Genomic DNA, 72089 nt, shown 5'->3' on the forward strand with positions numbered 1-72089 from the left:
TAAGTTGTGATGAAAAAGTAATTTGGTTTAAGATTTCAACCACCTCCATATATAGCGTTAAAAATTTCTCAACAAAAACGGTATTTCAATTGATGGTCGGTTGGAGTAATTTGGGCTGCTATCCCACAATAAGATCGGAAGATATGGGAGGAAAGCTTTCCTCAATTTTTGTGGGCCCCTTACTTTTGTTTTTCTCACATAAACCCAATGAATGAGTGAGAAGTCCTTCCCTTATTTTTTTTATTAAATAAAATTAATTTTTTTATGATTTATAATTTTTAAATTAATACTAAACATAAAATTTAATTAAAAATAAAAAGCAATTCATTAATTAAAATAAAAATTACATTAAACCTAATATTTAAATAAGTAGAAAAATAAAAATAAAAACGCAAAAAAAAAAAAAAATCAAACAACCCACAACATAGAAAACATAATTAATATTCTCATTTTATTTAAACCAAAATACGTCACTCGGAATCATCGTCTTCGTCATCGCCCTCATCGTCCTCGTCATCGTCTTGATCGTCTTCATCCTTCTCCCCAACAGCACTCTCGTCGTCAGAATCTTCACTCTCGACGAACATATCAAAATCCTCGTCTGATTCGTCAAACAAATCATTGTGAGAAAACTCTAACGAGGGCTGAATATGAGCCCTATAAATTTGCTCCACCAAATCAGCACGAAGGGTGTGATGAATGTCGCGATTGTGTACTTCTCTTCTATTCACTCTATACTCTTGTGTACCAACGACTACTCCTTCGACATTTAGAAAAACTTCATTTTCGTTGTACCGACATATCGCTCTTCCTTTGTCTTCAATAATCATATTATGCAATATGATACATGCATACATTACGTGCTGTAACCTTTTCATCTCATATGACATTGCCCCGACCGTTAGTACTTGCCAACGTCTCTTAAGTACACCAAATGTTCGCTTCACATCCTTCATAGCTGACTCTTATGCCTCTTTAAACTTTTTCCTTTTCTGGTCGTTAGGGCATGTAAATGATTCACAAAAACAGACAAGGTAGGATATATACCGTCAGTAAGATAGTATCCACGCTTATATGCTACCCCATTTGCTTGAAAAGGTACATCGTGCGACTTTCCAAGGTAGATATCGTTAAATACCGGTGACTGGTCTAGCACATTGGTGTCATTGTTTGCATCAGCTGGACCAAAGAATGCATGCCATATCCAAAGATCATGTGATGTGATTACCTCTAGAATGATCTTCGACTCTTTGTGGTCGCCTCTCATGTACTGATCACGTCATGCGTTGGGGCATAATGACCAACTCCAATGCATGCAATCGATACTACCTAGCATTCTAGGGAATCCATGCTTGCCTTCATGCACCGTGTACAATTGGTGAATATCGTTGATAGTTGGTTTGCGCAAATATCGTTGCCCATAAACCAAACAGATCGCTTTGCATAACTTGTACACATACTCTCGCACGGTATACTCTGACATCCTAAAACACTCTCGTTTATCTGCATCCATGTCGTATGCTAGCTGACGAATTGCAGCCGTGCATTTTTGAACGGTAGAGAAACCTTTTACCCGCCTTGCATCCATTTTACATTGGAAATATGGAAAGCGGCCTTCCAAATTGCCAACAATACGTAAGAATAGTTCATTCCTCATCTGGAACCGACATCGAAACTTTACAGCATAGATGGCGTCATCTGCAAAATATTCTTCTATAAGGCGATTATGTCCGGCTTCGTGATTTCTACGTAACCGTGGCTTTCTTAGCTTAGATCGTGCACGTGATGTTTCGCTTAGTAGGTTTTGATAGTATGCAACCGTTTTCGTCATAACGAAACCAATAAACTTAGCCTCCTCTAAAGTCATCGAATCGGATGATGAAGATGATGAAATTTTAAATAATATTTTTTGAAGAGAAGTATAAGGTATGGGTTAAAAAATGATTGGATATTGTGGTATTTATAGTTTAAGAAAAGGGAAAGAAAAAAAAAAATTGTATATAACAGCTATATAACCGTTTGGAATAAAAAAAAAAAAAAATTAAACACCCAATCAAATGAAGAGAGTCTGGGACTCCCTCCCCATATATTTCCCGCGTTTCCTTTCCCGCACCCCTGGTGCGGTGTTTCTCTATGCGAGACGTTCCCCGCGACCTTCTCCACTCACCATACCATCCGGCCTAATAGCGTTCGATTGAAGTCGCTCTAAAGAATTGGATCATTCTCAATATTATATACTTATAATTATCTCTTTTTTATTTTCTAAAAATAAAAATAAGTCAAACAATTTTTTTTGTTATAATAAATTTTAAGATTTCATTATATTTAGTTTTTCTTATATTTTTATATATCATAGGAAATTATTATTTTTAACTATTTGACTATTTATAAAACATATAATATGTATTTCGAACCAAATAAAAAATGTATACAACTTATTTAACCATATATCTTTATTTGTGTAAAGTTTAATAAAATAAAATAACCTTTTTATTTCTTTATTTATAAATCTGACTCTACTTAGGTTATATTTATTCATAAAAATAATATTTTAAATAATTCATTCTTGAGCAAATCAAAAATAACAATTGAATGTAATAGTTCATTTAATTATCCTGCTCGTTTTAGCACATTGTTCATTATTTTTAATCATTTTATTTTATAATACCAAACAGAGCTTTAATAAAAAAAAATTACAAAGAAAGTTTCGGAGACTATTTTCGGACTTTAAAATTCCCAACTTGGTGCGGTTTCAACTTTCAAATAATGTAATTATTTTTGGTATCCTATTAAAAAAATGGTAAATATATTAAATACAATTAATATTTTATTTAAATATCCCTGTATAATATTATATCCAACTGTTTTAGAAAAATAAAGCATAAAATCGTATTAGAGTGGTACCACCAAAACCGCACTCCATCCCCCGCCACATAAGCACCATATCATTTTTTACTACTAAAGTGTGGTTTCTTGCCATACCAAGGGTGTGGTGCCATATTTTTCATTTCTTTTATTTTTTTTGTTATTTTTTTAAAGTATTTTAATTTAATAAACCTTCCTTTTTTTAACTATTTTAATTTAATATAACTTCTATTTTAATAAAAAAAATATAATTTTTCATTACTTGAAAATTAAAAAAAAAACAGTACATTACATTACTAAAAAAACCACACACATAACATTTAAATAATCCTAAAAACTTAAAAAACAAATAAAATAACTAAAGTAAAGTACATAATTTTTTTTTGAGAGAATGGTGATTTAAAAGAAGAAAATTAGAGAGATTGTGTTTGAAAAAAAAAAATTAAGTTGGTATATATATATATATATATATATAGGAAAGAAAAAGCAAAAAAAAAAAAAAAAAGATTTAAATGCTCAACGGATCAATCATTCCTCAACCAATTAAAACACACGGCTTTGAAGAACCGTACCAGACCGCGGTCTGGGACGGTGTTCCCGTCCTATATGGCATGAAGTGCGGTCTTGAACCGCACCCACACCGTGGTCTTAGAAGCTTGAAAATATCTTTTTTTAGGTTCTAGAATCCATGTGATGCATTTGTATGGTACAAGTCGTAGATGCATGATGTCATTTACATCAAAAGAGCCTTTCACATGCGGCTAAGAAACTACGAAACCCCATAAAATGTAGCTGGCATTTACTGGACAACTGGTATGCTTCAATAATTATAGTAAAGGAGATAAACGACCAGCAAAGAGCCACGTAATCACTGTAATAACTTTACACTTTAGTACCTTGAGGTTTTTGAGTATCTAAATTAACCCTTTGAATTATATAATAAGCACTCTACAACAATCCTAGATATTTTATGGAAAACTAAACAGTAAATTTGCAAAAACAAAACTCACATTTTAGTCAACCGTGAGTTCTTTTTTACCATTTAACCACTGAAATCAATTATTATAATTTGGTTCAATTCAGAGGTTACTGAAAAAAAAAAAAAAAAAAAATCAAGTTTTAATGATTAAACTATAAACAAAATAATAAAGATTATTTTTTTTCAATGAGCCGCAATATAAGTAATTTTTTTTAATATATAATAATTTTTAATATCAAGTTTTATCTATTTTAAAATTAAATTATAATTTATTTTACTAAAAAAACCATTATAATCTTTTTGATTTTTAATATATGATAATAAATAAATATAATTTTTTAATTATAGTTCTATTTAATAAAATATATAAGCCAATTAAAATGTAAAAATATATTGTTAAAAAAATGTATCGGGTTAGTTTTTTATGATGAAATTTAATCAAAATTTGATGCGGAATACATCCGCATACCAAGTATTTGGTTGAAAATTTTTTATAAGGGTAGATGTATATCAAAAGCACGATTAAAATGAAAATGATCTGCGAATGATTTTTTTGGCAGTTATATAAATAAGTTTTTAGACAATTATGAAACTACTGTTAACATTGATAACCATTATGAAAATTCAAAAGAGAAAAAAAACCGTACGACGTTTATTGTTTGAATTTTTAAAATCGTAGACATATTGGTATCAATGTGGTATACTATAATTTATACTCTATGTAGATTAAAAATATTTGTTGTTGAGTTATGGCAAGAATAGAGCTTCTATATCATGCTGACGAGATTTTTTTCTATCTTCTTTATCGATCTATAGATGAATTAATGCACATTTTCAACAAAGTAGTTGATATGTGGATGTATATTGTGTATTAAATTTTGATTTAGTTTCATCATAAAAAAGTGACAGATATATTTCATAACAATATATTTTTATATTTTATTAAATAGAAATACAATTAAAAATTTGTATTTATTTATTTTTATATATTAAAAATCAAACAAATTGTAATGATTGTTTCAACAAAAATATATTATAATTTAATCTTAAAATAAATAATACTTGAGATTAAAATTTATTATGCATTGAAAAAAATTATTTATATTTTGGCTTATTGATAAAAAGTTCCCATTTATACTTTGTTTACAAATTAACCATCAAAAACCTGTTATTGTTTGTGGTAACCTGCAAATTGTATCAAATTGCAAGTAATAGATAGTTTTAATAGTTAAATTGTAAAAAATAAAAAAATCAAATGTGATTTTTTTTTTTTTGTCAATAGAGCAAAAATGTAAAGACTTTTTTTATAGACTTGCCAAAACTAAAATACATCAATCTAAATTAAAAAAAAAAGCCCACAAATTTTAGTCGTATTTATTTAGAAAAACACGATTTATTCCTTATAGGAGAAAATGATTTTTTTGAAAAATTTATAAAACTAAGATTTTAACATGAAATATGTCAACTATACTTATTTTTGTTTTGTGCAGTCAAAAAAGCACTTAATCAAATAGGTTTTTTTAATTATCTATTTTTATATTGTTATATTAATTTTATTCTATTATCTAATAATCTAACTTATTATAACCTTTTTATTTTTATTTGATCTTATTTTATAATTTTATTGTAATTGTAGTTGATCTTCATTACTTAAAAAATAACAATAATAATAATATTGCAACGTCTCTTTTTAATCTAGATAATTTGGCTAAGAGAGAAAATTATTATTATTAATTTTTTTTTAATTTTAAATGAAAGAAAATGCTCTAATGTTTTAATTTAATGTTGTGGATTAATATATAATATTATTGTATTTTAATATAATATTGTTATATTTCTTTTCATTGTAATCTAGATTTTGAATAAAATAAAAAGTCGTTTTTTTACGAGACTTTCAACATTTATATCATTGTTCATGTTGTTCTTATGGTTTTATATAAGGGTTAGGGTTGTTATTTCTAATTTTTGTTTTTTTATTGTAGTTTTTTTAAAAGATCATATGTTGACTTGCTTCCTGCTGATTATTTTGATTTTAATGAATTATATTGTTGAGTTTTATTCAAAAATTAGTTTCAAAAACAAGATTTTTGAACAAATGTAAATTAGTAATAACCAACCATGGATCTTCTTGCAAGGTTTGGAAATAAGTTAACAACCAAGAGGTAGAAGAAGAAGAAGACAACCTTTGTAGATTTTGAATCCTCAAGGGGAGGCATGAAAATTGTAGAAGAATGTATAAACCTTTTGAGACACCAACATGAAACCAACTTGATGTAAATTATAGTCAAAACTCTTAAGCTTTAAGTCCATATCCGAATACGACTTAAAGAAATCAAAATGCAAGCAAGTAATCTTCTAACACTTCTTTGCAAGAGAGAATATGAGGGAGATACGGTTTGGTGAGTAAGAAATTAATGAGTGAAAGCCTTCATAAAGCTAAATCATTACCCAAGAGTTCTTAACAATTTAAGCACTCATTACCCTAAAGTTTACATGTCTCGCGTGCGTTTTGAGTCATGCTTACTTTTCCTTGTTATATTCAAAAGATCATGTTTTGTTTCCTAAAAACTAGCTATATATATATATATATATATATATATATATATATATATATATATATATATATATATATATATATATATATATATAAAGAGAATAGAAGTTTATAAAATTCTTATAACTCTTTATAAGATATAAACTTTAACTTTAAGCTAAAAGACAAAAGAGTATTTCTAGTCCAAAATAATGTATACAACATAATAAATCATATCATATGATATATTATGTTACTTGCTAATACAAATTAATATTTCAATAAAAATAAATAATTTTAAATTAATTATAAGAGTTTATTGAATGTTTATTAAAATCAATTTCTAATAAATAATCGATTGTATCATGTTGTTGTTAGTGTGACACATTAATATCATATGTTAATTAGCAATATCACTTTAAGATGACTCTTGAGCATACTACATCTTTCATATAGTCCTTTTAAAAAAATGATGGTACAACAAATACTCAGTACAACACGTCTTGGATTTTGTGACAATTAATATTTGTGTTTGAGTATTTGTTTCATTTACATATTTGAGTTTTTTACGGGATAACAACTTTAATGTGTAAGATTATATGTTTTTTGTTTTTCGATTAAACAGTAAAGTTAGAGCTTTTTTATAAATAATACGAAAGCTTAAGGATTTTTCTGAAATTTTCTTTTATCAAATGACAATATTTTATATCTATCAGTCTTTGATGATGTGATATGCTGACTTGGCACTATTTGGTTATATGACCCCTAACGTGTCATAATGACATGTCAAAACTGAAACAAAAAGTGTCACAAAAGACGTTAATTTTTTTTTTCAATTTTCACACAAAGTATTCACTTTTTTAAAAAAATTTGACACGTTATATTTTTGTTCCAAAACAAACATGATCTTTTTGTCTAATTTCCTTCAATGTTGACTATTTCTATTTGAAAACATATAAATAATTCTTTTATAATTAAACTATCATGTTATATATAAATAGGTACTATATATAATAACCATATTTTTTATTAAATATGAAATTTTAGTATGATCTTGGAGGTGCAAAGTGAACACTCATATAAGTTAATGTGATATGGGAAACTAAAAGAACCCTCATTTTCACCTTCCATAAAATAAAGTCGTTCGAGCTATTAAGTTTCTCCAACTTGAATATTTGGGATGATATCTCTTCATTCAACAAATAAAACTATAACTCTAATACCATTTTTTCAGCAATAAATGAGCATAATCACACACATAAACACAATAATTACATGGTTCGGTTAATATGACCTACATCCACTGTTAGGATGAAACATTCTTATTCACAACTTCAAACAATATTACAATGTTACAAGACCTTCGAACCATATTTACCAACCATTAAATATATAGGTAATTTATAATGTAAACCCTAGCTAAAACTTGTATGGGCCTCCATTCCATTGATAAAAACTCAAAAACACACACACACATATATACATACACTTCCTGAAAATCAAAAACGCACAAACTCATCCTAATATTCTCCTTCCCCTTAAAAAATCTTCTCTCTCAGTTTGAAGGAACGATCGTCAATCTCTTTCCATCATCGACAACCTTTTGCTATCAACATCATCTTCAAACGAAAGGGGGTTTCAAGGGATTTTGTTCTCGGGTTCAAGGGGTTTCATGTAACACTCATTATTCATGTATTTTCCATTTTGACCCCTTAGTATGAAACTTGTTGCAAAATTGATCCCATAGCACGTTTAAGAGGATCACATACATTTTTGTGAGTACGCTGGGTGTACTCATTCGTATGTTCGGAGTACGTGGCTGGGATACAAACCCTAATTTTTATGGTATGATCCATAAACATCATTATCTCCTCAAGACCCGTTCCTTCAGCAACCTTCATCTCCCAAATCGTCTTCTTGTTATCCCTAATCCATTAAGTGAATCCTTTTGATCTTGAGAGTGTGTTTTTGTGTCTTTGAAGGAAGAAGTTGTTTGGATCATACTGGAAGCTCCAATAAAGTTTAGATCTAGAAATTTCACCTTGCAATTAGCCTCCATAAGGTATAAATCTTGGAACTTGATGAGTTATTTTGCTTAGGCCTTGCTATTCTAGAGTTTGTGTACATTTTTGGTCCCATAGTTTTGGTCTAGTGGAGTATGAGCTACTCTAGGTCCTTGAAATGTAGTTTTCGGTAGTTTTGAGCTCATGGATTCATAAAAAAAATGAGAGCTTAGACACTCTCATTAAGCCATTCAATAATTTTGGAGTTTTGGATGACTTTTGGACAAAGGGTTTGTGTTTATACCCTTTTGTATGCATGCAAATGGATAAAGTCAGAGACTTTATTCAGTAAGACGTCCTTTTTAATATAGATCTAAAGTTTGGTGTTTTAGTTTACTACAATAAGGACTTAATAATGAGATGTGGATTCAGTGTTGGTACGTTGGGTGTACCTGGAGGTACGTTGTGAGTACTATGATTGAAGCCTGTAGTCTGGAAGGAAACCTCTACGTTGGGCGTAGAGAGGAGCACGCATGACGTACTCAGCCTAGGTAGGACCTTTGACTTTTTGGCCTTGACTTTGACCAAGAATTTGGCCAAATTAACGTAGGGGTATTTTGAGTAATTTAAGTAGCGGTTTGAGATTAGTAGAATTGGTGTTTGGAGCAGAATCTTGTTCAACTACATTTCATACTATGAGGTGAGTTTTTCCTTACTGTACTCATGGGTCGAAGGTACCAATGTCGGCCCACTAGGTCATGTATCCTAATATGTAGGATGTTGTTATGTTGTAGTGATCTGTAGATATGTATGCTTATATGTGTTGTTATATGATTTATCTTTTGCATATGTCGACATAGTACAATATGGGTTGAGGCTTTACTGTTATGTGCGTAAGCCAACAGACTGGGGAATTCCAGTTCGATGACTGATATGGCCAAGGCAATCCAGACTGATGACTATGGACCATGGGTAATCCATCCTGATGGTTGTGGACCCGAGGGTAATCCAGTCCGATGACTGTGGACCGAACATGCATGTCTATATTTGTTCTGATATGTGGGTTTTTTTTTGGGGGGGGGGGGGGGAGGGGGACTCCCTAAGCTTTGACTTACAGTTTAAATGTTATGATTCAGGTACTTCTGATGATTGGGGCAAGGCGAAGGCGTGATCGTACACATCCTTCGGTGATATGTTTTGGAGATTTTGTGACACTTTGATTATGGGATATTTGTATTTAATACTTGGTTTCTGACTTAGGTTTTGTTTGGAATCAATGATTTTACATTAATCGAAAAATAAAAAATTTATCGTGATTTTTGGGATGTTACAAGTTGGTATTAGAGTCCTGGTTTGAGCGAATTGGATGAGCATTTGTGTGAATCCAGACTCAAACTATTGATCTGTAAAGTTTCAAAATTGTTTTCAAGGGTAACCAAAGAAGGATGAGATGTGTACGATCATCCGAAGCAAGAAAGTATGCCCCAAGATATCCACACTGTTATTTGCTTATGATAGTTATGATAGAACTGCATGCTAGTTGTAGGATAGGGATCCTCAAGAATTGCATGATAGAATTGATAAATGTATTGATCCTTATAGCCTAAGGAAATCCCTTATATGCTAGATGGAATTAACATCATTATTGTAGTTTCTTAGTGTGTGTGCATCATAGTTTTACATAACTAAGGTTTTATAGCCTGAGAATGTTTGATTTGGCCTTATTTCTTGTTCCTTGTATGGTTGTGGGCTTAGGGTAGAATCAAGTATGTGATTGTCTATGGAATCCAACAGTATGTATGATTAGCATGCACGAGTGGCTGCAAAGTTGGTGGAAGTTTCATGATTGAGTGTGGTTGAAGTAGGCCAACTCAAGGAGTAGTTAGCCACTTGTAAGAGATTGAGTATAGGATGTATGTGTATCCTAATTCTTGGGTCTGTTTTCAGGTAGTTTATGGTGATCCATTGAGACAAATACAGGTAAGTATGGAAGGTAGTATGGGCCCATACTACTAGAAGCACAAAACTCGTACGCGTAGCAAGGAAGTCACAAACCCTGAGGTTTTAGTCTCTTCGTGATGGATGTAAGATTATAAATTGTGGCATTTCTAATATATTTTTCATTCATTTTCAGTATAGTGTACATGAGAGGATCTGGTTCAGGAGCTGGCAGCCCAGAGAGGCCAGGTTTGTCAGACGATGACATTCATGAGTTGATCGCGACTGATGTAGTTGATGATGTCCCCGGTGCCATCCCCTTGATTTTTGGGTCTATCAAGACCACTATGATTGAGCTGTTTGATGAGCGGTATGTCGTTGTGGTTGAGACTGCTGCTGTTGCGGCTATTGTAGTTGTTGTTGGCTCAGGAGTATCTGGATTTGTGGAAGATGATGGATTCAGTGATGAAGATCAATAAAATGTTTGTTAAGAGGGCTCTTTTCTGTCATGAGTATCCTGCTATGGAGCAGGCTTAGATGGCGCGCTACTTGAGCTTGCTCAATACTGATATTAGACAATTTGTGTCCACCCAGCGTTACATACCCTCTCCGAGCTTCAAGATGCCACCCGGAGACGGGAGATTGATAATGAGACTCAAACGAGGGAGCATAGGTAGGCCCCCGTTCAGTTATAGCCTGCAACGAAGCGGTTCAAGCCCACTGATTCACGATTTGGGGGACATAGGGGCCGTACTTATGGCAAGTGCAACAAGGTTCATAAGGGTGCTTGTCAATCTTCTTCTAGGTGCCACAAATGTGGAATAGAGGGACACATTGCTAGATATGGTTAGCAAAAGGCCCCATTAGTGAGAACTAGGATTTGTTACCATTGTGTGTAGGTTGTCCATGTGAAGGCCAGATGTCCATTGCTATCCACCATACTAGTGCAGGAACCAACCCTGGCTACTTTGAGGATCACGGATGGATGCCAGGGAAGCGTGGAGCCCCCGAGGGTTCAAGGCCGTTCTTTCTAGCTCATAGTGGACGAGGCCAGGGGGCCCAAATGTTGTTAATCGTATGTTTTCATTTAGGATTCTATCAAGATATTTTGTTTGTATGCTTATGATTTTATTTTCTGTTAGGTACCTTCATAATGAAGTCCTTGCCTGTCCTTGTGCTTTTTGAATCGGGTGAGATTCAATGTTTTGTTTCTAAGTCCGTAAGTAGGAGTTTTGATATGTCTCTTGGAAAGTTGGAGTGCTTGCTGCGAGTTTCCATCGCAACTAGCACAAGGCCTCTGCATTAAGCATTTTTTGGGATTGTACCTAGGTGATCTTCGGGGTGTCTTACTCGATCGATCTGATCCCTATTCCTATTCATCATCTTGCAAGATACATGTTACTCCTCCATTCTTCCTTATCGGGTCACCGCCTCCCCCATCCAGTTAGTGTGACATCCCCAAAATCACAGCTAGAAAAGTCCGATTTAATTTATTCTTTTATAATAATTTTCGGAGTAATCCTTTGATTTAAAAGAGTTGTGGAATTTGTTCCCAAAACAAAATATGATAAATAAAATTTATCAAAGCATTCCTTAAAGAAATGTATTTTTATATATAAAAAAACTCGGGATGTCATGTTTCGATACAGACCAAAAGCATAAACGACAAATTATAAGCCTTACAACAGTTATATACAACTACTGGCCTATAAACAAAATATCTTCACAAGTTGTCCAACTTATGCTCTCGCACCACTACCTGTAATACAAAGAAACTAAGTGGGTCAGGATTGGGAGTCTGGTGAGCATATAGCGTTTTCAATCCACAATAAATAATTATATTTAATTTTCACCATCCAACAATAACCCGATTACCTATTCCCTTTATCCTCGCTTTATGTCCCTATGACAACCACTATTACAAGGGACCTAATCTAGGATTTTCATAAGGACAGACATTACTGCAAAGGGGTTTCCTCGACAATAGATGTCCTAAAGGCAACCATGAGGGGGATAGAGTAAACCGGTGAGCACATCGTTCACAACACCTATAGGTTATGAACATGCCAGCATTCCACTGGACTGTCTAGAAAGAGTCCGTGGTCGTCATCCATACTCCACTAGATGACTAGATCAACAAAAACATCGAGGCATCTCATCATTTTTATTTCATCACACATCAACTATCTACCCATGCTTTACCCAACATTTTTGTAGATAAAAATATATAAATATACATTTATACACAACCTAAAACCGGTATAATATATTCATTCAATATTCATCCCAAATAACAGATAATATATAAACACATAACACATATTTTTATAGAGAAATAATTCATATGTATGTGTTAGAAGAAAGCAACTACACACTCACTTGATAAGACGATGCTCAGATAGCACTAATGCTCTTAAAATAATAATCTTCGATGAAATTGGGATATCTTCCAAAAAAACCAGGCTTCTCGCGGGTAGAGTTTCGGCTCGGAAACTCTTTTCTTTTCGGGACTTGCTTCGGGTGTCAGGATTGATACCGGGGCTTCGGGGGTATTTCTTGCCAAGTATAAGAAAGAAAAAGCAAGAATGATGAATTAACAAAAAAATCGGCAGCCCTTGAGTTCTATTTATAGGGGCTGAACCCCCGAATTACGTTGGGCGTACTCTGTTGTCGACATGTACGCGACATGTACGCTGGACGTACGCCCGGTACGCTTGGCGTACCGGGTGGATCAGACCAGAGGAGTCACGACTTCGGATAAGCTTCCGAATTTATATTTTTATTTATTTATTTTATTTATTTAAAAACTTCAGAAATTCATAACTTCTACATATGGGATCCGTTTTTGACGTTCTTTATATCCACGCATAGGTGAGACTATGCTCTACAACTTTCGTTTAGACTCCGTCGGCTAATTTTGAATTTATTTTTATTATATTATTTTTAGTAGGTTGGGACAGGAAAACTCCGTTAGAAATTCATAACTTCTTCATCTAACGTTCGTTCTGTCTTTTCACCGTTGGACTACTATCGACGAGATCTTCGATTCTAGTTTAGATTGCTTTGGCCAAATATCACTCGATCTTAATTTCGAGATTTGGGTTGCATACTGCTAAGTCGAAACTTAGAAAAACCATAACTCCTCATACAAAGTCATATTTAGACGTTCTTTACGTGGATGCTCTCGGTTTAACGTATTCTATGACTTTCGTTTAAATCACTAAGGCTAAATATCGCTCTATCGCAAATTCACTATTTATGTCACGTAGTGTCATGCCCGTTCTGTCACGAAACTTCGACAGGTCATAACTTCTTCGTTATAACTTGGATTTTATCACACCCCAAAACCGAGAACAGTGGAAACGTTCTGGGGCAGAGGACATCATGTAAGGTATCACAACAATGCAAAGTAGTAAACAAGCAACAACATCATCCATTGCATTAATAATATAATTTTAATTACATGTGTGTTCTTTCATAGTATAAAACAACATAATGAATAATCAAAATAAAAGACGAGCCTTGACTACTTTGTCTTCATGAAACCTGGTCATCGTACCTGTCTATTTGTGACCTAAGAATACAAGTTATTTTGAAAACGAGTATCAACAATAAAGCTGGTGAATTCATAATATTTAATGTGTCTTTGATTTGTAAAACTGTAAGGAAAAGACTTGTAAGTGTTTGATGAAAAAGTTCGTATAAGTGTGAAAACCCTAGGAAATCCTATATTTCCTATTAGTATAAAATATAGTCTTCTACCAAGACCCGACTGTTTTGAAAGTATGTATCAATGTAAAAATGACGGTTTTTCCCTATGTAACTATTATTATCGAAATATAGTCTACCTTATCGTTTATGTAAATGTTTCATAAGATAAGAGTAAAAGGGAAAATCATGTAATCATTTAAGTATTATCATTTGGTACTAGGATAAACACGACATAGTAATTGCCGAATAGTATTAACCGTAGACATCCGTCGATGTGCATTTTCCCTTTGTAGCTAACAACTGGGTGTAGAATGGTTAGTCCCGTACGTATATAATAGTATCTACTCATATAATATGTAATAGTATCTCATCATATAGTATCTATGTAAAAGTATCCATGTAATAGTATCTCTGTAATAGCATGTAGTAGTATCTCTTCATATTGTATGTAATGTATTAGTATATACTCATGAATGAAATGACTTTTGTGTGATTCCTTATACTTGGAATAGTAAGTAGTATCTCCTAACTATACCTATTATAGTTACTAGTAATGTACGTGTATAACCGAAAGTATGCCTTTGCTACCCAAAGGTACTGAATTGACTGGTAGAACTTTTATGACTATATATGTATACATAATATATATAACTAATATTTAGATGACATTCGAACAAATAACTGATACCCTAAGGCCACATCCAAACAAGGAAAAGGAATTAAAGCGAGCTAGCAGTCCTAAGTCCTTTAAACATTACTTATATAACTATACATATATAGGTATGCATTTGACAATATAAAAGTATATAAGAAGTTTTGTAAAACCTTTGAAAAGTTTAATAAATAAGAATTGATGACTTGATGTCAGTTTATAAAATGATTTGCAACTAGTTTGATAAAGATTTTAACATTTGAAAACGTTTGACAAAGTCATTTGAAGTAATATGTTTGGTAAAACAGCTAAAAGCGTAGAAAATCCATTTGTTTACTAGTTATTAATCACACGTGATTAATATAATAACTAGTATGATTCAACTTGTATCCCCCCCCCCCCATAAAAACATTTAAAAGGTTAAATAAGGGGTATGAACTCACCTGTAGTGAGTGGATCGTATGGAAGTGTCGGACAAGTGTTAGGTGTCAAGTGAAGACTTGAACACACACACAATGATCTTAATAACATATAAAGACACACACACACACACACACACATATATATATATATATATATACAATTAGTGATTAAAACACTAATTAGACAAGTTAAGACATCCTAAGACATGTAAAACACTTGATTTAAGTGCTATAAGACTTAAGGGTTGCATCTAAGGGTTGTAGGACTTGGATTTTGGGTTTAGGGTCCAAGGGTAAACTCTTTACGAGTTTACGGCTTTGGGACCAACTCCCTTGGAGTTTACGGTTGTAAACCCATGAGTTTATGGTCGTAAAATCATGGTACTTCTACCATTTTGTGTTTTGAAGCCTATAAGTCATAAAGAAGCATTCATACTTCGTGTCTAACCCTTTGGAAGTGATTGTGGCATCATTTCACCCCTTTGTGGAGTTTACGGCCCATAGACCATTTCTCCATGTGTTTACGGCCGTAAAATCTAATGGTTCATGGTCTTTTTGATGTTTAAGGTCCTAAGCACATCAAGGATATGATCTAGACTAGTATCCATGGCTTGGTAAGGGACTAGGGTGCATTTTTCCCCACTTATAAGGGTTTACGGGCCAAGAACATGTCTTGGCTGTAAACACCTTTGATCTTGTGTTTCTTTGTGATTTCTAAGTGCAAATAAGTCCAACTAAAGTGTATAACAAGCTAGGATTAGTGTACTTACAATCTAGAAGCTTGATTAGGTGTTTAAGGTCCAAGAACACTAGTGTGTGTTCTTGGTGAAACCAAGAACACTTGAAGATCTACACAAATGGAACGATTTCCCGGATGAAATCATGTAAGATCACTAGCTTAAGTAAGAGACCATTTTACCCTTCCATGGTTCCCATTACTCATGTTGACCACACCCTAAAAGTCAACAAAAGTCAAACTCGAGTCAACAATCCAAGTTTGACCAGACTCGCCTAGTGCACTCATGTGACTCATCGAGTCCACTCGTTCCTCAGAAGTCTCGCGAACGTCCAGCTCGTCGAGTTAACCCCTAACTTAACGAGTCATCGTAGAGTCCAGCTCGTCGGGACAAACCCTAACCGACTCGTCGAGTCTGCTCATGGACTCGACGAGTTTCTTCGATCTGATTTCTCATTCACACGTTTTAAGGCAGATATACCACTCCAAACCCTTGATCTAGGTTCCCAAGGCTCGATTACCACGTAAAGTTTCAATCTTTACATTCATGCATGACACTTTGGGCTTGAAATGCCAAAAACATGCTTTATTTGGGGTTTCTCATTCAATGATTTATTATGGATGAATAAAGCATGGAACTTTAGACTCTAGGGACCTCACAAGGTCTAGATCTGATGTCCAAATCTCTAAAGATGTTCAATACCTTCAAGGTCCTAAAATAAGATAGAAAGAAGCCCTAAACTCTAATAACAAGAGACCTACTCAAAATAATGCGAAGCTACGAACTTTATACCTTAAACAGAAGCTTCTTGATGATTAGCAACAGATCTATCAACCTCCTCTCATTCCTTGCTTAAGATCCTCCTCTTCTTTTCCAAAAATGCACCAAAAGTTCTCAAAATTAGCTCAACACTCTCTCTAAAGCACAAAGGGGCGATTAGGGTTTCTCTCAGTGAAGGTAAGCAGATGAGGAGCCGAAATGGAGGCTATAAATGTCCTTATATAGGCCACAAACCCAGGAATTTAGGATTTCATCTCACAACGCATACTCGTCGAGTCGACTCTCGGACTCGTCGAGTAGGTCATTAATCCCACGTGGCCGCACCCGATGCTACTCGACGAGTTTTTGCACCAACTCATCGAGTTGCTCAATAATACTCAAAAATAAATAGCTAAATAATATACCTCGGAGTTCATATGTTACAATTCTCCCCCACTAGAATCAGGCTTAGCCCTCGAAGTCAGGCTCTGCAAATAACTTTAGATGCTGCTCCCTCATTTCTGACTCCGGCTCCCAAGTCAAATCAGACCCCCTACGATGTTGTCACTGGACCTGGACCAGGGGAACCTCCTTGTTCCTCAAAAACCTCACCTTTCAATCCAAAATCGCGATCGGTCTCTTAATATAATTCAGTCTCGCATCTACCTGAATGTACTCTAGTGGCACTACTGCTATCTCATCGGCCACACACTTCCTCAACTGGGACACGTGGAAGGTGTAATGGATCTAGCTCAACTCTGCAGGTAGCTCCAAATGGTATGATACTCTACCCACTCTGGTAGTCACTTTGAAAGGACCGATGTATCGGGGTCCCAAATTGCCCCGTTTCCTGAATTGGATCACCCCTTTCCATGGGGATACCTTCCGGAGTACAAAATCTCCGACCTGAAACTCCAGCTCGGATTGCCGCCTGTCCGCATAACTCTTTTGGCGACTCTGGATTGTCGCCTGTCCGCATAACTCTTTTGGTCTCTCGAATGGTATCTAAGACTAGAGTCATCACTGTCATCTTCATACACACATCTCGGATTGGGCACTCTCTGGTCTGCGGCCCAGGGCATCGGCTACCACGTTAGCCTTGCTCGGATGATACAGGATCTCACAGTCATAGTCTTTCACCACATCCAACCATCTCCTCTGACGCATATTTAGGTTGGGCTGGTCCATGAGATACTTCAGGCTCTTATGGTCCGTGTATATGGTACACCGAACCCCGTACAAATAGTGGCGCCAGATCTTGAGGGCGAACACCACCGCCCCCAGCTCCAGATCATGGGTGGGATATCTCGCCTCATGAGGCTTCAACTGCCTCGATGTGTATGTTATCACGTGCCATCTCTACATCAGCACCGCACCCAACCCGAATATAGATGCATCACAGAAAACCTCAAAGTCCTCCATTCCCTCGGGAAGTGCTAACACTGGGGCTTTGCACAATCTTTGGCAAAGAGTCTCAAATGAGGTATGTTGCTCGGGACCCCAAGTAAAAGTAACGCCCTTCCGGGTCAACCTGGTGAGGGGGATGGCAATCTTGGAGACATCTCTGATAAATCTCCGATAGTATCCGGCCAATCCTAGAAAACTCCTTACCTCGGTGGGGGATCTCGGCACCTCCCAATTCATAACTGCCTCAATTTTTGCCGGATCGACCAAAATCCCATTCTGGTTAACGAGGTGTCCCAGGAACTGGACCTATTGTAATAAAAAATCACACTTGCTGAATTTGCCATAAAGCCTCTCCGATCTCAATACTCCAAGAATCTCTCTCAGATGTTCCTCATGTTGTTCTCTGGATCTCGAATACAATAAGATATCATCAATGAACACGATCATCGATCGATCCAACATAGGCCTGCACACTCGGTTCATGAGATCCATGAACGCTGCCCGGTGCATTGGTGAGCCCAAAAGGCGTCACCACGAACTCGTAGTGCCCATAACGAGTCTAGACCTCAAATCGATCTTGTAAAACCAAGACACAGCCTACAACCGATCAAAAAAATCATTGATCTTCGAAATTGGATAACGGTTCTTGACCGTTAGCTTGTTCAACTCCCGGTAATCAATACACATCCGGTGTGAACCATCCTTTTTCTTGACAAAAAGGATCAGCGCTCCCCACAGCGAGATACTCGGTCTAATAAATCCCTTCCCCAGCAACTCCTGAAGTTGTGAGGATAACTCATGCATCTCTGGTGGCGCAAGGCGATAAGGTGCCTTGGTGATAGGCGTCGCTCCCGGAACCAAATCAATCCAGAACTCCACCTACCTCTCAGGAGGCACACCCGCTAACTCCTCGGGGAAAAAATCTGGAAACTCACTCACTATCGGAACCTCAACAATAGAACTCAGTCTCTCGGTATCAATCCGCGTATCCATCACATACGCTACAAAAACACTACATCCCTGTTGTAGACTCTGTCTTGCTCTGGCAGCCAAGCAGAATGCTGACCCAGATTGGGTACCCTCGCCATACATTGTAAGCACTCCCCCACTAGGGTCTCGAATGGTCACCAATTGATGCTCACAGTTGATCAGAGCTCCGAATCGACTCAACCAGTCCATGCCCACAATGACACAGATATCTCCCATCGTAATAGGTACCAGATCTATCGAAAACTCAACACCAAAAATATTGAGCACACATCCTTGGATCACATCAGTTGCGAACACTGCATGCTCATCGGATATGGTAACTCTTAGAGGTCGACTCAATGCCTCACGTCGTATACTGATGTGGCGACTAAACGCTAATGATACGAAGGATCGACTCGCACCCGAGTCAAATAAAACCAAGGCAGGTACATAACTCACAAGAAAAGTGTCTAAGCATATCACAATATAATTACAAATAACTCAAAATAGAATAAATAAAGGAACACATATCAGCCACGACATCAGGTGCTGCGCGGACCTCCTCCGTTGTCAGCTGAAAGGCTCTCCCACGAACACTCGGTGCCTCGGCCTTCACGGGCCGACTCTAGGTACCTCGAATAGCAGCGGGTGCAGATCCCTACGTTGATCCCTGTAGCAATTGGGGGAAATCAACCTTCCGATGGTCAGTCTGGTTGCAGTGAAAGCAGACTGCAAACCCTTTGGGGCAATCTACCGTGATATGCCCCTCCTTACCACACTTGTAGCAAACCCCCGCTCGACATGTACCCTCATGACTCTTGCCGCACTTCCCACAAGTGTGGCCCTTCTGACCTCCAAATCTCTCATCTACGGGATTAGCTTGCTTGGCTGCTAGCTGAGACTATGCCGGTCGCCGATCCCTCCCCTGAGACTCCGCTTCCTACATGGCCTGAGTCTCTAATTAGATCTCCCTCTTTCTGGCATTTTCCTGAAGCTCAACAAATGACTGATAAGACGAGTTTGCCACGAACTGACGAATATCCCTCCTTAGAATGCTAATATCGACTCATACGTGCCTGCTCGGTAGACACGTTCTCAGGGCAGAACATCACCCTCTCATGGAACATCCTCGTAGTCACTATCACTGACTCTGACCTCTTCTTGAGGGACAGAAACTCATGGGAAAACCGTTCCCTCTCCACCGGGGGAAAATAATCATCTCGAAACATTGCACTAAATCTCTCCTATGTCACTATAGTGTGCTCTGCAGGAGTGTAACTAGCGATCACAAACTTCCATTAGTCCTTCGACCCCAAGCGAAGCTGGTTTGGTGCGAACTATAACCTCAAGTGCTCCGGACATGAACAAGTGTAGAAACACCCCTCAATATCAGATATCCATATCATCGCAGCAATCGGATCCTAATTCCCATCAAACTCCGGTGGCTTCGTGTTGCTGAACTCCCGGTACAGCAACGAGTCACCCCCCTTGTGGCCTGGTAACAACGACAGTTGCGGTGGCTGCAGCAGCAGCCACCTCAGTAACAACATATCGCTCATCAAACGTCTCGATCAAGGTGGTCTTAATAGACCCAAGCATCTCCAAAATAGCCTCTCGGATGGCTGCGGCCACCTCGTCATGAATCATCCTGCGAATCTCATCATCGCTAACTCCACTACTCTTGGGGTTGTGGTGCCTACCCACCATGATGTCTTTGAAACACAACACAAAATAATCATAGACTCGCTCGAGCATACTCACACTCGATCACTCGCCCCTGCTTGCTCCTTCGCATCCTAAGGATTCTTACTTGTACTGCTTACAGATTCGGTGCTTTCATTAGTACGGGTCCAATACTACCTTCCACACCACATCTGTATTCACCCCAAGTCCTCCTCCTAGGATCCTAATTCCCAAGTACTCTATATCTCACAAAGCGTAGACTACTCTTGCAGTACACCTCGCACAAGCTCATCTAATTGATATCTGCTAAGTACTCACACTCAGCTCATACTCAAAGCACCTCATAGATGGCAGTAACTCCTAGGCTAAGGCATCACAAATGAGGCCACTCTAGTCCTAACATATGAAATACCTAGCCTAATCTCTAGAACGCATAATATCTCATAAAATATCTCAAGTAAATCTCATAACACAAAAGTAAGGGTATTTTGGAAAATCACTGTTCGGGATCTAGCTGATTGTACACACTTCTTCAACTTGTTTTCTCTTGAACTCTTTCTCATTTTTTTAAAAATCATTTCTTTTTGAATTTTTTTCTCAAATCCTCAGTTTGAGTCCGAACACACTCGGAGGTGCATCCGAATCCCTCAAACCAAGGCTTTGATACCAACTTGTAACGACGTAAATTTTCGAACCAGAATTTTCAATCTAAAAACATAATTATCACAATAACAAAATCCCAAATGTCACAATGTCAAAACATCAAATGCCATAATCAAAAACTGTATATATATATATATATATATATATATATATATATATATATATATATATATAAAACTCCAGGATCCTCTAAATCATCACTCAAACTCTGATGTGTGTGTACAGTTATGTCGGCTCCTTCCCATGATCCAGAGAAGTACTTGAAACACATAACACATAACACGGTAAGCACGAAGCTTAGTGGGTTCCCTAAAATACCACATACACAGATAATAAGCCTCTCATGGCTATAGCTCGTTGGACCCTCCTGTCCGGTCTCAATGTGGACCCTACGATCTCACGGATCATTGGAACCTCCGATCCGGTCTCAGTGTGGACCCTCCGGTCTCACGGCTCATTGGACCCTCCGGTTCGGTCTCAATAACACAGAATATAGCAAACATATATCACATAGACAAGATGCATAACTCAAGTAAACACATAAGACCCTTCGGTCACTCATAGATACCACTCATGGTAAGTATAGTGAGAAGACTCACCTCGTAAGCTAGCAAGTAAAAGTCTTGTACTCGGGATTCTCGAACTAGCCTCCGCCTGATACATAAGATAATGATTTCTAAATAATATTCTACTCATACTCAATTACACCAAAGGTTGTTTTCTCTTTCTCTCTAACTCTTGGAATGGGTAAAAGACCATTTTAGCTTTCCATGGTTCCCATTACTCATATTGATCACACCCTAAAAGTCAACAGAAGTCAAACTCGAGTCAACAGTCCAAGTTTGACCTGAATCGCCGAGTGCACTCATGTGACTCGTCGAGTCCACTCGTTCCTCAGAAGTCTCGCGAACGTCCAGCCCATCGAGTTAACCCCTAACTCAACGAGTCATCGCAGAGTCCAGCTCATCGGGACAAACCCTAACCGACTCGTCGAGTCCACTCATAGACTCGGTGAGTCTCTTCGATCTGATTTCTCATTCACACGTTTTAAGGCAGATCTACCACTCCAAAACCTAGATCTAGGTTCCCAAGGCTTGATTATCACGTACAGTTTCGATCTTTACATTCATGCATCGCACTATGGGCTTGAAATGCCAAAAACATTCTTTATTTAGGGTTTCTCATTCAAGGATTTATCATGGATGAATAAAGCATGGAACTTTAGACTCTAGGGACCTAACAAGGTCTAGATCTAATGTCCAAATCTTTAAAGATGTTCAATACCTTCAAGGTCCTAGAATAAGATAGGAAGAAGCCCTAAACTCTAATAGAAAGAGACCTACTCAAAATAATGGGAAAGGTATGAACTTTATACCTTAAACAGAAGCTTCTTGATGATTAGCGACAGATCTGTCAACCAACTTTCGTTCCTTGCTTGAGATCCTCCTCTTCTTTTCCAAAAATGCACCAAAAGTTCTCAAAATTAGCTCAACACTCTCTCTAAATCACAAGGGGGCGATTAGGATTTCTCTCAGTGAAGGTAAGAAAATGAGGAGCCGCAATGGAGGCTATAAATGTCCTTATATAGGCCCCAAACCAGGGGATTTAGGGTTTCATCTCACAGCGCATACTCGGTGAGTCGACTCTCAAACTCGCCGAGTAGGTCATTAATCCCACGTGGCCGCAACCGACCCTACTCAACGAGTTGTAGCACCAAGTCGTCGAGTTGCTCAATAATCCTAAAAAATAAATAAGTAAATAATATACCTAGGAATCCAAATTTTACAATCTACACTTTAAAACCTTTAAATTGACCAAAATGTGAACCATGGTTAAAGTCAACAGTCAAAATCAACCTCAGCAGGTCTCCGCACAGGAAAATAGTCGGCAACCCCACAGTCACTACGTCGTGGCGACCAAAATGCCATGTCATGGAAACTAGGCTTGCACAACATAATGTATTCATCTCTTAACCTGTTAAGCTAATCCTTCCAACTTTCTAGAAATCTTCCTAAGGTCTAATGCATCACAAAGATAGATGCTTTTCATCCATTCATGTCTAATGTAAGTCTAAATCTCCAACTTAGGTCAAAATTAGGAAATAACACAATAATCTCATGCATCAATCTCAATATGCCAAAAAAATCCATATCTAAGACATATGTATACTAAGGGACCTTAATAACCCATAAAGTTGCTAACATTATGGGATCCATGCACTCCTCTCAACCCAAACATGGAGACAAGTGGGTAGAAACCTAAATCTAGCATGCTTCAATGAAAAAGCCAAAGAGTTTATACCTCCAAAAGGTCAAAAACGAAGTGAAGATGCAAGATCTATGTTGAAACCAAGCACCCAAACACCAATATGAGCTCCTTTTTTTCAATCTTCACAAGAATGGCTTCACACACTCAACACATACATATGGAAGCCAGGGGTTGGAAGGGGTTCGTTATCAAAGGGCGGAAACTATGAAATAAGGCAACCCTAGGACTTAGTGCCTTTGAAAAGGGCACCAATCCCGAAATTAGGGTTTTGGACCAAAATGGTTGCCACATCGTGGTATCGCACCAAATGCGTGTTCTTCTCAGCCAATGCCACGTCGTGGCCATACAAAACTCCAAAAATTTAATGACTAAATTATCAAAAGAATACTTTCAAACTGGATGTTACAATTCTCCCCCACTTTAATTATATTTCGTCCTCGAAATTTTCCCTTACAAATTTCCATTAAAAACATCCGCGAATCCTTTGTAGGTTTTCCAACCCCTCTCCCTTCTACGCGAGCTGACTCAAACAGTGTACTAGAATCTTCAACAATCATTACAAGGACTTCAGAACTAGGCACATAAGCCATTTCCAAGTGGAACTTCCAATAATGTGACATCTCGACCAATGTAGCATTGAAACACTACCCTAAATAGACATCCCCTTAATGGCATAAAACTTGAATTAATCCACAACAAGAAGCACGCGACTCAAAGAAGAAACAAACACCATCACATTGCAACCAATCAACCTCAAGAGGTACCTAACCGTTCATCATCATTTGAAGACTTCTAAATCATTCCTGATTTCCAGGCAACAATGCCAATACACACATGAAATATGCTAACCAAATGGTCACAAAATCAATCCATCCAAGGTTTTCCCAGTCTCCTACCATCTCACTGATAACTGGGTATAGAATCCACAATCAACCGTCAATGTCGACAACCTCGCATACAGACTCAAGAGAGAATTATAAACTAATAAAGGCTAAAATAGCCTACACATCCTCTTGGTTCAAAAGCCTTGCATATAGACACAGAGATAAGTAAACAAAACAACAGCAGTTCTGATTAACTCATCCCAAATTTAGATATCATGACTGAGGTCCTCAAATACACACCGATTTCCTGACAAGTCATGCCCAACCAACTGCTCCCATGAGTGTAACCATGATTAATACCAAAACTCGCATGACACTGATGCTCCCAAAACAGCTCAGATGTAAAATCATTTGCCGAAGCACTCAAGAGACTTATAACCACACCTATCACTGGTAACTTAACGCACATGAAACCTTATCATAAAACAAACACCAATCCACTAAGAAGAGTCCCAATGATTAGTTGATAATATACCACCATGACTTTTTCCAACAAGTCGATACCCTACAACTGCCCAACTCAACCAGTCGGTCACTAAGCCACCAGTGACAACACTATACTGCTCAAACACCCATCTATGCCACACGATTAGCAAACCAACACATGGGTCTCCGCTACAAAACTATCGGCCCCACTCATAAAAGTTAAATCTATGATGGCTCATGGAACACCATGACATCATCTAACAATTGGGATGAGAAGGTCATTGTTTCTCACTGTTATTTCCATCATCCAACTACAAAGATGTAGACTCCCAACCAATATCCAGTAGGCCTAAAGGTAAACTACGGTCATCCTACTGACGGGTAGGAACCCGATTAACATCCCACTCAACATTTTTACCAAAAACATAGGATAAATACCATATTGTAGTATGTAACTCTTCCACAATCCATTGCCCTCGACGCATCATCAAACGGAACATGACCGCGCACAACCAGAAACAAGATAAACAATTGAACGCTCGTTCCAACTTGGAAGAACATCATTTGACACTTTCCATATGGAGATATTGTACTCCCCATCCAATTTTGGTCCTTCTTAATCGTGACCTTACCCAAGAGGTGACATACCGATTGTAACAACGTAAATTTTCAAATAAAATTTTCATTTTAAATAAAGTGGTTTCATTCAATCAATCATATTTATTTCATGTTCATATCAAATACAAATATAAAATCCCCAAGATCTCAAATAGCAGCAGTGTGTATGCATCATGCCGGCGCCTTCCCACGGTCCTCGCTAGTACCTGAAACACATACATAACAACTTGTAAGCATAAATGCTTAGTGAGTTCCCCAGTATACCACTTACACATATACGCCTTTCCAGGCCCGGACCTTCCGGTCCACAGTACAATGCCTTCCGGCCCATATGATAATCGCCTTCCGGCCCATAAGATAATTGCCTTCCGGCCCATAACATGATTGCCTTCCGGCCCATAAGATAATTGCCTTCCGGAACATGATTGCCTTCCGGCCCATAAGATAATTGCCTTCCGGCCCATAACATGATTGCCTTCCGGCCCATAAGATAATTGCCTTCTGGCCCATAACATGATTGCCTTCCGGCCCATAAACATATATAACACATAATACATTTACTCTAACACATATATCACATATATCATATATCATACCTGACCTTCCTGTCACATAATACATTGCCTTCCGGCCCATAGAAACATACATAGCATGCATAGCAACTATTCCTTTCAATTATAGCATATATATAACACATAACATATCCGACCTTCCGGTCACATAGTCAAACCCTTCCGGGTACAGTATAGTGAGAGGACTCACCTCGTGGTAATGTAAGCTATCAACTCTTGAAACTACTCGCACTCGATCCGCCGATCTGCAGACTCCCTATAATACCATATACCCTTATTAATACTCTTATCATTCAAGACAACTGACCCTAAGAATTTACATGCAGGTCAACTCTGGTCAACGGTCAACTTGACCGGACTCGTCGAGTGCAAAGGCGACTCGGCGAGTCTAGACGTCCTCCCCAAATTTCCCTGTTGTTCCCCTTCTACTCGTCGAGTATCCCTCTTGACTCGACGAGGTCCTCGTGGAAGAATCGCGGGGCCACCCCGACTCCACTCGCCGAGTCTGAAGAACAACTCGGCGAGTCCCAGTGAATCTTCAAGCTACTCGCCGAGTCTGCTCATCCGACTCGGCGAGTCCATGCCATGCAGTCGATCAACTGCTTCCTGAAACACGTATGGTCCCGAAATACACACTCATGGGACTATCTGGACCTCTAAACATCCTATTACTGGGGTATAAACACTTGGGTAACAACATAATAATCCCTCTAATCATCAAATGGGTTCTATAAACCCTAACTTCATATACACATCAATCACAGAAGAACGAAATCCGAGATATTACCTGATTGATGCACTTTCTGTGTCCCCAATCCTCAGAACGTGATTCTCTTGCTGTTCCTTTAGCTAAACCTTCCTCTTCCTTGCACACAACTCTTCCAAACCCAACAATGGTCTTCAATCCTTGTTCCAGATGCACACAATCGTTCTAGGGTTCTTCCCAGTAAGCAAAAACGAACAATGACGGCCTAAGAGGCGTTATAAACGATCCAAAACCAAACGGCTAGGGTTTCTGCTGAACAGCGTCGACTCGCCGAGTCCCTAATGGACTCGTCGAGTCCAGTAGCGAATCTGCGACCAAGTCTGTGGTCCTACTCGGCGAGTCAGGCACTAACTCGCCGAGTCCCTTCCTAAAATGTCCCCAAAAATAGTTTTAAAACAATACCTGAAATTCCGGGCTGTTACACCAATGAATCGAACGAAATGACGAACCTCAAACACTATTGGAAACATTCTTCTGACAACCACAACAATATCCCACACCTTAATGAAGCTGAACAAATCCCACCAATGCACAAAAGACGAACAAAACGTTCGATCTCATAAAGGATTCCAAAATTAAGCAAAAATGTTGCCAAACCTAGATCGAATCAATCCCAATATCAACCCAGTTGATGTGACCTGCCAAAAATAGAAATTTTCATAGGCCATAGACATGCCTGAAAACTGAACAACGTCGCTCCGACATCTGAACTCCCAAAAGCCAAGGACGACTGCCAACTCAAGCCTACTAGGAACAAAAGTTCCACAACTAAACAGTCGATAGTTACATACATAGAGACCAAGATGTACACTTACAGAACTTGACGAAGGGTCGATGCATCAATTACACCCTTAGCTGACACAACTTAAATCCTTCGAATAACCTCAATGAACTCTGAGGCCGAACTTCAATTTTCCAACTCATCCAAAGATAACTAAACTATAGCATGGTCTAACCATGCTTCCTATAATCAATACACGATTCTAGTGATTTAACACTCCTCCATCCATATCCATGCATCTACCAAAAGGAACTACTGACCATAACAAGTTCCTTACATATCAGCTTCCTACTGTGAGGAAAACATTTGCATTCTTGAAGACATACACCTACTGGTAACTTGCTCTGCATCCACAATCTGTTCAAACCTAAAATTCTTTGCATCAACGGAGGGATCCAACGGATCCTTGAGAAGCAACGAGAAACTTCCTAACCAAAAACACTTTAATGGTAGCCCACTTTCTTTCCCTATGCAACAATAAACCCAAATAAAAATCTAGCATACCTGAACTGTAGATTCATCTGACCCATTGTGCTAAAATAACAAAAAATCGGACTGACCAATGAACCTCCAAGCAGAATACCCAGTTCTCCCCCACTTAGGGTTTGAACCATCATCAACTAACATCCACAACATCAACGCCTCTGACTAGCTTAACCAAGTACATAATCAACTTGAATCTCAAAATGCATAACAAAACACAAGATGATCCTTCAAATAATCATAAGGAAACTCCAAATCTCATATGGAGACCTCAGAGACCTTCCCCAACATTGCCAACTCAACTTAGCAAAATTTATCAAAATATCATTGGATTGATGAGACACCTTACAAACTGAACTTATTCATATAAAAAATTGCATTTAGAGAATTGATCAACAACCTTCTCCTCCTCTTGAAGCTTCAAGAATCCCTTACAGATGCTCAAACCAAAAATCCAACAAACTCAACACATATACATGACTCTCCTACCCAAAACAAGAACAACTCGTTATCTCGTTGGATACACCCGATCTTCTCGAATTTGGGTTATGTATTCCAGTTATGAGATTGACTTCACCTTGGCCATCAAACTATAAGAACAATCGAGTCTCAAACATTCCTTTGTTGCAAAATAGAGACGATTTACTACACACCAGACTTCACCTACTTACAGGAGAACCGATGAGGAGCACACCATCTCCTTCCTTAACTATCCACTGACACACATCTGGTCTCTTCTCCCTCGAGCACAGGAGACAATAAAAACACAACCCTGATGTAGAAAATGACATCCCTAGCCATTGGCTTACCACTCAGCCTCAGTCTGAAATCCTCGAGTCAATCATCATAGCGGCTTCCTTCTTAAGTCCCGCGACTCAAATTGACACTACTTCAAGCAAGGCACCTGAGACGTTTGAATAAGATAATTCATACATGTCTGCACCATTAAGATCCAAACTGCCACAGAAACTAAGGCCTAGTCAGTTGCCAGTCTTATCCTGAATAATCATAGTCGACAAGAAGACAGCGACAGAGATGACTGCAATTAGCGCTAGTGTTATACCACACTATTTACCCTACACTAGATCCTTAGAAATCTTTTGACCCTTCCTGATCCTGGTATGGATCCTATGCTTTCAGTAGTATGGACCCCTACTACTTTCCACACCTATCCATACGTGTCCTAGAAATCGTATCAAAGTTCCTAAGTCACTCCACATGACCACTATAAACCGCAGATACCCATACCTCCACAGGCACACACTACCGCTCTTCCTAGACTCTCCCTCTAGGATTCTTCTCACACATATGCATGCACTAGAATACTTTAATACTTTTCTAGGAACTCAACTACTACTAGGTGTACCACCACTCATATATTCTTACAAAAGCCACCAAAAATTACCTAGATTCCTACCTTAGATTTCCTCCTATGCAAGTGCTCACACTAGCACACTCTCTCACTCTTCCAAGATCGTTAGGAATACTCACCCCCACCCTTCTATCAACTGCGAAAGAAACTTATATAAATGTCAACTAACTATCTTATGAAGACAATTACATTCAACAACGATTAAACAATCCTTCGACTGGAAGGTCATGCACTACAACGGTTGGACTCAAACAAGAGCTGCATAAATGGAAAAATCAAACATTCTGAAACTATTTAATCTTCATGGCATGCAACTTATTTTATTCACTTAATAGTTAACTAACATTAATATAGATTTCACATAGCACAAAACAAGCAATATTCAAGCAGAAAAACAAACAGGAAATATAGTATCATAAGGATCAAGTAATTCTAGCAAGCAATTCCTGAGAACCCTTAGCCTAAACATTATCATGCATCTCTAATAGCTCGTATATCACACATAAAAAGACATTTCTCCTAAGCAGTCACTCTAGCATGCAACCCTTAGTATATCTTTAGCCTAACTATATAGTATGCACATCATATTATAACACATATAACAACAACTCAAATACAACAAATAAAGCAAGTATGGATATTTTGGGAGATCATTTTTCTAAGCTCTAGTTGACTGTACACATCACATATTCTCTTTTCTTTTCGTGAAATAAATCTTATCCAAAAAGGCTTAGTAAGATTCTCAAATCCATAGTTTGAGTTTGGAATCCCACGAGTATTAATCCAAATCCCTCAAACCAGGGATCTAATACAACTTGTAATGTCCTAAATTCCAGACTAAAATTTTCATTTTTAAATAATAAAAATGCCCATTTTTAATAAAGTTACATTCAGGTCAAACTATTGGTTCATAAACCATTGTTCAGAAATCAGAGTTATAAAGGAGACAATGCGGAATCTCGAATCATCAAACTGTTGATGAGTGTGTATAGTCCCTCCTTTGCAATTTGTTAAGTACCTACAAAAAATTTAATCCACAACGATAAACACAAATCTTAGTGAGTTCCCCAAAATATCACATACAACACAACATAATAATCAACTATAGGTTATCAGCAGCCATGTGACTATCAACAATCTTGAATATCATATACAACACAACAATATAAACAAATATGGGTTGTCAGCAACCCTGGTGACTATTAATAGTCCCAGTGATATAACAACACGCCCTTTGGATTAACTGCACACCTCACGGCTTATCAGAAACCTTGGGGACTATCAGTAGTCCCATGAAATCACAGCAGTCTATGAGTTATTAACAACTCAACTCATAGATAACAACAATCAACAAATAAGACCCAGCTGGTCAATATATACACTACCATACATGCAGATATAGTGAGACGACTCACATTCCAAGTAGCAGCTAAACACAATAGCTCTCACACAATAAAGATTGATCCTACAAGGAACCTAACATCAATAAAGAGTACCCTCCTAGTCTACACTCTAAAATCCTTAAATTGACCAAAAGTCAACCATAGTCAAAGTCAAAGGTCAAATTTAACCTCAACAGGTCTCCATGTCGTGGCCACTCATAGACCACATCATGGGTGCTACACAACAAAACAATTGGCAACCCCTAACCGCCATGTTGTGCCAACCAAAATGCCATGTAGTGGGAATTAGGCTTCCACACCTTAACATACTAAACTCTTAAGGTCTAATGCATCACAAATATTGATGCTTTTCAGCCATGCATGTCCAATGCAAGTCTAAAGCTCCAACTTAGGTCAAAATGGGGAAATAACACCTCAATCTCATGCATAAATCTCAATATTACAACAAACTCTAGATCTGGGACATATGTATAGTAAGGGACCTTAATAACCTATAAAGTTGCTAACTTTATGGGATCCATGCACTTATCTCAACCCAAACATAGAGGACAAGTTGGTAGAAACCTAGATCTAGCATGCTTCAATGAAAAAGGCAGAGACTTTATACCTCCATAAGGTTAGAAACGAAGTAAAGAGGCAACATATATGCTGGAACCAAGCACCCAAACACCAATATGAGCTCCTTCACCCTAGGAGTTAGTGCCTTTAAATAGGCCACCAATCCTAAAATTAGGGTTTTGGCCGAACATGGTTGTCACGTTGTGGCATCACACCAAAAGTATGTTCTTCTCAACTAATGTCACGTTGTGGCTTACTTAATGCCACGTCGTGGCCATACATAATTCCAAAATTTTAAATGGTTAACTTATCAAAAGAATATCAAACTGGATGTTGCTTGGATAATTGGGGAATATGCTAAAAGAATTGATAATAGATTTGGAAAGATTGATCCAACCAACATGTAACCTTATTCTCCAAAATCACACATCTATAGACACATCATTTCTTGGGTAAATCTTGCTTTTTTTTGTTAATCAAAGTTCTTATTTCGATTTATAACATTCTAATTTTTGTTTGCATAACTCAATCCAGTGGGTTAAAATTGTTCCCACTATGGTTGGGGTTGTAAGTACCGAAAATAAAACAATGTATGGATGGTTGCTCGCCATATATTTCTATGACACGACTTTTTTTTTATTTTAATTTATTCAGTTTCATCAGATTTGTCTCTTCGGTTCTTGGTATGTTTTAGTTATATGAAATTTGCATAATCTTTCTTACCATTATGAAACCTTGCTATACTAGGACCAAATTTAAAAAATGTCTCGTGACAACGTATATGAAAATCTATTTTAGCATTTCACTTACAATTTATTTACGAGGGGATTACTTTCTTGCTCATGCATCATACTATCCATTGTAGTTACAATGTTTTCTAGCTAAATTACAGATTTGGCCTCTTCATTACAATAGTCATTCTAAAGTTCAATGCCTTAATTGGAAAAAATGTATAAAAAAACCAACCCGGCAAAACCGAAGCGTTTTTACTAATTTCCATTAAAACTACGAGCTTAATTTAAATCATGTAGATTTGAAAGATTGTTTATATAGGACAATTGATAGGATTCTATTCTATTTAAAGATATTGTAAAACTTGTGAAAAGTAAGTATTATTTTAATAAAATGACAATAACACTTTGCGTAAAAGCAAAAGTAAATTATTTGTAGATGATTAAGATAGTGTGAAGCAGACTTGTTTCAAGGTTGTGGCTTTCACCACTAGATTTTTATCACAAGTGTTATTCATAAATAATTTAGACTGTTGCTCACCACTAGATTTTTATCACAAACACTATTTATTCATAAATAATTTAGACCGTTGCTCATAAATATACGATTAACATGTTTGGTGTATTTAGGGTTTTGGAGCTTTTCTATCGATGGCAATTAACTCTTGATTCTCTCCATAGTCATGAAATTTGATTAAGTTCTTTTACTAATAATCTTAACGAATATATTGTTTATTTTTATTTTTTTTATCTAGAAAGATATTCGTCTATTTTGTGGGGAAAAAAAAAAAAAAATATCTAACACATGATGGGCACTATCATGATTTTTATAATGGATTTGACAATTTTAGCTTTAAAAGAAAAGTAGACACAGAATATGTCAAAATGTCAAATAGCCAAGTTATATTTATTGTATTTTGTATAAATTTGGAATTATAATATTTTTTTAGCAAAATGATCACTTATGTGGACAAAACTATTATGACCACATCAACTATATTGAATTTCAATAATTTTAACTAAAATGTGTAACATATATTAGTAATGAGTAATGACTTTTACTAACCCCTTTCTTGAAAACAAAATATAATCTACATGATAATATCTAAAATGAGCGATCATCTTGGTGTTCGACCTAAAGTCAAACCCATGTTACACTTTGTGATTTTAGTATTGTAGTTTATGATCTACATGATCAATATCTAAATCAGGGATCATCTTGGTATTCAATATGTACAGTTTATGATTTCAGTATTACAGTTTATGATTTCAGTATTACAGTTTATGATTCCAACATTGCAAACCACATGTTACGTTCAAAAAACTAAACCGACCCCAAAAGATCAATACCAAAAAAGTCTTGCATAAATCTAAAATTCAAATGTAGACATTCAAAATATTACAAGTATATTCCATAATATACATCTCATGTTATGGTCCCTAAACGATTTCCTTGGGCCAGTAATGATTAAACATTTTTTAAAGCAGCAAAAAGTAGTTTGTCCAAACTTGCCATGCGTAATACTCATTGGGGTTCGTATGTAAAATCAAATAGTCAAAGGGTGCAAAGTGAAACTAACTAACGGTGGAAATGAATCACGTGGAATACCAACCCGTGGGAAAGCGCGTGGACAGGGCCTGCAGCGTCGAATTCTTTCCCTTTTTTTAGTTTTACAAGCCGCACGTTTTCAACTTATGAGTCGGAGCTGACAAAGAACCAAATAATCACATCTCACCAACCAAATATCAAGATTTTTTTTTTAATGTATTTTTATTGTTTTTCAACGAAATGTTCTATAAATCATTCGCCATTTCTCTCTCTCCTGTTATTGATCAAGGACTCACGGGTCCAGAAACGAATTAATCCGCCCTTTGTTACAAGTTGATCGGTGGCGTAACCACGGCGGACGGTGGTGGCGCTGTTGATCTCAAGGAGCTTGTAACAATCGGTGGATTTAATTAGTTAACCTGAATATACACATAGATACAACGAGATTGACGAGGTTTAGGTTTCGGAGAACGAAGTTAATGATTACGAACTGATAATCTCCAAATAATTCTCAAGATCGATTTCGCCATTGTTGTCCAATTTGTTCATTAAGGTAACTTTCATGTTCATTTTCACCTAATATAAATGCCGACGCACACATGATCATATGCGCTTTAATGTTAGATCTACCCGGTTATGCCAACGTTCATCGATCTGTTATCTGTACTTGATAATTTCATATTCCAGCTTTTTAAGAATAAATTATTCAAGGTGGTTGAAGAATCTAAGACATATTCATTGATTTGACAGATAAATCGAAGCTCTATATAAGACGAAGAGAGAAATCATGGGAAGTAGCTTCGACGAATGTGGAATGGCTGTTAAAAGAGATGCACCGGTGCCTCCTCCGTTACCGGCGACAACCCTGATGACACGGAAGCCGCCGTCAGGCCGGAGAATCTGTTGTGTCTCCGCCGCCACGACAGAGATATGGGATAGCCTTTTTGATGATGCTTATAGAGCAGATGTGTCGATTCATACTACTCACGACATCATCTACGCACATTCTAGCATTCTTGTAAGTTCGATCGTTTTAAGATCTCGTTTCTTCTGCAACTTTTTGTATAATTAAACAATCTATAATGGAGTCGATGTTAATTAATCTTCTCCAACAGGGTCTGGCTTCACCTGTTTTCAGAAGCATGTTTAAGCGAAAGGGTAAAAGCAAGAAGCAAGTCAAAAAATTCACAGTTCCTATACGTGGAGTTCCAACAGAAGCTGTTCGTGTTTTCATCCGATTCTTGTACTCTTCATGGTAATTAACAACACTTCTCCTCAAAAGCATCGATTTCATAATTTGTTTGATTAGAAATTTAGAATCTCAGACACGAGTTTTTAATTGATTCTTTTGTTTGATGTAGTTATGAAGAGGAACAAATGGAAGAACACGTTTTGTCTTTACTAGTGCTCTCACACTCCTTCGTTGTACCACGTTTGAAACGAGAGTGTGTAAATCAACTCGAACATAGATTCTTGAACATTGACAACGTTGTCGATGTATTTCAACTCGCACTTTTATGTGATGCCCCACGACTTAGTATCATATGTCATCGGCTAATCATAAAGAACTTGAAAGCAGTCTCTTTGTCGGATGGATGGAAAGCCATGAAAGAGAGTCATCCGGTTCTTGAAAAAGAACTTCTTGCAACAGTTGCTGTTGAAGCCAATGTAAGCATTTGAATTAAAAGTACACTCATTCTTTTCTCCCTTACATTTTAACAAGTGTATGAGGTCTTGTATAGAAGCAATATAATCTCCCAACTTTATGCTGGGAAGTGCCGACTATCCTACCTCCTTTATCCCATTTGTATGAGATTGGAGTAATGTTGTTGTTGTATATTAACAAGGTGACATGATATAATTGTTGCAAACTTATTATGCAGATGCAAAAGGAGAAAGAGAAGAAGATGAAGGAGAGGAAGGTTTATCTTGAGTTATATGAAGCTATGGAAGCCCTAGTTCATATATGTAGAGATGGTTGTAGAACAATCGGTCCACACGACAAGGATTTAAACAAACATCAAGATCCGTGTAACTACGAGGCTTGCAAAGGGTTGGAATCACTCGTACGCCATTTTGCCGGATGCAAGTTGAGAGTCCCCGGTGGTTGTGTTCACTGCAAACGAATGTGGCAACTCTTGGAGTTACACGCGCGTCTTTGTGTGGATTCAAACGTTTGTAGAGTTCCTTTATGCAAGTACGGTTCAACGTCTAATCATCGTAAAATGTTTTGTTGTAATTGTACTATAGAATCATTAAATGCACATGAAATCGTACTTTCTGCGAAAGGGTTATCCTTTCAGCAAACCCTGAGCTGATCACACTATTTGATTCCATGCCATCGAAAGGGTTATCCTTTCAGCAAACCCTGAGTTGATCACATTGTCTCGTTCCATGCCATCGAAAGGGTTATGCTTTCAACAAACCCTGAGTTGATCACATTGTCTCATTCCATGCCATCGAAAGGGTTATCCTTTTAACAAACCCTGAGTTGATCACACTGTCCCATTCCATGTCATCGAAAGAGTTATCCTTTCAGCAAACCCTGAGATGATCACACTGTCTCATTCCATGTCAGCGAAAGGGTTATCCTTTCAGCAAACCCTGAGTTGATCACACTATCTCATTCCATGCAAGAGTATGATGTGAGAGGTACATATTGGTCCACATAGGCAGCTAACACAAACCCAAAGCCTAAAACTATCACTCTATGACTGCTAGTACTCAAATAAAATCATGTTACAACCGACATAGCACGACATATGACACTCTCATGTGAGGGAACATGTTTGCATGTGATCAATCATGATGCATAAACATTATTCATAAATGATTGATGTATAAAGTAGCTTATTGAGTTTAAAATATTTTGTTGCAGGAATTTTAAAGAAAGGGCGAAGAAGCAAAAGAAGAAGGACGATATAAAGTGGAAAATATTGGTGAAAAAGATCTTGAGAACAAAGAGTATAACGGGTGCTCCGTATTTTACATTGGTAACATCGTTCTAATGTTAGCGCTCACCATAGAGAGTACGTAGTCATAAATTAAGCCGAAACCTTTTATAACTGAATCGGTCTCATTGTATTGTAGTTATGATCATAGCTAGAACAATGTTATTGCTAATTTGTTCTTTGCTTATATTGTATATTAACTACACGTTTGTATAATTACAAATATCAATATATGATTATAATACAAGTATTTTGTATGCCTTTGTGATATGTAAAACAATGTATGACTAAATCAATATGTCTATATAAGCTTGCTAAAAACAAGATGACTCTCTTCCAATAGGTAATTTGACTAGTTTTCTTAAAATGCATGCATTTATAAGTAAAGAGACGCACATAATTAAAAATGAGCACATATCCAATCAATATCTTCATATGTCATGTCAACGGGCCTTGGTCTAGTTACTAGTTAGCCCAAATCTCAATTCTCAAATTTATTGGACATTGAATTGTTATGTTGCGTCTACGTCCGGAAGGCACTATTCAGATGAGTTTTTCCATACGGGAATAAGTCAAGGAATTTTACTAACACCGATATCAAGTTAAATAATGTAATTAAAAGCAAAATAAATAAGGGCAATTATAATCACGAAACTCCTTCATACTTACACCAACATCTCGCTTCCGAGTTTAACAAAAGAAAATGACAGAAGATAAAAGAAAGTCATGATAGAAAAGAAGAGAAATGAAAGGAAAACAAAATTTTCTTTTGTGTTCTTGAGTTGGAGAGAAGCGGAAAGAAAATGAATCATTTTGTTCTTTCTTTCCAAATTCTCCCAAATCGGAAGGAAAGTTAGGAGGGAAAGTGATTCTCCCATTTCCCCTCACTTCCTTCCAATTCTCTCATTTAGTGAAACTTTGGAACACCAATTTCTTTTATTTTCTTCTCATTTCCACTCATTTCCTTTCCTTTCTCTCGTTAAGTTGAACTCGGGAATGGGGTGCATGTGAAGGACATAGAAAGAATATTATTAGTTTTTTTAGAAACGACAAAATATGTTAAAAAACCCAATGCTTAGCAAGTGACTAGCAAGGGCAAAGAAGAACAACATAGTTTTTAGTTTACTACATGGGGGAAAGGGAGGAGGAATTCCAATCTATCCAATTACCAACTCGACCATTGACCCTACATTTGAGCCACAAATATGACAACGCTTTGATGTTTTCAATGCCTCTACAAATTGTAGTAGCCGATCCTCGAAATAATGTCATTCCTGATCCTCCAAATATTTCATAGCAGACTGTTGCAAATAGAAAACAGTTTAATGCGTTTTTTAGGGCATCGACCCCATGAGGTTGCAAAATGAAGTAGTTCACCAACATTATTGAATTCTTCATTGTTTAATCCACACCATTCGAAAATCTTGTTCATTATAAGTTTTGCGTATGAGCATCTCATCAGAATATGATCAGCACACTCAATTTCACCAATACAAGTTCAACATAGTGTCGAGTCAATATCCATGCCACGAGATTGTAATGTTGTAACAGATGGAATGCTTCCTTGTACAACCCTCTAGACAAAGCAAAGTATCTTTATTGGTATAACATTGCACCAACTGATCAATGGAAGACTGGAAGAGTGTTGTGCAACTTTGTCTAGTATCATTCTGATTGCTTCCACTGTTGATACTAGTACCTTCAAGTAGGTAGGAAAGATATTAAAAAAAACAAAAATAATAATAATAATAATTTTAAAAAAATGAAAACAAAATTTAAAAATAAAATGAAAAAAAATTAAAAACATTCAAACCGAGCATATATCTATTTAAAAAAATTGAAAATTTTTAACAAAAAATAAAACAAAATAAACGAAAATAAATAATAAAACTCATCTAAATGACGTTCAATTGACGTTCGCCGCATGTGAATAAATTATTGAGTCCGTATTAGTTACCACAGATATGGGTCGCATGTGAACGCACCACAACCAAGTATTTGGATTTGACGTTTATGCAATGACGAAATGGGTGGTGGGGAATTGTTCTCGCAGTCCTCACCCTTTTTTTAGTTTTCACCGGAACCGGACTATATATATATATATATATATATATATATATATATATATATATATATATATATATATATATATATATATATATATATATATATATATATATATATAAAAGTCGTTATGCTTTTTGCAAAATCATTAAATCATATAAAAATAAGGGCTAAAAATAAAAGTTGGAATTAGCCAATACAACCTAAAGGGAAGTTGTAGAACCCGTTGAGAGCTATGTGTTGATATGAGGAACGTCGAAAACAGAGTTCGTATGAAAGAGATACAAATTTTTTAAATTTTGCGAAATGCGCTTGGCGCAAGAAGGTTGTGTCGCATGTACATGCTTCTAGAAGAAGGTACGATGCATGAGCAGGAAACGGACACATGTCGGACAAGCACTGGAGCAACGTCTCAAGGGCGCTGCACGCACCTTCGTTGCGCGCTGCACATTCCTAGTATAAAAGAGTGTTGTCCGCTCACTTCTTTTCCTCACACTTCTTCCGTTTTCTCTCGTCTTTCCTTCGAAATTTCTTCATAAATACTTAGAAAATTTTATATTTTAGCTATATATTTTCATGTTCGGTTGATCCCGATGCGATCTTTGAGTCCCGGGTTCCGATTCCATCCTAAATCAACGGTTTCACGCTTCAAGGGTGAGTTTCACGACCCATTTTCCATTGTTTTATAAAATTAGTTTATCGATTTTACAAAATATTATTATTTGTAAATATTAGTAGTTTACGCAACAAATACGTTAGGTTAAATTGCCGCTAGAAACTCTGCCTAGATTTCAGCAATGATATTATGTCTAATCGTTATGCTACCTGATATACTAGGAAAATATTATACTTAATTGTTATGTTGATCTTTTGCCTAAGATAACATAATACATAGAAGTAACGCTGACCAAGTTTTAGGATAAATATTGTACTTAGTTGTTACTCTGTCATAATATCCTATTATATAGATAACCATAATTATTGCATATATACTGTAATATATATATATATATATATATATATATATATATATATATATATATATATATATATATATATATATATAGAGAGAGAGAGAGAGAGAGAGAGCTAGGTTTAAGTATTCAAAGTAATTATTGTGTTATTGTATGCGTAAATGTGGGCCAATCAAACTTTAAAATAAAAATAATTAAGTAATTAATTAATTAAGGGCAAATAGGTAATTTGATAATTAGTTTCCACAAATAATATCCTATAACTATGGTAACCATTGACTTTAGCTACCTAGGTTTTCTCCATCCATCGCCGGCTTCTTAAAATCACCATCTATTGCCGATACACCAGAGGATATTGATTCAGAGAAATGGCTCCCTAAATGTCATTGTCGCATTCTGATGGTGCTTTGAAGATCGTCGACGTTGATGAGGAATCAGGTTTCACCTTCTTTGATTCCTCCTTTATTGAAACTGGGTTAAGTCTTGAAGAATTAAGATGGAAATTCTATGAAAAAAGTGTTGTTGTTGGACCACTGCTTCTGCCGAGGTCTCGAACTCTCCTCCTATGGCTATGGAGGCCAATCTGGTTTGTGTTCCCGTCGGTGATGCTGGTCGACCGTTTTTTCCCTTGCCGTCGGATGCTGCAGCTCCGACTGATTCTCTTTCATGCGAAGGAGCTGACCCCTATCCTCACTCCGATCGTCGGTCTTCTCCTCTGATGGCGGACCAGGTTTTTTCTGGGAAAGATTCCCCTGAACTCGTCAAATAGCCTCTTACCATAGGAGGTTTGTCACTATTTTTTGGTAACGTACAAAGTGAAGGTAGTTTGTTACTATTTTCATATCAAATTTACTTTTTCTTATATAATAAAATCAATTTGTTTCAATAGATGATTCAATGGATGATATTGGTGAGATTCCAATTCTATTGGAATGGAATCACGAATTCCAATTCTGTTGGAATGGAATCACGAATTCCAATTCAGTTGGAATGGAATCATGAATTCTAATTCTGTTGGAATGGAGTATGGATATTTTATCACTGATTTATGCATGTTTTACAATTCTTGGTTATTGGTTTTGGTGCAATTCACAAGTCCACATATTTTTCCAAAGGAATTTAGTTTTTTATTTTTCATTTGCTAATGCATTATTGGAATCTAAACTACAATTTGGTTTTGTTTTCACAGAAGTTGATACTTGAAGAACAGACCACAAAATTGAAAGTGATTTTAAGCAACATTATTCTTTTAGAATGTATTAGTGTCGTTGTTAGATTTTGATGTATTCTTTCCCGTTTTGAAAGTTTTTTTAGTTTTATTCTTTAACAATAAATGTAATTCTTAACAATTGTTACCCGTATTCTATAAGAAATAATGTATTTTTTGTTTTTATTCTTTAATTGATTGTTAAAAAATTTGTTATTCTACAAGAAGTTTTTAAAGTCATGATCAAAAACTAGGTTCAAGAATATTTTTATTATGTATGGTTCAAGAATATTTTTATTTTTGAATATACTGATAACATATTCTGTCAGAATGTCCGAATTAAAAGGATTCTAATTCATAAAATCGGATTTTTAAAATTAATAGAATCTATGATCCCTTGAAATATGCAATTTTCCTTTATTAAATTTATATTAATTGACTATACTACCCTTGTAATTAACTTGGATGATATTTTTCAATTGTATTTAATTCAATAATATATATTAATCATTTTATTAAAATAAGTAAAATTGATTGGCCCATATTTATGCATATAATAACACAATAATTACTTTGAATAAAATAACATAAGTTTATATATATATATATATATATATATATATATATATATATATATATATATATATATATATATATATATATATAAGAAAATTAGATTAAAGGAATCGTAAGTATAAGCAATGTACTTAACTGTACCATTACCTAACAAAGATATCAAAGCAAAGATAATTATTATATATAAGATTAAGTATATATAGGGATAATTATAGAAAGAAATTATATCAAAGGAAATTATATTACGTCGTCAATCCTTGCGTATATTGGTTAGACATTATGTCGTCATTCCGCTAGTTTGGTGCTTTGTTAAAGATACATATTTAATAAAATTAAATAGTAAATAAATTAAAAATGCAAAAAGGTTATGTAACTTAATATGGCTTACGAAAGATCCCTAATCATTATAAGTAGAAGTATTGTTTTACGCATGCATACTTCTGGCATAAAAGTATAATCACTATAAATGGAAGTATTGCTTTACGCAAGCATACTTCTGGAATAAATGTATAATTACTCTAAAAATAGAGGTATCCAATAGCATACTTCTGGAATATAAAGTATAAGCAGTATGTGTTTAGAAAATAGTAATATTACAAGAAGATTATATTGTACTCCATTTGATAGGGGAAAACCTAAAGAGAATGATAGTATGTGATAAAAAGTAAATCATCGAAAGTTTAGTATCTAGCAATAATAAAATACTATTAGGAGATACCTTAACAATGTAAATCAAAATACTTTCATAACTCAATAAAATTACACATAAAGAGCATTTTCAAGAGATATAATACTCAAATTTGTGAGTTCACCGACATTATGTTGATGTTTTCAAACCCACGTATATTCCTAGGAAACCACAAGATGGGAGATAGCACCTCCGAAAGCAGCGGTTGATCGATGAAGCTACCAAAGACTTATTACCAAAGTCTTCTTATCATTAAATTTAGTTGGTCTTTACTTGCTTTAGCTATTAGTAACTTAATTAGCATTTTAGTTAGTTGTTTCAGTTTCTAGTCTTGCAAAACTTGAGAAAACCCTTACTTTTATTACTTGTTTTAGTTAATTCTAGTTATTAGTTTAATTATCGTTCCTTGTGTTCGATACCATTTTTATTTAGCAATACCACCAATTGACAGGTCCACTGCCTTTGTCTGTCTAAATTATATCTTAAAAGTAGGACTAAAACTAGTGCATTTATATACACATCAAGTTTTTAGCGCTGTTGTTGGGGAACGGTTCAAAAATTAATTCTAATTGCTAGTGTTATTGACCCTTTGTGTGAGATTTATCTTGCACAAAGTTATTGCTTTAGTAATTTAGTTATTAGGATTAAGTATTAGGTTTTTCTTTTTTTAAGCTTCTGTTGAAAAAAATTATGTCTTAACCTTGAACTCGCCGAGTGCAGTCGAAACTACTCGACGAGTCCAAGGCGAATTCCCAGTTTCATCTTTTATTTCATTTTTGTTCTTTTTACGCATTTTTTTATTTTTGTTGCAGGAATTACATGACCCAAGGTTTGAAATCTATGGACAAAAGGTACTTAATTATGTTTAAATTGTATTTTCAGTCTAAAAGATGAGCTCGGAAGCAAAAGGAAGCAAGAAATGCGATTGGGAAATCGAGAATTGAAGAAAGAAGAAAAAACAAAGAAAAGAGTCAAAATACTGAAGGACTTGGCGAGTTGCATCCACTACTCGAAAAGTCCCCACGAATGTTCGCGAAGCAAAATATAAAGTCCTTGCCGTATACGGATTCTTAAAGGGGACTCGACGAGTTGGTTATCTACTGGGCAAGTAGCCTCTGTTTTCTGAAAACTATAGATAGAAGCCAAATTGTCGAATTAAAAGCTCTCTGAAAAACCCTTGGGGATTACTCTACGATTAAGGTGTTGCTGAAGCTTTGGAGTTCGTGAAGACAACCTATACTTCAATTTTCAGGAGATTAAAATCAAATCCTATATACTCTTTACTTAATCTTTTATTTGAACCATGTTTGAGTTATTAGACATTGTTTGTGAGCTACTATCTGCTGTGATTATGTGCGAAACTTTTCATCTTCTATTTAGGGTAGATAAATTTACATCTATGGATTGATTTATGGTTGGATTAATTGTTTATTGGTGAATTATGTCTTATTAAGATTGTTAAAGAACCTTATGCATTAACCACAACTATTTTATGTTAATTAGCAAGTAATTAAGCTGCATGAACATCTCTTAATTTCTTATCTCACTTGATTTGTGTTAAAACATTGTTATGTGCCTAGGAATAGCGAATGTGAAACTAGGATTAACTAGAAAATGGGTAAATTAATGTGTGAGCTGGTGTGATAAACCATCAACAAGAAGTCAACCAAATTAGTAATTTGATTAGCTAATTACAAGTCTTATTTAACCCGAACAAATTAACTAGGAAATTCATTAGTTTAATCACTTGATCACTGCTTAAATTAATCTGTTTTCTAAGGATTGGTAATAGAGAATGTGAACCTAATCACTTTAATCGGTAGCCAATAACAATTAATCCATTGCACTTACCATAAAACCAACCATAGGAGTAAATGAATCGAACCTAAACAAAAGTCTTCTTATCATTGAATTTAGTTGGTCTTTACTTGCTTTAGTTGTTAGTTACTTAATTAGCATTTTAGTTAGATGTTTAAGTTTCTAGTCTTGCAAAATTAGATAAAACCCTTATTTCTACTACTTGTTTTAGTTAATTCTAGTTATTAGTTTAATTATTGTTCCATGCGTTAGATACCCTGTTTATTCAACTATACCACCAATTGACAGGTCCACTGTCTTTGTGTGTCTAAATTATATCTTAAAAGTAGGACTAAAACTAGTGCATTTATGTATACATCAAAGATCTATAGGGGCAGAGTTCTAGGCCCAAGAAAAGCCAAATAGAAAGCACTTATCAAGAACTTTACATGATATTTTTTATTCAAGAGCAATTATCACAATGGTAAAGTGTTTTAATCAATTCAAAATCATTTTTATAATAAAAAACTATCATTTGAGGAAAACAAGTCCCATCATTTGTCTACCAAATCTGAAATTATGATTTTAAGAAAATATGATAATGCACTATATAAACATCAAAACATAAATTTTAGGCAAGCCACCATAGCATGTGCAGGCTTCTAAACATCAATGCATCATCCTTATTCCTCATACTCAAATAATTCTAAATACAAAATACATAGTTTAGGCTTGAGAAGTCTATCAAGTAATATTTAGGGTTCAATATCTTTAAAGTTCAAGGGACCTACACTTCTCTTTCTTTTGAACAAATAAATATGCCCACAATATTTTGAAAACATCATAAAGATACTATAACTTTAAAGAGGGGAAAACATCAAAGGAAAGAGTAACATTGCACAAAATTATCGACATCATTTTTGGTTTGTCATACTTCATCATTTGTTATCTGTCAGTAAATGGTAATCATCATTTGTTAGTAAAGGGTAATCATCATACCTCGTTTTTCAAAACATCATTAAATGCCATTAACAAAATATCATACAACAAGTGCAATGATTATGCTTCTGTATCCCACCCTAGGTCAACTCATGTCCAAATCCTCACCATGTAATTAGATACCTAAAAATAGGGTCAATGTAAAGTTTTCACCAAACAAGGTTATCCCGGGGCTAGGGCATAATTATCACATAATAACTACACTATGTTATCCCCCAACAACTAGGTACAAGGGAGCTATCATCCAAGTACCATAAAAGATTTATCTAGCCTTATGTACAAGTGAGGCATGGCTTGTATACCATCATAATGTCATATTATTAATTTCGCCGTTAAGTTCCCAGGCATCATCGATTACTCAAGTTAGAACCCCACCTTATCCTATAGGGTCACACCTTTAGCTAGTTGTCACTTATTGAATATTTATTAATAATTTAATTATTAATAAATATATTCAAATCTTGTATTTAATTTTGGAATAATTATTATTTTATGAAAATAATATTTCAAGAGAGTATAACTAGGTAATAAATCATATGGTATGATTTAATAAGTCATGTACAAGTTTTTGGACACCTTGGATTTTATTGGACTTATTATGTACATTAGTTTAATGTGATGAAGTGTAAGACACTTCACACCCTCTCTCTTCCTCACTAATGGTTGAATCCACCTAGTGGCGGGTGTAGCTTGCTTGTTGGCTTTCATTCTTACACACACCATGTTATTACAAGCCATACTTAATCAAAATTTATGGGCTTTAGATATCTTGTATAAGTATTTCAAGGGGAGTAAGGATTTTAAAAGTAGCTAGTTTTTCTCTTCCTTTCTTCCTATTACCAAGAGTTACTTTCCATTCCTTCTCCTACTCTCTTTTGAAGTGTAGTGAAGGAATTAAGTACGTAAGTGATTTTCTTTTAAGACTAAATGATGCTTAGTTTAAAAGCTTAAGAAGACTTGATATAAGAAGAGAACTAGCATTATTGGTGACTTCATCTTGTTGGTGCATACATTAGAGTGAAACTCTACTTTAAAGGTAGCTTCCCTAACGAGGGTTCTAGGCCAGCTTTCACGCATCGACTAATCCCTCACTAAAAACATGAGGCTAAGCCTTATGCCATGAACTCACTACATATGAACCGTCATGTCCATAAGGGATGAATAGTGCCATAATTTGAACATGGTTCAATAGGTTGTCCACCATATCTTCCACATGCCTTACCAAGTCACCACAACCCAAATGGTTAGCTTGGGTTTTAACACCTTCATCAACTCCCTAATGGGCAAGTGGGTTTTCAAAGGTTGTTATCTAAGTATCCTATGGTTGTTTATAATCTTTATATATCATGTAAAGGGATCCTTGATCATTTTATTTTAAAATGGTCTTAAAATAATAGATATTTTAAAATCGCTTCCTTTTTCTGTTAAGAGTTTTAGTAAAAAAAGATCGTTTTTAGCTTATCAAAACTCATCGGTAATAACATATCCTATTTTAAATGTTAGAAAGATTTATTATTATGTTTGATAACCTTTAGTTTTGGAAAATATGTTTAGTATTTCTTTTGGCTAATAAATGACCAAATCGCTTCCTTTTTCCGTTAATAAGAGTTTTAGTATAAAAAAGATCGTTTTTAGCTTATCAAAACTCATCAATAATAACAAATCCACATTCTGTGAATTACTTTGGTTTAATGATGTTTTGCCAAATATTTATTACTCTAGTTTTATGAAAATAATCTATATTAACGACTTATTAATCTAAAAACAAAAAAAAAATTAAGCCCTGATTTTCGGGATGTTACAGCATGTCCAGGATTGCTAGGTAGAGTAGTATAGGCCCTAGCTTCAACCACTCTAAGGATTACTAATGGTCGCGAAGGTAGAGTCGAGGTTCCTATAGTGAGGAGCCGAGCATGGCAGTCACAGGCCGAGGATATCCGAGTTCCATCCGTTGACATCGCATATATGTTTTGTATTATTATTTGTGCTGATGATTGTATGATTGTATGTGAGACGCTATGTTTGATTTAGCTAAGTCTCCACCTAGAAATCAGAATTTTCTTCATGATGTTCTAGACATTATATTTTAAGAATCTTCATATGCCATTTTGCATACAGAGAGTCGTGCTTAGAGGATAATCGGGTGAACCGGTTCTAGAATTTTGATGTGGAAGACATTGAAAAACGACAGAGCATGCCTTAACAGGAGGAAGATTGAGTATTTTGCTTGGGTCGGTTTGATTTGTGGTAGTTTCAACAAGTAGTCCAAGGAAGATTCATCGTGAGCGTGCCAAATTTGAATGCAAGGCTCGTAGGGATATTTCGTGGTTGCGATGTAATGAAGGATTGACATGAGCATGGATGTAATATTGGTAGTTTTCAAGTTCATACCTTCAAGTGTGGTAGATTTCATGTTCACATGGGAATTGATCCATAGTAAGTAGATCATTGGATTAGCTATCCACTGTGTATCGATAATTGAGTTGGTTGTTCCTTGTTACAAGTTGAGGTCGCTCGAGAAATTTTCAAGTGGAATCAGTGGAAGGTGCTTGAGGATCGTGAGTTCGTTGAGATCTTGGGGTGGATTCATCCGATTTTTCCATGTGTGTGTACACTAGGGTTGTCTGGTCAAGGAATGCTAGTTCTTGTAAGCTCAGGTTGTCGACCACTACCATTAGTTAGGTATGAGCGGTGGTGACCTATCACTCTTCAGTGAGGGTGATGCATTCTTTGCATGGGTTTGTTTTAGCCATTAGGATTGTCAGTAGAATTCGAATTGTATCAGTTGGAAATCTTTTGAGTACATCGATCTTTCGACAAAGTGAGTTGTTGAATTGGTGATCCGTCCATTTCGATAAAGAGTTTTATTCATGTTTGTCGTCAATTAGGTTTGTGAGATGGTTAAGAAATCCAACGAGTATGAGATTGGCAGAGTGCATTTGAATCCAAGTGGGGGAGAAACATTTATATTAATTGGAATGATTCCAGGTGTGAAAAAGGGAGGGATTCCATACCCTAGGCGAATGGGGAACCAGTTCTGAGGGTGGTTTGAGTTGAGGTTTATTCAAGTGATTATGTGAAGTGGTCTGTTGTTATCAGGAAAGCATATTATGGAAATTCAAGTTATCTTGTCCGAGAACATAGAGTATTAGTGGTAACGCATTTTGGGTTCGTGACTAGTCTCAGGTTGAGGGTTGTGTTAAGAGCTCTTTGCTTGTTCTTGTTTGGTGAAGGCTTTGAGGTTCGAAGCACGACCCGAACACCTATTAGGATTCGAAAGATTGGAGTTCCAACTTGTATTGCTTCTCAGCTAAGTTTCCTCGTAGATAGTTGGCAAGACCATAGGGCGGGACCATGATAGTGGTAAAAGTGTTGTAAGACTGTGGGGCAGCCGTAGCATTCACTAGGTTAGCAGGTAGCGGTAGAAGTGTTGTAAGACTGCGGGGTGGCCGTAGCATTCCCTATGTGGGTAAGTAGTAGAAGGGATGTAAGACTGCGAGGTGGACGCAACATTCACTGGGTTGGTAGGTAGTGGTAGAAGTGTTGTAAGACTGCGGGGTGGCCCGTAGCATTAACCTGATCAATAAATAGTTGTGAGGGTGTTGTGCATCTACGATTTGGCTTGTAGTTTTCTCTGGGTAGAGTTAAACCCTGGCATGATGGGTTGTGAGATTGCGGGAAGGCCATAGTATTCATGGGATTGAGGAAGGTTGTAGGCCAATCTGGGGTTGATTGTGATGTAAGACTATAGTTGGGTTGGTAGAATTAACTCAAAGCAAATTGGACTATCTTACATCTGTGCAATGGTTGGTTATGTTGTTCCTGGTTGAAACATAAGGTTTGTTGGAGCCATATTGGCAAACAGGCTAGGAAGCTTTTTCCAGATAGACACTCGGTAGGAGTCTCATGCTATGGTCATGTGGGAGGTTGTCAGCCTCAACAACCGGCTAGAAACCCAATATTTCAATTAATTAGTAGGTAAGTACGACGCCAGGGAGATCTCGATTAGGTCAAAAGTGTGATTTTTGGACAACAAGATGAGACTGGGATGTTGGTATGGTACAAATTATTGAGACTTGTGTTGGAAGTCGCTTTTGTTTTCAAAAGAAAGGTTTTCAGCAACATTGAATGGTTAGGGAGTTTGTTTTCCAGTGGTATCATAGGGGAATTTCACGGTCAGAGAGGTTTGTTTGGTTCGGGTGGCAGAATGGTTGGTTATGTTGTTCCTGGTTGAAACATAAGGTTTGTTGGAGCCATATTGGCAAACAGGCTAGGAAGCTTTTTCCAGATAGACACTCGGTAGGAGTCTCATGCTATGGTCATGTGGGAGGTTGTCAGCCTCAACAACCGGCTAGAAACCCAATATTTCAATTAATTAGTAGGTAAGTACGACGCCAGGGAGATCTCGATTAGGTCAAAAGTGTGATTTTTGGACAACAAGATGAGACTGGGATGTTGGTATGGTACAAATTATTGAGACTTGTGTTGGAAGTCGCTTTTGTTTTCAAAAGAAAGGTTTTCAGCAACATTGAATGGTTAGGGAGTTTGTTTTCCAGTGGTATCATAGGGGAATTTCACGGTCAGAGAGGTTTGTTTGGTTCGGGTGGCAGAATGGAATTATTATAGTTGTGATGGAACGGTTCTGCCTATTTGGAAGACATACAAGGTATCAAATTTTCCCAAATTCAGATAGAACTATGATGGTTATACCTCATTAGTTAAAGTTAGTGGGTCAAGGCTTCATTCTTCATTAGGGTATGTGATCGTTGATAAGATTGGGGATTTGATAGCAAAAATGGAAGACAGGTATCTGCAAAAGAGGACTTCTCAGTCCTTATTAGTATCCAAGAAGTTCTGACATGATTTTTGGGTGTGGCAGAGTAAGTTGTAAGGAATGATTTCGAGGACGAAATCTAATTTAATTGGGAGAGAGTTGTAACACCTATGTCCCATATTGGATTAGATTTATATTCTCTAGGGCTAAGATGGAGTTTTTGGGAAAAACTATATGTCATGACATGGGGCAAGGATACCTATGACGTGGCATTGAATAAAAGGCATTTTTTGAGCTGCCATGACATGGCCAAAGATTGACACGGCGTGACAACTGCTCTGGCCCAAATCCATGACTCTTTTAGTGTTCCCTTCATATTTAAACCCCACTAAGTCATTTTAGGGTTGCTTATCAACCTCCATCGCCCTCAAGTTTGAGAAACCCTAACCTTAATTCCTCCATGTGAGTTATGAGTCCATTTTGATGACTTTGGTTGCTTATGAAGAAAGAAAATGCATTAGAAAGGATTGTAGTGCTTCTTGGCTGAAGTAAAGATCTCTTTTGGGCATCTCTATACCTTTGTAAGTGTCCAAGTTCCTTGCTTTATGGCTTTAAGTGGTTAGATCTAGAATATTGTCCCATGTTATTCATGTTTGAGCAAGTTTGGAAGAAAGGAACTCATAAATTTGGCAACTTTATTATTCTCCTGAGACCCATGAGTATCACATGTTATGGATCTAGACTTTGGTTTTAGTTCTTATATTTTTTTCATGAGTTTTGGTGATTTTTGGCTCATTTTGACCTAAAATGGATTCTTGACATGTTTTAGATATACATGTTTATAAATTTGCCACTTTTATGATAAATCTGGTATTATAAACCCTTCTGGAGTGGTGGTGTTAAGGACTTTTTCAGAATAAGAGCTTAATGGTTAAGACATTGTGGGATTAGGCTTTATTTGGACCTAGCGTTGGAGATCTTGATCTATTTAGCTGTCTTAATGGATAAAGTTTGAAACTTTATCTATTTAGATCATAGGATGGACCAGATCTAAGCTATGGAACTCTTGGAATCGAGGAAAGCGGATTAATCCATTAAGCTGCTGGAAACATAGTGCCCACGACGTGGCGACTGGGAACTTCCCGTATGTCTGGATTAATAAGGGCCACGACGTGGTGGTAAACTAAAGTCAACTTTGGTTATTGACTTTGACCGTTAACTTTTGGTATGGGTTGACTTTTGTCCAAATTTCTATATTTAGAAGGTAGACTTAGGGTTTGGGTTGTGTGGATTGTTAGGAGGTGTTTAATACCCATCTTTGGTAGTGAGAGCTGTTAGTTGTGGTCGATGCGACATTGAGCTAGGTTTTAGTTGACTTTATGATTCAAGTGAGTCTCCCCATTATACTTAGGGGTCAAAGGCACCAATGTCGACCCACTGCATTATGTTATGTAGAAAGACTAGGTGGTGACACCTGGCAATTGCATGAAAGACCTGTATATGGATCCCGACAAGTTGTATGCACGACCAGGGTCCGGACCTTAGTAGTTATATGTAGAATGCTAGTTGTCTTTTTGATACTTGCATGGAAGACTAGGAGGTGACTCTTGGCATGTGTTTGTAAGACCTGAGTTTTGGCCCCCGACTTGGCAGGTAAAGAACATTATACGACTCATGGAAAAATGGCAATTGTAAGACCATGGATGACACATAACAATCTCTATTGTATGTATGATATGTGGTATTTTGGGGAACTGACTAAGCTTTGTGCTTACGGTTTTATGGTTTTGATTTTAAGTACTTTTGGTTCTAAAGGGAATGGTTCGACGTGATTGCACTACATCTCCTAAATTTTTCCGCATTGACTTCTTATGATTTATACTCTGATGTTTACATGATGTATTCACTTTGGTTGGTTTTGAAACAACTTATTTGTATGGCTTATTGTTTTAAAAATGAAATTTTACTTGAATTTTTGGGACGTTGCATTTTCACTGCTATCTGTTACATTGGTCAAAAATTTCAAGGTTGATGACACACTAGAAGCTAAGTTTTCGGGTTCATAAAGCAAAAAGGTTTCTTTGCATTTTCATGCTTATTTTGGATTGTTAGTTTATTTACAAATTCACTTAGTGTCCGATAAAATATTTGTGTACCTTTGTGTTTGTTTATATATCTTTTGGAATGACTGATCGTATATGTTTTGTATTTTGTAAGGAGATGCTACCACAATGATTGACATGAAATATGATGAATTTCTATGGATTAAGGAATTAAAAATAGAGACTAAAATTTCACTAAGTCGTTTTGTTGTTCACATTAATTTATGTTTTGTTTACAACTTTTACATTTAGCAATGTCGTTACAACTTAAAACAATCATTTTAATGACTGGTTATAATTTTGATATACGGTGGCACACCAATATGTAATAAGTATTCAAATTGTTTTTCCCTTATAACTCCCATAAAAATGTCTATATTGTGTATATATTAACTTATGAAGATGTTAACGAAAATAATTAATAATAATTTTGATTTTTTTTGTGGTTTACTATACTCAGGTTTAAAGGTTATATATGTGATTTTGTAACAAATGATTATTTCCCAATACAATTTAAGTATATGAATATATTTTTCCATATAACCCTTATAAATATATTAGAATATAATTTAAGTATAGAATAGATTTTTCCACGTAGCCCTTATAAATATATTAGAATATAATTTTAAGTATATGAATAGATTTTTCCATATAACCCTTATAAATATATTAAAATATAATTGATACTTATATTTTTGAAATAAGAACAACATAAAGGATACAAAAACATAGCAAAATAAATTGTGTATATATTAACTTAAAAAGATGTTGATGGAAAATTAATAATAAATTTGACATTAGTTTTTTGGTGTAGTATATTGATGAACTAATATGTCATTAATATATTATAAGTTGTATAGATTAGATATAATTAAAATATTGATAAATATAAATTGTTAAAATAAATATATCATTATTAGTAACTTTAAATTAATAACTTTTATATTAATATATTATAAAACATTCTAAGTTCTTTATATAAATGATAACGTATATAAATAATAAAATCACATCATTAAAATCCGTTACTCGTAAGTTTGTTTGTATATGAATATAAAAATAAACTCAATTTAGATATATTTTAGAATGATATTATTTCAATAAAATATATTTATAGGTTATGTGTAAATTTGGAACTTCCATGTAATAATATTTTAGTTAAACTTTTATTATTTTTAAATAATTTTAGAACTATCTTTTGATGCTTGTTTTTGTATTTAACATTATATTTATACTGTTAATATTTTTAATTAATTTTAAACTATATATTTTGAAGAAAAAATGATTTAAAGAAAAATAAAGTATAGGTTTTAAATTCAAATTACGTATATCAAATTTATGTTTGAATTTAACATCTAATAATTTAATAAATTAAGTATATCATATTAAACATAAATGATTAATATTGAAATTACAATAATAATATATCTAATGTATAAATTTAAAAAGTAAATGAAAAGTGAGGTTTCAAATGAATATATGATAGTAAAATGACTTATTTTATAATAGATAATAGATAATAAATAATAAATTTCATATTTTATCATAATTTATATTTTTTAAACAATATTGATTTGTAACTTACACAACTTATAACCTGTTATATTATACATTTTAAATATTTTATATTAACTTAATAGTAAAATTATTATTTTATAATTAGTGATAATAAAATATTTTATTAAATTCCATATTAGTACAAATATTTACCTAGTTAGGTTGATGGGAACAGGGTCGTTCGAACCCTCACTAGCATCATTAGTACAATCCAAACAACGCCCCTAGCATGCGTTAAGGGTGGTGCTAAGCCTTACTTAGAGAGAGAGAGATAGAGATACAGCGAGAGAGAGAGAGTTGTGACTATTTTTTTTTCAAAACAAAACCATTCCTCATACTATCACTCTCTCTACATTTTATAACATTTACATTCTAAGCTTACCTGGCTATATAAAAACCTACATAACAATAAAAATATATGTTAAGAGTACTATCACCCTTATAACCAATATTTGTTAAACACTTTATATAAAGTCACGTTCAAGTATGCTTCAAACACTGTTCCCTCCAACGTTTGTAGGCTACACTTTTCCAAATAACTTTTTCGGTACCTCAAAAGGTACAACTAACAATGCACATATTACAAGTATAAATTCGAAGAATACCTTCGTCTCCACTCCAAAACCCAAATTCCCAAAATCAATCCACCATAAAACCATCGCTCTGATTCTTTCCCCTCCATTCAGTTCACATTTTCAAGCTCAGAAAACTTCACAATGTTAAAAATGTCGATCCTCTTAGCTCCTCTTTTCTTCCTTTGTTCTTCTGGTAAGCTCAAAGAAACAGAGTGCTCTGTTTCCTCTGTGATTATTTTCTCATTTTCTTATTTAACTTGTTAGTTCCTTTTTCAGTTTTATGTCAAGAACCTTTGCATATTTTGACTCTAAATCGCCATGATTCGTCGTATGTGGATCCAGTTCAAACAATTGGGGTTTCTGTGGAGGGAGAAAAGCTTAATCAGGTTTCGAATAGCATTTTAATGGCGGAAAATTGGCTAAGGACTCATGTGTTATCTCGTTATTCATCTGGTAATGTAAATTCCATTGTTGTTGCTAACGATCTTCTTTGTAATGAGAAAATCAGAAATCGAGAAGAGCTCGTTAGGTTAACTCTGGATGCAATGAAGAACATGTATTATTCTCTCACTAGATGGGGTTTACAGAGAGAAATTAAAGTCTCTGTTTCTCTCTCTTTCAATTGTTTACACCAATCACACCTTCAGGAAGTTTTCAGCTTCTTAGAGGATATCAACTCAACTTACACCATAAACACACCTCAAGTTTCTGATCAAACTCTTAGATTGTTGACTTCTGAGCTGAAATCGATGAAAGATTTGGGCGTTTTTCGATCGGAAACAGTAAATGTCATCTTCCCCATGTCAAAACAAGCAAAACCCACATCGAGAAAGCTTCAATTCCTCGACCCTTTGTGGTTCCCACCAACTCCGCCATCACAGGCGGTAGAATTCCCACCGGCGACGTTTACTCTACCCTTTCCACCAGAAACTCAGCCTCCAACGATGGCTCCGGCGAGCAGCCCCTCTCCACATCACATGTTCAATCTTCCACCCTGTAACCCATACCCTCATTTCTACCACGCTGCTCCACCCGTAGTCGGCAATGGTGGTGGACGAATGGCTGCGCCACCCACTGCGGGTAAATCAATGGCTGCACCACCGGCGTCAGGCGGTGGTTATGGGCAAGAAGGAATGTGGTGTGTGGCAAAGCCTAGTGTACCATCGGAAAAGTTGCAGGTGGCGATGGATTACGCTTGTGGACCAGGAGGCGCTGATTGTGATCCGATCAAGCCGAATGGGAGCTGTTATTCGCCGGATTCTGTTGTTGCTCATGCATCTTATGCTTTCAATAGTTATTGGCAGAAGAACAAGAAAAATGGTGGAATTTGTGGGTTTGAAGGAACTGCGATGCTCATTACTTCTGATCCAAGTAAGCATCCTTTCTTATTTCCATTTTCGCTTTTTAAAATTAGATAAGTGGATTTCATGTAAATATCATAAAAAGTGTGAATTTAAAATAAATTGACCATTATTTTATCAATACCACAAATTGATTATCTTTTTCAATATTTTTAATGTTTTTTTTTTCAAAAAGCAATTTTATCAGTTGTGAATTAATGATAACTTTATGTTTTATATAGGTAGAAAATTACAATTTCGTTAAATATCATTGCAATTTTTTTTAATCTCAATATAAGATAAAAGATGAATCATAATAATTAGTGGGTTTCTTATCTTACTATAGCTTTTTTTATGAACCGATTATTTTAATCTTTGATCGTTATAAAATCATTAGTTAGGTTTTCACGATTTGCATCATTAGCAAAATGTACAAAAACCATTATATTTTGGTTATTTTTATGATTTAACAGTTATATTTTAGACTTGTTAACAAAAACCACCGAAATTTGATAATTTTTTGTATGTCTAACCATTTTGTTATATGGCGCTAAAGTTGTTACTATAAAATTTTATCAAATTTAGTGTTTTTAGTGAAAACTTTGACACTAAATATTCCATTGAAATCACTAGCTTTGACAAAGTTTTCTATTGGAACAACTTTAACTTTGTATATATGGTCAAAATATAATAGGTCAAAATTGTTAATATAGAAAATTTTATCCAAAGATAAAGAAAATGACAAAATATAATTGCTTTTAATTTGACTCATCCCAAGTGTATTTATTTATAGTGTCTATCCCATATTAATGATGTGTATGATAATGATATTTGGCAGGTTTTCTTCGTTGTCATTTCATGCTCGACTAAGTTTAGGATTTTGCCGAATTGGATGAGAAGCTGCTTGATTTTTGGGCGCGTTTTGCAATCTATTGGAATAATTTTTATTTTACGTACCTTTTGTAACATATTTATAATCTATTAAATTTTATAATAATTTCATTAAGTATCGGGATATCGGGCTTTTATGCTATTTGAGAATAACAATAAACAACTTTCCATCGTATAAACTCATATATTTAAAGGAATAATAGAAATAAACGAAAACATAAGACGCTTTATATTATACCAATAAAAGTATATAATTATTCACCCGTGCTCTCTTATTAGATTACAAAAATTAACAATGATTTTCAAAAATAAAAAGATTTTCGATTTTTGAAAACCATTTGTGAAAAACATTTTTCAAATAATCTCCAAATTCAACTACTTCAACAAACGATATTTGCAAGCATGTAAAAACATCTAAGTTTTATACTTTGAGTTGTGTAACATCCTAAAAATCACGATAAAATTTTTATTTTTTAATTCAAATAAAATCGTTGCTTTAATCAAATCCAAGTCATAAAACCAAGTATCAAATACAATTATCCCAAAATCAAAGTATCATAAAATCTCCGAAACATATAATCGGAGGATATATACGGCCACACCTTCGTCTTGCCCCGATCATCTGAAGTATCTAAAACATAACACATAAATTGTAAGTCAAAGCTTAGCGAGTTCCCCTAAAATATCTCACACAACATAACATATACAATCATGAATGTTGGTTCCACGGTCATCCGACTGGATTACCCTCGGGTCCATAGCCATCAGGCTGGATTACCCCCAGCGCACAATTATCAGATTCGATTACCCCCGGCGCACAATTATTAGACTGGATTGCCTCGGCACAATCAGTCATCGGACTGGAATGTTCGAGTCTGTTGGCTTACGCACATAGCAGTAAAGCCTCAACTCATATCGCACTATGTCGACATATGCAACTGATAAATCATATAACAAAACAGATAATCATACAGATCTACAGACTACTACAACATAACAACATCTAATATTATAGGATACATAACTTAGTGGGTCAGCATTGGTACCTTCAACCCACGAGTACAATAAGGAAAAACTCACCTTAATGTCAGGAAGATAGTTGAACTGAATACTACTCCAACTAACGGCTCTACGGTTTACCTGTACAACATATAGGGACCAAGCCTCATTCTACTGTTCAAAATATCCCAAATGAGCTAAAGTCAACGATCAAAAGTCAAAGTCAAAGTCAACCTCAGTCGAACTCCATGTTGTGGCCATCCTTTAGCCACGCCATGGCTGATAGGTTCAACCAAATCAGAACCTAGTCTCGCATAAACCCGGATACATACCAAAATGCATAGCCACGTCATGGGTCCAAAGCACCATGCCGTGGAAGGGACAATCTCAACACAGCCGCAAAAAACCCCATCAACATGTCATGACACTCTACAACCATGTCGTTGGAGAACGTGAAGGCATAATTCTTTCCAAGGTCCTTAATCTGTAAATCCTTTCGGCTAATCTTTCTAGAAAGCATCTAAGGGTCCTATTGATCCCTAAAAATGTAAATTATATGGAAACGCATGCCCCATGCATGTCCTTCATCAAATCTAGGTTAAAATAGTATTAAAAATGGACCTAAACTCATGCAAGGATCCCAAACCACCACTATTTCTCAAATCTACAAAGTATAGTGTCCATGGAACTCCTAAGAGTCATAAAGTTTATCACTTTGCTTCACTCAAAATCTATCAACGAGTTCAATCATGCAAGATAACTCTATATCCATAAGTAAAAATGAAAAGCTTGATTAAAGATCCTTACAAATGATCTAGCAAAAGAATTCCATAGATTGGAGAGTGCACTTTGCTTGCTTCTTGCACTCAATCTTCTTCTACTTCCTTCAAAATCACACAAAAGGCTTGAAAATGAGCTCAAGAGCTTCAAGGTGGGTTAGGGTTAGGTTTCTGGGGATTGATAGTGATGGATGCTGAAGATGAGTAACCCTAGCCTCCCCACTTTCTTGTAAATACTTGAAAAATTAGGGTTTTCATGATAGAGGGTCGCCATGCCGTGGCTAAAAGATGCCACGTCGCGGGGATCATTAAATGACCCGCGAAACTTCCAGCAACACCACGTCGTGGGATGCTTTCAACACGACTGGTCACTCCCAAAATCCAAATTACATTAAAATCAAATACCTCAAAGAATACGGATATTATAATTCTCCCCCACTTGAATCAGACTTCTTCCTCGAAGTCTGGTGTTGCGGATAGCTCATGGTAGTGCTCTCACATCTCTGCCTCGGGTTCCCAAGTCTATTAGGAATCCTTTCGATGCTGCCACTGAACCTTGACCAATGATACCACTATGTTGCACAAGTCCTTCGTCTCTTATCCAAAATTGCCACTGGCATCTCAACATAGTTCATGCGCTCATCAACCAGTATGTCATCCAAGGGACCCACTATAGAATCGTCAGTTATACACTTTTGTATTTGAGACACATAAAAAGTGATTGTGAATCTGACTAAGCTCCTCAGGAATATTCAATCGATAGGCTACCCTACCTACCTTGGCTACTATTCGAAACAATCCAATAAATCGAGGACCCAACTTCCAGTGAAAACCACTCAAACTGGGAAAATCTAGAAACTGCAACTGAACTGACTTATACATCACCAAATCGGGAATCCATCAACTTAGAATTTCGAAGGTAAAACATACTAGCTGATGATCATCCATTTTAAACCGCCTAAAAGTTCTCAGGTACACACTTGACTTCCTGCCAAGTCATCACCATCCTATCGCTTCTACGGGCGTATCAGTGGTCAATCCGCAAGAAAGTCTGGGGCAACATACATACTCCCATGCACTCATGGGTACAATTTTACTACAACTTATTCAAGTTTCCTACAACTAACTCTACCGATGGAAACTCAACTCACTTGAAAAACCAATCTTACAAAAACGGATAAGGATCCACTAAGGAACTCCACGAGGATTCCTCACCGTTCACATCCTTACCCAATCTCAGCCATGAAGATTCCCGAATAGCGTCCGGTGGGCCTATATACATATGACCATCATCCCACCGACTTGCAGGAATGCAGAAAACGTCCTGCATAACACTTACAAAGACCACAAGATCCATACCATACTACAATACACAATCATTCTACAACCTCATAACCATTCTTGGTATGATCCAACTCATCCTATAGAATGTTACAAAACAAGTTGTAGACTTACCACACTCCACATTTGTCTACCAACCAATTGAACGTTACGGATACCCCGCGGTATCACAACACTTCCATAATATCTGTGGGCCCATCCCATGGTCTTGCCAACTACCTATAAGAAAACCTAATCAAAGATCAATATGAGCCGAACCCCTAACCTACTAAACCTTATCAGGCGTTCGGGTTGTGTTTTGATCCCCAAAGCCTTCATTAGACAAGAACATGCAGAGAGGTCGTAACACAACCCTCTTTCTGAACCTATCCATGGATCCCAAACATATCCTTACCTTTGCTTCACTTCCCCAAATGAGATAACCCAAATTCCTTAATCTTTGATTCCCTAATTACAACCAAAAACCAACTATTCTCTTTCCCTTAGATACAAACTCCAAGTTAAATCGAACATGAAATTATTTCTGTTATTCCCAAGCGGTTCTCCCCCACTTGGAATCATCCACTCCTTAACGACTTCAAGTATTCCACTATGCACCCACCATTCATAATGTCCAAGCCCTAAGATTTCAAGTTGTGATCCCCATCCATATCAAAAAGCATTCCAACCATAAAACCTTCTCAAAGTAATATTTCCAATTTAAATAATGGAACAGATCCAATAATTGCTCAATTGATTGAATCAAACTTCCTAATTGAAGGAAACTTCATAATTAACCTAAATGCTATCAGAACCGAGATCGGATTGACTCCTTTCCAACCTTACTGGCGCGACTCATCAAAATTAGATTTCATGTAGACCCGAAGTCCTTCTAGAAACTGGTCAACGTTGCTCCGACACTCTAATCATGGGTCTAGAAATATTCATTTCTCCATATTTGAAGAATGATTTGTGCACCCACAATCTCGTCAATTGATACTACTTGAAAATTTTCGAACAATCTCAACCACTAAAGCAAAGCCGTGTAGAAGTGCATCCTCCACACCTTGAAATAGTTTGATAAATCCATAATAGCTCTACCCTTATTAATAATAGCAATTGGTTCAACGAACTAACCAGTCCTTCAGTTGATATACACCCGGAGTGAAACGCGCTTCTCTTAACTCTATTCTGTTGTCCCAGATGGGACAACCAGCTACAACAAGATCCTGTCTAGAAGATTTCAGCGCAAGGACTACGTGTACAGCCCTGAAAACAAAATTTTGATAGCAACTCATCCTGAACCTGCTTCTGGTCAACCCGCAATCCTCTTCACCATAAAATCTCGACAATCTTGAACACCAGAATCCAGCGAACTTACACTGCAACTTCCTTCGGACATTGAGTTGGAACCATCAACACCAATTTGGTTGCTCGTCCTTCAAGCAGAACACTCAATCACCCCCCCCCCCTACTGAAGTCTTGTTTCCTTATTGACCGAAGTAATCCACGTCGAAACCTAAGACTGGTTTATCAATATACTTTCTAAACACAAATCTCGGTATGCAAAATGGCATATGATAATTCCTCAATAATAACCAACAATCGCAAAGAAATCCTAAACCTTAGATGGAGACGTTAGAGACTTTACTTTTAACATCTGGACTCCCAGGTATCTTATTTTATGCTTTAATATTGAGTTTTTTGGGGAGAGACTCGGCGAGTAGGAGCGCGGATGGCCAGACTGATTTAATGGCGGACTCGGCGAGTCCACGTTGTTTAATGAAACCCTAATCCCTGAGTTTGAGACCTATTTAAGGGGCTTATAGCCACCATTTGCGGCTACCAGACCCTTGATAGAAACCCTTATTGTGCTTGAGCGATTGTGAGACAGAAGAAGCCATTATTGGACCTTTGTGGGTTTGTTATACAAGAAGAAGTTGATTCCAGCTTGGAGGAGGCCAAGGACGTTGCATATTCGTGGATTTCAAAGCAGAGGGCATCATCTTTGAGGTAGCATATCGACCCTCTTTCTGTTTTGTTAAAGCATCCATGGATCTAGGGTTTCCTATGCCCTTTATTGTGTTGATTTGTTGAGAATAAGGTCCCTTATCATGTTTAGACTTCAGATCTGGACCCATAGTGGTCCAGACAAGGTTATTCATCTTGCTTTATGTTGGGTTATGGAAGAAATGAACTTAGAGTGTTGTATTTGGGACCAAATCATCGAGTAGTATCATTTGGACGTTGCATGTGTATCAAGTTCGAAACTTTACGTGTTTATTGAGCTTGTGGAGGTTAGATCTATGGATTAGAGGAGCAGATCTAACCTCAGGAAGTCATTTGAGTTTGAGCATGGCTTGAACTCGCCAAGTCCAAGAACAGACTCGGCGAGTAGGATGGGTTTTCCCCATAAATCACATAGATGGTAACTCGCTGAGTTGGGGAAGTGACTCAGTGAGTCATTTAGGATTTTGAGGACATGAGTTCATGACTGAACACGCCGAGTCACAATAGTGCACTCGGCGAGTCTGGTCAAAGGGTTGACCATTGACTTTTGTTGACTTTTAGGGTTTGGTCAACTTTAGAGTATTTGAGCCTTAGGAGGGGTAAAATGGTCTTTTACCCTCTGGAGAGTGCTAAGAGAGGGAATGGTCTAGCCTTGGGAAATTTGTTGATGCCGAGTGTATATTTTTGTGTGATTAGGCAGAGGCTAGATCCTATTTCACGAAGACCGATATTTCCGAGTTACCAAATTACATGAGGTGAGTCTTCTCACTATACGTTACCTAGAGTGGTATTATGAGTTGACCGGAAGGTCTTATGTGCTATGTATGAGATTATATGCCATATATGCGATTATGTGCTATGTGTTATATGTATGATATATAATTGTATAGACTGGACCGGATGGTCCAACGATTCAGACCGGGCCGGAGGGCCCAACGAGTTATGATCGGACCAGAGGGTCCAACGAGCTACGGGATTGGAGGGTCCTGCTGAGACACATCGACCGGAGGGTCGTATAGTAGCCTCGAGTGGTGTATGTGTTGTATGTGGTATATTGGGGAACTCACTAAGCTTTTATGCTTACAGTTGTTGTGTTATTTGTTTCAGGTACTAGCGAGGACCGTGTAAAGGCGCCGGCGTGAACCGTACACACCATGAGGACATTTGATTTGTGATCTTGGGATATGTTTGATTTGATAACTTTTGTGGAATACTTTTGAGAATATTTTATATTTAAAATTTGGTTGTTGAAAAATGAAAATTATGTTTTGAAAATCTCGTCGTTACGTTACTAGCATTAAAACTTCCAACACTTCACGCACGATCTCCTTACCTTATGATCTACGTAGCACCCCGAAGGCTGAATCCATGATCCATTAAAACCTACAGATGATAAGATAATAGTTCTAACATGCTTACTATACGAATGACTATCATTTTTTGGCACCACACAGTGACATCCCCATTTTCATGGCCAGAAAAGACCGGTTTTGTTTATCCTTTATAAAAATCAGAGTACCTCTTTTAATAAAAATGTTGCGGAATTTGTTCCTAGTAAAACATGATAAATACGTTATCAAAGCATTTTCGAAGAGAAGTATTTTTATTCATTTTAAAACATTTTGGATGTCATTGTCAATACAAAAACATAAGCATAAATAGAAATTAAATTCATTATCACTAGTGATTTATATCTCCTTAATCTCTCAGTGTAATTTGACTTAATATCAACACCTATGATATAAATAAACTGAGTGGGTCAGGTTAAGAAACCTGGTGAGTACATAGGGTTTTCAACCCACAATAATATAATTATTATGTTTAAACATCAAACAATCAACCCAGTTACCCATCCTCATTATCTTCTTACGGATTTACCCTAAGAATCAGCTACTTCTCGTTCATTCATTCCTAAGGATCATCCTAAGGAAACAACACGAAGTCCATCGTTGCCAATGACACAGTTGTCAAGCATAGCTGCTAATATTATCACTTAGGCGCAGCTGCCAGAATTGCGACATTCTCTATGAGGCACTTCTGTCGGTATTGACCTTTAAACGCTATTGTCATGGTTATAATGTTCTCTATTAGGCACAGCTGCCGATACTATCCTTAGAGTGTATCTACTAGGATGTTTATCGTAGATCTAAAACATCTACAAATTTTGGTGCAGCTGCCAATGCTCATCTATAGGGTACTAGGTCCATTTCTGCCAATGTTTGCCTATAGGGCACTAGGTCCATACTACTAATGTTCCTTTATTTTAGCCTTCATCCCTCAACATTTATCTACCCATGTTTTACCCAACATATTTTGTAGATATAAAATACATAGCACATAATTTATATAAAATACTTCGTATCTATGTGTTAGATGAAAGTAACTACACACTCACCTGAGAAGGTGGTGACTCGGCACTCGAACAACACTTCGTTACTCTCAACATAATTATCCTCGGACAAAACCTAGTATCATTACCACTAGAGTTTAGTCTAATATTCACCGAGACTAATTAATAGCCTGAATATTATTACTATTATATACGTGTTAAACAATACTTATATAACCCATGATAATAGCCCAAGTGCTTATTATAAGTTCCTAATAATGTTACTATAATTAAATAAAATCCATATTAAAAATAGCTTAGGCATAGCTCACTTACAGCGGGTTTTAAAGAAAACCGGGCTTTGCTTGGAACAGCGTTTCCGAACCAAAATACCCTTTTTCTCGGGACTCCGGGAGCCTCGGGGCTTCCTTCGGCTGCTAGGGGGTTTACCTAGGCTTAGGAGGGGGTTAGAGGGGTTAGAGAGAGAGTTTAGAGAGAGAAAGAAGTGGGGAATGGTGTGGGAAATTTAGGAACCCGACACCTCTATTTATAGGCCGAATTCTTGATGGACTCGCCAAGTTGGTTCACTGACTCACCGAGTCGGTGCCACCTGTCAGCTTTTTGGTGGCAAAACGTGTGTGGCCTACATTGTGCCACATCACCCCTTTTGCAGCAGCACCCTGCCGACTTTTAAACCCCTTAAATTTTCGCATACGAGCTCCATCTTTGATGTTCTTGATGTCCACGCGTAGGTAAAAACAAGATCTACAACTTTCATTTTACTACTTCGGCTAATTCTTGACCGATTTTAAATTTAAGAGTAGGAGGAGATTAGACTGTTAAATGACCGCAAAAAATTTGTAACTCCTTCATACGGAGTCTATTTTCGTCTGTCTTTTTCCCATTGAGTTCCTATTAATGAGCTCTTCAACTCTCATTTAGGTCGCGTAAGCCAAAAACCGCTCGAACTAAAATTCGAGTTTCGGGTTGTGCACTGCTAAGCCAAATCTTATAAAATTCAAAACTTCCTCATACGAAGTCAGATTTGGGCATTCTTTTTTTGTATGTTCTTGGTTTAACATACTACAACTTTTGCTTATATCACTAAGGCTAAAAAGTCTTCTATCGTAAATTGACTATTTGCGTCTCTTGGTATCGTGCCGGTTTTGCCGAAAAACTTTGACGAGCCATAGATTATTCTTTATAACTCGGATTTCGGTGTTCTTTATGTGTACGGAACCCTTGAGACATATTCTACAACTTGGTTAAGATTATTTATTCTAAATAATCTTTTGTCGAAAAGTTATTTTCGACCCCTATTATCTCTAAATTGACTAGCTCGGATCTACGGGCGTTACACACACTAATCAAGTGCATATCTATTCTAGATAAAACTAAATATCAAAATCCATACATGTGATTTCTTGCGATCCAACCTTCATCTCCTGCTGAATGATGGGTGTTGGGGCTTGCACTCCCTCCGCTACCCATGCAGGACATTCGGGTTTGAGATGACCCGACTGATGACAATGAAAACACGTTTGACCCTTCTTGCAATCGTGAACGACATGCCCTTTCTCTCTACACTTGTAGCATTTGAACTTCTAGAAAGCAAACCCGTGGGTCCCACAACACTTTCTATAGATATCAAAGTCCCCCTAACTTCCAATACCCTGGTTAGCAACCTTCAACTCTTCTCCCATCGCTGAAAATGCTGAATCATAAGTACTCTTTCTCTTTCTGTGACATGTTCCCACTTCAAGGTCTCTCCCCATAGTCACCTCATCCTCGACAGTGTTTCCCACTGTCCGCAAGGCTGTAATCCATTCCTCAAACTTGGCAATCAATCTTTCAGTGATTTGACAAACAATACCATTCGACCAATTATACCAGGCAACTCTTCCAGTAATATTTGTGAAACCTCAGTGGTAATATAATCGTGTAACCCTCTTTCATCTAAATAAACCTCATGGATCTTTGCTTCCCGCCCAGAAATTGACATCCTATTAAACAATATCAAACTGTTATCATTAATCCTTCACACTTTTCCTAATATATAGAAAACCGCACATAAATCCTCTACTGACTTCTTTAAATCCTCATGAATTTCCTTGATTCGAGTATGGATCATATGCTTCTAGTAGTATGGTCCTAATACTACCCTCCACACTTATCCATACTCTCCTCAAGAATCATCCTGAATCTTCTAAGTCACCTCGTCATAATGATGCTCCTAAAACCTGCTAAACAGTACACCATTCACACTAAAGCACTTCCTAGGTTCTCCTAGGATCCCCACCCACCCTGCCATCAACTGCTAAAATACCCCTATTAATGCCAACTAACTACTTCCTAAATACAATCACATGTAACAAAACTTAAATAATCTTATACTAAAAGACTCAACCCTACAACGGTTGGACTCAGACAAGAGTTGTGAAATAGGACCAAATCCTTTACTCTAAGATTATTTAACCTTTTCATCATGTAACTTAATGTATTAATTTAATACTTAACTCACATTAATATGATTCCTACAAAGCACAAAGCAAGAACACAACTATGATGCACACACTATGCAACCATAATATTAGTGTTAGTACCATCTAGCATAACAAGAAACTCTCTTAGGCTATTAAGCATCACACATTAGGCAATTTTATCATGCAATTCCTAACGATCCCTAGCATAAAAACTAGCATTCAATTCTATCATAAGCAAATAACAGTGTGGGTATCTTAGGGTATACTTTCTTGCTCCGAATGATCATATACATCTCATCCTTCCTTGGTACCTTTTGAAAACAATTTTGAAAACTTTTACAGATCGTTAGTTTGATTCTGGATTCACACGAATGCTCATGTAATTCTCTTAAACCAGGGCTCTAATATCAACTTGTAACATCCTAAAAATCATGATAAAATTTTAATTTTTTAATTCAAATAAAATTATTGTTTCAATAAAAACCCATGTCATAAAACCAAGTATCATATACAATTATCCCAAAATTAGAGTATCATAAAATCTCCAAAACATATCACTAAAGGATGTGTACCGTCACGCCTTCGCTTTGCCCCGATCATCTGAAGTACCTGAAACATAACACTTAAAATGTAAGCTAAAGCTTAGTGAGTTCCCCTAAAATACCCCACACAACATAACATATACAATCATGCATGTTGGGTCCCTAGTTATCGGACTAGATTACCCTCGGGTCCACAACCATCGGGTTGGATTACCCTTGGCCTACATTCATCAGACTGGATTGCCTCGTCCCAATCAGTCATTAGACTGGAATGCCCGGATATGTTGGCTTACACACATAGTAGTAAAGCCTCAACTCATACCGCGTTGTCATTAACTTTTAGTTGAATTTTAGGGTTTGGTTAAATTGTGGACTATTTGTCACAACTAGCATTTTTAGCTAGGAAATTATGTCCTCGTGTAAACATCAACTATTGTAAGACTTGTAATTTAAGTGGATATCATACTCAATCCTCAATCAAAATTATTCATTTGAATCCAAACTCCTAAGTGAAGTTCAAAACCTAATACAACATAACTATGGGTCTAAAACCCTAAAAATCCCAGTTCAAACTCAAAATGGACTAGGATCCTCTTATTGGGCCTAATAGGCCAGTAAACCTTCTATTTGATGATTTTGGACCAATGAAACCCATTTGGGCTCTAGTTGGGCCCACATTCATCAAACCATAGCAATTGGGCCATGTTGGGCCTAAAATGACTCACTTATTCTTGTGGACCTTTATGGGTCGTGAACCAATCTCTTGAACAATGATGTGCCGTAAATCCATATTTTCATTGTACTTGGGTCGTAAACTAACTTCGTGGGTTTCATTAGACCGTGAACCCTCTTACCTTATCACCATTGGACCGTGAACCCTTATAAGGGCCCAATAGGCTGAAAACCATCAACTTGGGCCTCATAATATCGAAATTAAGCAAGTATAGCCCAAACTTCTTCTTCTTTCTTTTTTCCTTTCTCCCTTTCTCGGCCCACACATGTAAAACACAATTTAGCAAAGGATAACTAAGAGTGCCACCTCATGTTTACAAGGTAGATTTCCATGCCATTATCCAACAAACCTCCATACTAACTCATGTTTTAGTGCAACCATCACATCTCATCCTCCCCCCTCTCTTTCTCTCTTCTTATTCACAGCCTATGGCCATTCTCCCTCATCAAGATCATTCAAGCTCCATTTCACTTCTAAACCTTCAAGTGAGTGGGTGTGTGTGCTCAAGAAAGTCCCTTCAACTGATATAATAGGCAAGATACTTCACTTTTAACTTAGATAAACCCATCTTATGTTATGATCTTCATCAAAACATCACAAATCTTGTGTTGATACTCTTAGAGTCATCATATTTCAAGGATCCTCTCAAAAAGAGTTCTAGGGCCAAGATCCTACTCAATCTTCATCAAAGACCAAAAACAACAACCCAAAGTGAGTTCATACCCCCTATTTTCGGTTTTTACTATATTTTAGGGGAGAATACAAGTTTTTTTGTATAGATCTATGTGTTTATGCATGTATGTGTGTGTTTTTCATGTTATATGTTGTGTTTATGTTATGAAAACATGCTAGATCTCTTCTAATCTCGAAATACCTACTATACTTGGTGATGTTTGTAAACTAAACCATCTTTTGTAACTTACTATGATGTTGGAAAGATTAAACATGCTAAAGATGTTTGAAAACTTACCAAAAGTTGTGTAAGGGGGCCATTTTTGACAAAATAAACAAAAAGTGAGGTTCTTATGTAACTCACGGTTTTGAGAGGACCAAAAGAGTCATTTTTAAATCAAAATGGATCTTTATGATATTCATGGTCTTAAAGGGGCCAAAAGTGTAAATTTTCACAAATGGGCTTCTATATGGGCCTTCATGGTTTTAATTGGCCAAATATGCTAATTTTCACAAAAGATGGGTCTTAATTATGCAACTCACAATTATTAGGGGTCAAAAAGAATTATTTTTGCTAAACATGGTTAATTGCAATATTTGAGACCCTACGAGGACTAAAAATGTAAACATTTTCATAAATGGGCCATATTTGGACTTCTCACGACTTTTAGGCCAAAAATATGTATTTTTGGACTTTTATGGGCTTAAACGTCATTTTCAACAAAGTTGTACCAAAAATGTAAATTTTTTGATAAGAGGGATTAAAAATGTGAATTTATTAAAATTTGGGCCAAAAAGATGGAATTATTTATAATGGACCGAAAATGCACATTTTTATAAAGATCAAGCCAAAAATGATATTTTTGACAAAAGTGAGTTAAAAATGTTATTTTACAAAAAGTGAGTTTTTATGCCATTTTGGTAAATAATTGAACTAAAACAAGCAATAAAATAACAAACAGACTAATTTTGTCATTCTCATGTTATTGGGCCTTAGTGACCCATTTATATGCTTGATAGATCCTGAATACTCTTTACATGTTATTAGGCCTTGTTGACTCATTTACATGCTCGACGGACATTGGATACTCCTTGCGTGCTTATTGGGCTTGTAAATATCATACATGTGAAATTGGCATTAGTTGTCAGTTTACATATATTTTTGGCCCAGGTTATATAATCCCATTCCTTATGAGCATAGAAATGATTTACATGCTTACTGGGCTTTAGTCATTCACTTACATGTTCAATGGGCCTGGAATGTGTTTTATATGTTTCTCTTCGTGTAAATTCGATTAAGGATCTAGTGAGACGTGTCGATTGACACCTATTGAGTTTACGATCGTAGTCCCTAGTTATAACTAGAGTCTCTTGGTGAGAGAGCGGGGGTTTGTGTATAGATATATACGGGGATGACACCCCACACCTGAGTTGTTCGCTATAGTTAGACTAAACCAGTCTAGGGTGACGAAAACCTTACCTTATTCCGTCGGCGTTCATAAACGCCAAGACAGGCGAAAATGTCATTATCTAGTATGGTTATAACGACTCACTTAGAGGAATTAACATTATAAATTTATGGGAGACAGTTCTCTCTTCTCATTGGATTACTAGTAACATACTCGCGTCGGTACTAAACCTCGGGGGTTGATATACCGGCATTCTCTTTTACAGACAACATCAGGTTGTTTGGGGGCAGTCTCTTTACATTCTCTTCATTATCTTTTTGCATTCTAGTAAACAATAACACACATGCATTAATACAAGATCGGACACAAACATACTAAATTGTTTTAAAAAAATATAGGATTTTATGGTGGTTATAAAGTTATACAAATCATTTTCTCAAACATGCTTATGAACTCACCAACATTTTTAGTTGACCTTTTTAAATTATCTTGTATTCTCAGGAAACCGTTGAGCAGGTTGGGCGGAATGAACTATTGGATATTTTGTTATATTTTGTTTCATCATACTTTAACTATTTTGGCATGTAATATGTAAAACACAATACTCGATGTAAACAATGTATGCTGCTATATTACATGTGTGATGATGATGTTTTTATGTTTCAAATTATATACTATGTGATGATACTACAAGGACGAAGTCACACCAAGCCCCTGGATGTTTCCGCCGTCTGGTTCAGGGGTGTGACAAATTGGTATTAGAGCATGGTTTATAGTGAACTGGCATATCTAATCACACAAGATATGCAAATATAAATACTGTTAGGTGCATTTCATGTACCCATTTTGTAGCTTTATTTCATAAAAATACATTGCATATAGGCTTAAACTCATGCATTTTGCATGTTTTTCGGGATTTTTCATGAGGCAATTTCATTCAAATACTTTTGTGATATTTTAGGGACTTTTGGAGGAAGGATATTGTTAGAGGAGGTAAATAAAAGTTGCGGACAAAATTTCAGGACTTACGGAGCACCGAGGAGCAAGATATCAAAGAAATGAGAATTTTGGCTTTACAGACGTTTACACGGCCGTGTAAATGGAAGCCTTGCGTTTACGCGGGCCGTGTAAACGTCGATTTCTGCGCAGTATATTTTTGCGTTTACGCGGGCCGTGTAAATGACAGTGTTAATTTACGCGGGCCGTGTAAACGTAAATGCGGGTTTTAAAGCAGTTTTTCACTATTTTTAAAGGGGGGAACCGACTTTTTACTTAGGGGGTCTACTTTTGGAGTAGAGGAGGCGAATTTCTTGAGGATTTTGAAGTTGATTAACACTTGGGAACATTTGATTTCATTTTGTAAGAACTTTAATTTCATTTTCTAGATTTGTGATCTTGTTCTAGCCATGAGTGGCTAGAACCCTAAATTCTCCAACTTTATGTCTTGACATTTGGATGTGATTTCAATCATATGACTTGATGTTTGCTTTCAATTTTCTATCTAGTGAATTTGATTTTGTCTCAATCGAATGTTTGATTCTAATTGTGATTCTTATTGGCCATTTGAATTAGGGTTAGATCATTCAAGTTATCTAATTGCAAAATCCGTAATTGTTTTGTAAATTGGACTAGGTAACAAGCACTAATCTGATTTCTATTGAATGAAATTAGTGTAAATCTATTCACACATTCTTATGCTTCCGAGCTTATGAGGAGTATTGAGTATTGTTGGGAACATTCACATAAGGTTTAATGCAATCTTTCAACCTAATTCTAAGAGCTTGTTTAGATTAGATTGGTAAGGTTAGGATTAATCAAAGAGCTTGTTTTGGTTAATTATTGTGGTGAATGGGAAGTGTTAGAGCTTGTTAACACTTTCAAGTACCAACTTAGATAGAATTAAACAAATATCTTGTCATCCATGGAATCACATTGCTAATTTGTCTTGCATAGAGTTGGAGTTCTCACAAATCCGGAATTTGTTTCATTTAATTGATCATTTACTTCTTGCTTATCCTCTTGTTTAAATCATTGCATACCAACCCCCCATTTATGTGATCATTATTGTACCTTTCGCAAAAAGGTATAAACATTTGTTCCGAGTCTCTGTGGATCGACCCTGCTTACCTTGTATTACATTTCTAGTACGAAGTAGTAGTGTTTAAGGAGTTATTTTACCCCTTTATTTGTTGGGTTTGACACGCTTAACAAATACAATGGGACTAAAACACTCTGAATAAAAATAATACCTAAGTGTGCATTAATACCATAACACTACAAGCCTCTGAAGGAAATTGAACACCATGGTTAAACCCGGACAATTATGTAGTCACATTGAGGGTAAATATAGTCGGATCAACTATATTTATTCAAAATATGACCAACATGTGTTTGGGAGTAATCATGGTGGCAAATGAATCTAGAAGCTTACCTCATATCCAAAAACTCTACGGAACTCAAACTTAAATAATTAAATTACTATAGGAGTATTTTGGATGCTATCTACATACTCTTTTTACACGTTTCTCACCCCTCGTGCACACACTATGGCCGGATTCCACCATCCAGGAGATCCCTACTTCCCCA

General features: G+C 36.2%; 2 protein-coding genes across 3 annotated transcripts; both read left to right on the top strand.

Moving 5' to 3' along the window:
• The first annotated feature begins 33990 nt into the window (after positions 1-33990).
• LOC145043853 (BTB/POZ and TAZ domain-containing protein 4-like) lies at positions 33991-36940 on the top strand. Its single transcript, XM_078992620.1, has 6 exons — positions 33991-34285; positions 34483-34750; positions 34848-34987; positions 35094-35400; positions 35616-35929; positions 36611-36940. The coding sequence occupies exons 2-6, from the start codon at positions 34520-34522 to the stop codon at positions 36738-36740; spliced, it is 1122 nt and encodes a 373-aa protein (XP_078848746.1). The 5' UTR covers positions 33991-34285; positions 34483-34519; the 3' UTR covers positions 36741-36940.
• A 17106-nt stretch (positions 36941-54046) lies between these two features.
• LOC145043855 (uncharacterized) lies at positions 54047-56342 on the top strand. Of its 2 annotated transcripts, none has more exons than XM_078992621.1 (3): positions 54047-54189; positions 54273-55367; positions 56175-56342. In XM_078992621.1, exons 1-3 carry the CDS (start codon positions 54138-54140, stop codon positions 56204-56206), a joined length of 1179 nt encoding a protein of 392 aa, XP_078848747.1. In that variant the 5' UTR covers positions 54047-54137; the 3' UTR covers positions 56207-56342. The 2 variants fall into 2 exon arrangements, with proteins under 2 accessions (XP_078848747.1, XP_078848748.1); XM_078992622.1 differs by having other exon boundaries at positions 54089-54189; positions 54339-55367.
• The last annotated feature ends 15747 nt before the right edge of the window (positions 56343-72089 follow it).

Source organism: Lactuca saligna, chromosome 4 (assembly GCF_052625555.1).
Source record: "Lactuca saligna cultivar CGN05327 chromosome 4, ASM5262555v1, whole genome shotgun sequence".
In the NCBI taxonomy this organism is placed as follows: Eukaryota; Viridiplantae; Streptophyta; class Magnoliopsida; order Asterales; family Asteraceae; genus Lactuca; species Lactuca saligna.

Coding starts and splice junctions, on each gene's coding strand:
- LOC145043855 (XM_078992621.1), top strand. CDS start 54,138: ATGTTAAAAATGTCGATCCTCTTAGCTCCTCTTTTCTTCCTTTGTTCT. Junction 54,190..54,272: donor TTTCTTCCTTTGTTCTTCTG/GTAAGCTCAAAG, acceptor TTCCTTTTTCAG/TTTTATGTCAAGAACCTTTG. Junction 55,368..56,174: donor GCTCATTACTTCTGATCCAA/GTAAGCATCCTT, acceptor GATATTTGGCAG/GTTTTCTTCGTTGTCATTTC.
- LOC145043853 (XM_078992620.1), top strand. CDS start 34,520: ATGGGAAGTAGCTTCGACGAATGTGGAATGGCTGTTAAAAGAGATGCA. Junction 34,751..34,847: donor ACGCACATTCTAGCATTCTT/GTAAGTTCGATC, acceptor CTTCTCCAACAG/GGTCTGGCTTCACCTGTTTT. Junction 35,930..36,610: donor TGTAGAGTTCCTTTATGCAA/GTACGGTTCAAC, acceptor ATTTTGTTGCAG/GAATTTTAAAGAAAGGGCGA.